Below are 60,948 nucleotides of genomic sequence, written 5' to 3'. Positions count from 1 at the left end.
CATGGAGAGCTGATCCTGTTTCGGACTTATTTATAGGAAGGAAACTTATGCAAATAATCTGATGCAGATGCATTAGAAAAGCCACCCAAAGCAGATACACTGCATCAGCTCATTTAGTACAATTTACAGAACAAAACTTCAATCATGTTAATCCTGTTCTGCACTATTGTGTCTTCCAGCTCAAAAAAGTGAATGTTGCAGGGCCAAATGCCAACCAGCATGCTTGCACTAGTGTGGCCAGATGGCTTCAGTTATGTCAGTGCATGTTCCCATTAGCTATAAGAACATCGTCATCTAAACCCTTATTTTAAGTATGTATTTTATGGAAGAGCAGACAATTTAGCAAACTGTCACTTACCCAGTCTACCTACTCCAGGGACTCACTGTGAAATTCCAGATCATTTCAAGCTCCCAGATGGCTACATGTTATGTTCTAAATCAATTGGAAATGGGACACCCAAGACAGGGGAAAAACAAAACAAAATGAAACAAAACAAAATCTTTACTGGAGGAAGATCTAACCTTTCTCTGATCATGGGCAGCCTATGAAACGTATCAGAGTTTCCATGAAAAGAGTGCACAAAGATGGTATTTCAGTTTGAGAGGATAGTCAAAAACATTGGATAAACATGTTATAGGTTTACAGTGAAAACTATCCTGTTAATGTCACACATTTTTGTGGGAACTAAATGACAATGACTGTGATTTTGGAGGAAAACACTAAACTAACTAAACTAAACTCTGTTTGCAAAAATGCTGAAAACAAAACACTCCACTACATACCAGAGAGTTTTTTTCATCTTCTTTTAATTAAGCAGTAACAATGTCTACAACACATTGACTCACAAGTTAAGTGAAGGTATGAAATCACATTCTTCATACTGAGATGGGAGATTCTAGAGTTTTACTTTTTTAATACTCTTGTGAGGGAGAATAAGTTTTGAATGTCCAATGAATGTCTTTTGTAACAGTCAGCGGTGGGAATTTCAATTTTAATCATGATTGTATTTAGTGAGCCTTGTCCATAGAGATCAAAATACTTTGCGAAAGAGTGCAAAGCTCAGAACCTCACTGTACAGGTAAAAGAGAAGTGAAACTGAGGCACAGTGCTGTGCAGTGACTCGCCAGGAACAGGCAGGCAGTAGAGATCTGGACACAAATCTCAGGTCCCTGACTCTCAGCCGGTTCCTGACTTGCTGGGCCACAGTCTCCCAGTAAGTGTACGTGGTTATCTACTGTCCAGCAGTTCTTGTGTTATACAGGCAGATTTTCTTTCACCTCTCCTGCTGTCCCATTGGCTCCATTCATTCCTGCAGGCTCCCTGTCTTCTTCCTCTTCCTCTTCTTCCCCTCTTGCTGTCTCTGCTTCTCTGCCCCCGCTCAGGAGGGTGGCACTGGAGAGGTGGCTGAGGAGCTGGCCTTCCCGGCGAGACTCAGCCAGCTCTTTGGCACAGCACACAGGAGTGTTGGTCTCGTAAGTGCTATGGAAGCTGTTGTAGTCAACTTCGTAAAAATCCTTCTCCAGGGTGAGGACAGGAGTGAAGCGATGTCCCCACAGCACCTCAGTGTCCATGTAGGAGCTGCGAGCCTGGCAAGTCATCCCTGGATGGAAAGAGAGGGATGTTAAATGCAAAGCTTCCTTACATGCTCACCCAACCACTTCTTTCATTTAAAAGCACTTTCATGTTATCTCCATACCGGATTGATCTGGGACGTAGAAAAAACCTTTGCTTATTAAGTCTCACAGAAGGCTCTATCATGAAAAAGAGCCCTCAGAGGAAAAAGGGGTGGATTTGTCACCACATCTTCAGATTGTATCCTAAACCCCGCACTGAAGGGTTTGAAGTCTGGTATCTCTAAGCAGCTTCTCTCTGTCCTCACATTGCTGTGCTGAGATGCTGCTTGCTTGTGCGGCTGCTACTAGCAGCACTTCTGGTGAACCATGTGCTAAAATGACATGCGACCCTGCCAATGCACCTCAAATCCTAACTCACACAGTAGAGTGAAGCACTGCCCTGCCAAAACACCTAGCTGCCTGCACTCCTGCTGGGTCTGATGCTGTCCCACCTGAGCTACAGCCCTACCAACTATTCCCCTATTCCCTTCTGCACTCAGGTTAAGGCAAGTGATATAGCCTGAAAGGTGAAGAAGGCCCCAGCTCCTAGTGATTTATATGGCACACTGGCTTATAAATACCTTTGGAGGGTTCCATCCAACTGTATCCAACAGTTTTGCTGACCCAAAATCCACATTACACAGTCAAGCTCATAAGCATATTGAAATCAAAATATTCATGGATTTGATATTGAATGAACAGTGGGCAATATGAAACCAATTTTGTCCAGCTTCTTCTCACAAGGATCAGGTTTTTTTATGTACTTTGATAAATTTTGAAGAGAAGGTTTGCAGAGCAGGTGTAAGCATTTGGCTTTGGCAAAACTGCAAATAACAACTTCCTTTGGAGTCACCTGCTGATTGACAAGTCAAGGTTGACTTCTCTTCTGAATATTTGTCTTCTGCTTGTCCTAAATATGTTAGATTTATGGACTTAATTTTGGTGAAATGTAGAAAACCTGACTTCACAAAATTATCCCACTGCTCTCTTTTGGAGGGTGAGAGATAGGCCTGCTTGGAATACATTCAAAATATGCACTTAATCCAGTTCCCAACCAACACTTCCAAGTCCACCTCCCATAGCCCGAAGTACACAAATAAAAATCTAAAACAATGCACAGGGGAAAAATATCAGCATTAGGTGCTTCAGGAAAGATCATATGTATTGTCACCATGTGAGCTTAACTAAGTGTCTGAAAACTCAGAATAATCGGAAAACTTTTCCTTTGAAAAAGGGCGCCCTTGAAAAGTTTTTTTTTTTTCTTTTTTTCCCTGTCATAATTGCTATAGTTCATTAAAAGACACCCACACAAGCAAGTTACCCTGATGGTTTTACCTGTCTTTTATTGCTTTCCTTAGCTTAAAACTACCAGGATGGGAACGTATAGCTCCTTTTGGTTCTTGAAAGGGGAAAAGAGGGACAATGACACACCTGACACTTAGCAAAACAGAACTGGAAACTTCTCAGACAGAAAAGCCAATTTTTTTCCCCCAAAGAGAGCTGCAGGAGTACTTGCTTCTGGGCAGGAACAACAAGTACAGAGTTAGTCATAGTGTTGTAGCGTGTCTGCTTCCTGGACCAGCAGGAACCAGGAAATGCAGAGGCTGCATGAAAAATACAATAATGGAAGAGGAAAATTACCCCAAGTGTTTTTACCTTATGCAGAAACTCAACTTTTCAGAACCTTTTCAGAAAACTCAGACTTTGCTTTATTAGTAAAAATCTGTGTGGAGATCACTCCTGACTATATGCTTCAGGTGACGCTACTACATGCAGCATCGCCTGCCCTGGGTTCCTCAGTCCTTGAGGTGAAGACATTTTAATCTTCACTCCTTTCTATCAGCTTGTAAAGAGCAGCTCAACATGCAGGCAGCTTGTGGAGTCCTGTCAACTTTATGTTTTTTCTCAGACCCGTGTCACTGATGTTTATCATACCATTCATCCCCAAGTGCAAAAGCTTTTGTCACAGACTGTTTAAAGGGTCAATAATACAGGGTTGCAGGGCTAATCTCATGCTGGATAACCAGTAACATGTGCACATATGGTAGGGAGACAGTTAAAATAAACTACCCCTTTTTTCCTTTAGAACAGCTGGTTTTGTACCAAAATTCACAAAGGCCTTCAGGTGCTTCCTCCAAGCTCTGAGCAATTTCAAAGCCCAGAGATGAGAGCAGGAGAGGAGGCTGCTCATACTCATGGGATTAGGTCCTGTAAACAAACAGGTTGATTCGTACTGTGGCTTTCCAGGTGCTGCCTGAAGGTGTTGTGCTGTGGACCCCAGGGCCGAGATGGGGTGTCCCTGATAAATGTGGGGGCCTGAGGCACTCAAGGGGAACTCCTGCCTTGTTACGAGGGCCTGAAATAGCTCCTTCGCTGGGGGCAGTACCTGACAGTGAACCTGAACTCCAGAGACACAATCACAGTTATCTCCTGCTGTAAGTATTCAATTAAGGAAGGAACAATAGAAAGCTTTCATCAACCAAATACTGCACACTGCCAGCTTCCTGCAGGAGCTGCTTTCTGTAACCCCAGGGGTACACAGAGCCAGCACAATAAGACAACTTGTAATTGCTTCATAATCCCATTCAAATATTCCTTTTTAGCACATGTGCAGTGGTATTTTAATTGCGTGGGGACATACTGCTTGGCAACTCCTACATTACCCAGTAAACAACAGCATTGTCTCTGCTTCAAATTCCATTAAGTGCCTGCTTTGCAGGCTGCCCTGTGCTCTCCAGCCTGGTTAATTAATGCATCTGTAATGTCCCTGGCTAATTATTGCCTCTATAACTGCAAAAAGATGACAGAGGAGGTGTGGAAACAATAAACCTTACTTTTATTAACAGCACATGGATGCAGCCACTTTCAACTTGCATACAACGTGCGCTGAACATCAAAGTTTCAGCTTGCACTGAGGCTGAGTAATTCACCAAACTCTCATCTTTCAGACATTGCTCTGGGGTCTCCGCACAAATAAGTGGTTTCATTTCACAAGCCTTGCCTATCCAAGTCCAGGGGACATCTTAGGTGTAGTGAATTGTCATGTCATATGCTGACATCCATCAAGAACCACACCAACCTTGCCACTGCTGTTTTCCTGCAGTGCAGGAGCACTGTCCTGCCCAGCCCTGCCCCAAGCACTGACATCTCAGCATGCATGTGCAAGAAGCTGGGGGAGATTTCTTGCAAAAATAATCGTAACTTTTTTGGTCTTGACAAATATTGCTAATCCTTTCTTAAAATAGATATAACTACATATTTGGGGTTTAAGCAGCGTGGTTATTTGGTATAGTTACAGAAAAGGAAGTAAGTGGCATTTGGTGACTTGGGCTTTTCATTTAAATATGCTTCACAACAAAAGAATATCCTCATTTCCCCTTTGTCAGTACAAGCAGATGTGTTTCAAACCTTATTTCCAAATAAAAGTCACCAAGATTTTTATTTGTCAAGCATATTGATTTTTCCAGACAGTGGGACCATTAAAAGTTTAATTTTCTCCTTAACGATCTGGTTTAAAAATGAAAAAGTATTCTTAATATAAATTTGTACAAATTGTCAATTGTATAACATGTAAAATATGTAAAATCTTCAACTTTCAACTTTTAGCTACAGCTTTTTCATCTCATAAATTCATAGCTTTGCTTTCAGTTGAAAAAAAAAAATCAATTTTAATTGAAACCAGAAAAAAAAAAAAAGTTATAAGCAGATGCACCAAATTTTCAATAAAGCTAGAACCAGTTCCAAGCTTTTTAGAAAGCTGGAGACTGTCCCCTGGTTTCAGGTTCTGCAATAAACAATTCATTGAGTTTTAATGATAATTTCATTATAGCAGAACCCTAAGAAGCGGATTTTTGGTCTGTTGGCTGGAGTCACTACATCACAGACTCAATAATAGAGCTTGTGCATGTTCCTGTTTAAGGCAGCTGTAGATGCCTTCTTAAACTGCTTGTTTTGGGTTTCCAGAAGATGAAAAGATGCAAAATATATTGCTACGTGTATTAAACCAGGTGTTTCATTACATTCAAGAACAGAGAGAGTCAGTGAGGAAAGATTAGTGGGTAAAATAGGTGTCAGGGAACTCTACCAAAAGGCACTTTTCTGTCATCAAAATCAGTTGGGATCAAGCAGCTTACATTTTATCAAAGACAAAAGAATGTTAATACATGCTGATAAAAAGCAGTTATTTGATGGCTCACTCAGTAAGGAGCCTATTTTTTTTCTGCAATGTACTCAATGGGAGTTGCAGATTTCAGAATGTTTCTCTGCTTGCAGTGCCGCTGATTATGCAACTGGAGCAGACGCTTCTGGCTCTGCCACACTGCTAAGAAAAGGGGAAATTCTGCAGGAGATTGCTCCTGATTTCCAGGCCTTGTGTACCCTTAGGTTACCCGTTAAATCAAACTTCATCATCGTAGGCCAGATCTAACTGCATCTTGCAGCTGTTTGGTTATCTGTAGAGGAGCCAGCAGTCTCCCTCTGACTGTTGGAGGATGCACATTTTTTTAATGTACCAGCACAGCCAGTACCCTTCTTGGCAGTTTTACAGGAGGGGGCAAGGGCAAGAGGTCCACAAAGCATGACCAAGACTCAAGAAATTGCCACAGGCTTCAATCTGATCACATCAGCAGCATAGCTGAATCTTTCAGTACTGTTACAGCCTGGACTTTCTCAGTGGGTAGAGATATCCCAACCCCTGGGGCTGTCAAGACAACATTTTTCATCAGCCTAAAATTAACTCTCCTCATTTAAATGCCACAGAGCTCAGTGATTATCTGCTGGCAGCACGTCATGTGGATGCTGACTGTATGTTTGCCATATTTGCTGGGCTCTCCCTGCAGTTTAGACATAGATATTGCTGGAAGTGATTTCACTTCTGTGTCCTTGTTTTTATACACTATTGTATGCAGGGTGACGTTTTCCTCTGTACCAGGTACACTAAAGCTGCATAAAGTATACTCTGCTTCTTGAGCTGAGCTCCACCTACACTGCAAAAGTAGAGGAGAACTGATGGACTCAGAGGTATAGTAACAGACTGATGGCAAGCAGTAGTTATAAAAAATTTAATTCTATCACTCTAATTAAGCAATACATGCCTTTAGATTAGCACCAGCGTTTGGATAGTCATAAAATTTATTAGTCCCTTTACATTAATCAGACAAAAGAACACTGTAACCTCCAAAAAGTCAAAATTCCTCCAACTTCAGAAGGAATTTTAGAAGGTAGGAGCGTGGTCCTCCAATTATTTATGCTTGTCTCTTTTACAAGAAGAGTCTGCCCTTGATTCACTTTTATTTTTATGCCAGAGGAGAGTAATAGGATTTTAACTTTTCTAAATGCTCTCCAGGAATGTAAAAGCTTCCAGGCACTGAAAAAAAAAAAAAAAAAAAAAAAAGTAAGGACCTTAAGATTTAAAAATCTTGGGTTCAATTCCCCTGTCTCTACCAGGCAGAACCTGAGGCTCACACTGTATAAGTTTAGGCCCCTCACAAAGGTATTTATAGGGACTGCAGAGGCACCTAAGATGACTAGCCTGCTACTATCCACCTCTGGAAGACAACTCAGTTTGTGAAAAGAATGACTGGAGGTGTCTAGCTCTTCCCTTTAATTATATAGGCAGTTTCTGTGACAGTTCTGCAAGGTCCTTCGTGCAGAAAAGAAAACTTATTTATATGCAAAATGCAAAGCAAAACAAGACAACCCAAACCAGATGATGAATGCATGAAAAATCCACTCATTAATTAACTTCCTTTGTTCTCCCAAGAAAATCATGACTAATTTCAGGATTTCTTATGTTGTGACTATGACCTTTTTTTTTTTTTCTTTTTTTTTTTTTTTCAGCCACAAAATTTTACTGTATCTTCTGTAAAGATGGATAATTTGAGGTGCAAAAAGGTTACATTGTTACATTCTCTTAGGGACAGCATGAGGAATGGAGATGCGGGATCCTGACTGAGTAAACTGCTTGCAATCATGAAACCATGGTAAGCCAGAAGTGTATATCCCTATCCTTTCTTAAGAGTTTATTGAAACTTTGTTTAGCCGTGGGACTAATCAGGCCTTTGGACTGTCTCCTATGGGTTATTTAATATAGGTTGGAAAAAGAGGCAGAGAGAGCCAGTGAGGACCAAGGATGAAGTAAAAAGCACCAGTATCTCTGCCCAGACAATTGCAACACTGGACAGTGTAGATTCAGAATGAGGATAACAGGACAGCTACTGGTAGATTAAGTTTTGTTTAATTGTCAGTAAATAGCAGCAAAAGGGGAAAGTTGGAAGGGAAGAGAGTGTCTTCAAATTATTTTCCAGAAAGTCTATGTAGACTGCTTCATCACATGGAATGACAGTGAGGGCAAAAAAAAAAAAAAAGGAGCCTCCAATGTTCTTTAATTGAGTCAGCCATTTCTTCACCACCTAACCCAGTTTACTCTGCAAGCACATGGAGGAGGTGTGCAAATCTCCACTGCTTTTCTGCATTCTGGCTGCCTTGCTTGATATAGTAAGTTGAATTAGGCAACAGGAGGATAAAGGCAAGAGGCTTGGCCCAACAACAGCCTAGCCCTGCTCTGTCGACAGGTTGGCTCTGATTTTTGTTTTCACTGCATTTCTGCTTTTTCACAGTGGCAAGAAAAAATGTATTCACTTAGCAAACAGATTTTTCACCTTCAGTTTCTTTCCTTTTATTGTAGATCAAATTTGGGCCAGCTGATCTCGACAAGTGTCCCTTTAAGATATGGCACAAGAGAATTAATTCCCTAAACTAATCTCTGTGACCAATTCATTAAGTAAGCACTGTGAGTGATGCTGGTGCTTTCAAGATGCCCACAAAGCAGCACTGGAAGTCAGAACACTTGTCATCTATATTGATTTTGCCTTTACAGCGGTTATTTCACTCAGCAATGATCACCACGGATCTGTCCAGAAACCCAGTCTCCCTTTGGTGTTTTTAACCTGTTGTCAAGTCACAGTGCCACAACTGTACTAAAATATTGATTGGAAACACCCCTGCCAGTGGGCTTTCTGCTGCAGCTGGCTTCATGGGTTAGGACGTAAAATAGTTGTGGGTCCCTGGAGAGCTCTCACTTGAGTAATAAAATGTTTATTTTCTTCTTCAGGAAAATAGAACCACTGCATTTTAGGCTGGTTGATGTGTTTCTTGTGTGTTGGTGTTCTTCAGTTTGTTGTTATTTACCCTTTCAAAAAATTCAAATCTGCTGAAAAACAAAAATATTGTCTTAAACCACAATGTTTGTCTTTGTTAAAACAAACAAACAACTTGAAGCATTTTAGAAATTCGAGTCAACTTGAAACAAAAAGATTGTTTTAAATAACGTTTCATTTTGTAAAAAAAAAAAAAAACAAAAAAAAACCAGCAACAAACCAACAACAACACAAAAACAAAACACACACAAAAAAACAACACAGTGACTCACAGTGTTTGAACTCATTAGAATTTCTTCTACACTTCTTATTTGAAACTATTTACTATCTTTGCCTTCCACTGGATAGGAATTAAACTTAAATATCAATGAGAAGAGTTACTTGTTTGAGAGGAGGACAATGCATTTCATTTGTAATGTATGTCGTTGGTTAGAACTACTGGAAATGGTTATAAAATTGCTGTCCCAAATGTTTCAGTGAATAGTATTCACACTTCTACTCAGAAATTATGCTTAAAATTTCTTCAGTTATTTATATGTTGACAATTACCAAAGCGTAGTCAGGTCTGACCTGCTTTCCAAAAACCTTATGAAAAATATAGCTATTTTCCCCACCAGTGCAGGATCTATTCAGGGTATGATTTGTTGCTGTCTGCAAAGACTGGGTAACTTTCCATTAATTTTTCCTCCTGCCAACTACAGAGCTGAGCTGCCTCTGGGAGAGCACATGGGACTTGCTTCCCTCTTGTGTGCCATGAGCAGTGCTATATATGCTGACTGCATATACATGCAGTTATACCCCTGCATGGCTGCTGATTTTTTCATAGGAGTTTCTAAGGGAACAAATGGCCTGTTGTATTTTCATACTGTCCTGAACCTGACCAGGTTGTCACAGCATCATGATTTAATAGAAGTCACACTGCAAGTAAATTATACCATTCCTGAAAGCAGATAAAGCTTGAACAGTGTGATAGGGAGGAAAGAACCAAGAGAATTTGCTGGGAGCAAAGGTTAAAGTATGGAGGTATGGATTAAAGACCCATGAATGGGCTTATCAATATTATGAAGTGCAAGGACAAAGCAGGAAAGCAGAAAGTTCTGCAAGCCACTTTTGTTGTGGCAAAATATCACTCGCCTGGCTACCATGTGTCATTCAGAAAATCATCTCAGCCTCTGAGTCTGATAACAGCAGCATCTGAGGTCCGCTGTGCTCTAAGTTCAATGCAAACTGGCTCTTCTAGCTCTGTTTTTGAAGTTTCACAGCCTGCCTTCTGAGACCAGAACAAATCATTTCCACAGATGTATGCTCCTTAATATCATTACACACTGGCCTGTACAATCCGTCTGGGAGAGGAGCCCATTTGTAAAGCAATATTATTCCTATGCCATGCTTTTAATTTTGAGGTTGTTATTGATAATGACTTCCTCTCACACATATCTAGCAGGGGCTGAGCTTTCATAAGAGGATGGCAGTGCAGTAGCTTTTCAAACAGAATTTGATAGTGTCACAGTGCAGAGAGGAAAGAAGCTTTGGACGTGCAATGAACTGCATTCCACGCTCAGATTAAGAGGTTCTAGTTTCTGGTAATTGTTTAGGCTACAAAATAAGCTTCCATTACAAATCCTCCCCTTCGATATTCTTTTCCACCCACCCCTTCTTTTGCCACATTTCTACAATATTCTGCTGGGAAAGAATATTTGCCTAGCAATGCCACATGAATTCCACTCGTACAATACAGTACTCCAACCTAAGTGCAGTGTAATCTATACATAACCACCCATTAGCTGTTTGAAAAACTCAGCTATTGCTATTCACCTAATGACTAGAGGGAAATACTGGGAAACTGAATTAGGTCTCTAGAGAGCTGTCTTCAAGTGTGAAGGTCTGGAGTGCAGGGATTTGAGACTATTTCCCCTTACGTTTGACTGTTAGGAGACTAACAAGGACAAACCAGAAGAAAGGGACAATATTAACAGTAAGCAAAGGCCCAGAATCTGTAAGTCAGGATGCTGCTACCACCAAGGACTCATACCAAGCACAAACCCCTTGCAAGTGTTTCAGAGAGCGCTTATGCTTCAACAAGATGGACACGTCCCAACCCCACCAGAAAAAAACCTTGGGTTCACAGCACTGCCTCATAACTAGAGTCCTTAAACACCAAAGGGAAAAATTATTTATCGCATTTTCGCATTTCTGAGTCTTTCTAGGTTCCTACATCTCTAGATAGTAATTCTTTCCTCCTGCTGCCTGTAGTCCCATTTCCCTCGAAGACCCTGATTTGACAGAGGCATGCTGCTAACCCCAGGCTGAGAAAACTCGCCTGAAGGGAGCACCAGCATCTCAGGCTGCTTAAATGCACTTGCACTCCTCCTCAGCGCATAGCATAAATGAATTAGCTGCAAGTGGTAAAATGACCCCTAAAATGACCCCATGGTGCCATATCTTTTAGGTTCCAGAGTAAAAGCATCTTCCTCACCAGCCAGACACCCAGCAGATACACAGCATCCCAGCTGTGGAAAGGAGCCTGGGGACCTTTGTGGTCACCCGTTCACTCATCTTGAGAAGCACACTGTCACCTCCCTTTTACGTACCTTGAAAAGCTGAGGCACAAAACTTTTCCAGATTTATTATATACAGATGCAAACTCCTTTCACTGCCTGCCACAAATACACCCATAGGAGGAAAGTGGGAACCAGCTGAGTATATCTCCTTATCTACCCATTACACAGGATTGTTTTATGCTGTTAAACAGCTGCCGCGTTCCTAGAGTCACAAAAGCATTTTCTGTGTTTTTCTTCTTCGAGCTCTTTTTGAAAATCTATGTCTTACATCATGTGCAAGTCATTCCGTTTCAGCACATGCTGTTTTATGGGATATAGTAATACTTGGGCACTTCCTTCATAGTCTCCATTTAAATAGCAACACCACAGCAGTACCTAAAATATCAGAGTTACAGCCAATTTTTAATACTGAGGAGAAATGGAAAAGGATTTGCACCGTGCATTTTGATCACAGAAAATAAGAGAACTCATAAGTTGCTTCAGTCCATTCCTTTTTTCCCATGGATCAGTCCTAAGTGATTATGGACAGATCTTCATGTAATCCCTTTGTATGAATCCAGGACTTATATCCCACCTGAATGAGTCACAACAGAATAAATCCCAACATCTTCTCAGGTGACACTGACAGTGACATCTTAATGCCAAACTGCACTCTTTTTTTCCCTTTTCTCCCTCAAAATTGTGACTGATTTAGACAAGTGCTTACCTGTTGCTTCCACCATTCCTTCCAGGATGACCACAATTTCAAATTCTTCCTTCTCCAGTTGGGTGCGAGACATCTCCCAGAAGGGGCTTTTCTCGTTGATTTCATGTGAGATGATAAGAGGTGACACCAGGAACAACCTGTCGTCTCCAGTGTCAAATCCCACATTGATGTCTGTTTGATTCAAGGGGATGAACTCTCCCTCTTTGGTCTGTTTGGACTTAATCAGTTTGGCTCTAATGGAAGCCTCAACAATGTGGGAATTGCGGAGGTCTCCAACACGGAACATGAGACAGAGCTTCTCATCCCTCATGGAAATCACTGCATTGTTAGAAAACATGAGGGTTTCAGCTCTCTTCTTTGGTTGACTGATCTTGACAAACATGCATCCCACCATGAACGCATTGACAATGGAGCCCAGAATAGCCTGGATCAGGAGCAGTACAATGCCCTCTGGGCACTTCTCCGTTATGACCCTATAGCCATACCCTATTGTTGTCTCAGTCTCAATAGAAAACAGAAATGCAGAAACAAATCCACTGAGATTTTCAACACAGGGGATCCAGTTTTCATCTTCAAGATGGTCCAGGTCTCCCCGGATATAGGCAATGAGCCACCATATGAACCCAAAAAACAACCAAGTGATGGTATAGACCATAGTGAAGACAAGAAGATTAAAACGCCATTTGAGGTCCACCAGAGTAGTGAAGAGGTCACTAAGGTATCGATAGGTTTCTTGGACATTTCCATGGTGTACATTGCACTTGCCACTTTTCTCCATGTAACGCTGGCGTGGCTTCTTACCTTCTGCTGATATGAGGCGGGTTCGGTCAGTGGCAATGGGGACGTCATCTCGAGCCTGTTTGGGAATCTTCTTAGGTTCTCTGGATACAACTCCGATGTCCATGTCCTGGTTCATGAAGATTCGAGAATCTCCGGCCATGGCTGGGCTGAGGGAGAACAGAGAAGTAAAGTTTAAGACAGGAGAAAAAGAGCTGAGACAAAAGCCATTTCACTACTGTACTCTGTGTGAACCATTACATGACAGAGCAGGTCCACAAACACTGCAAATATTAATGCTACACTGATAAACTTTGCCCCATGTTGGTACAAGGCAGTTTACAGGCTGATTTTACATTAGGAAAGCTTTTTGCTAGAGCCATGTCATTCTTCCTAGTATTGTTCTGGGAAATACTTTGAAAGGCTTCAGCACTTTTCTCACAACAGCCACTTGCTAAATATAATGCTGCATTGAACTGGATGTCTGGATGTTAAGTACTGATTCATAGTACAGTCTCTTTAAACATGAACCACCTGCCAGTCACTTTGCTTAATGCACTACTGGAACATCAGAAAATATGGTTATGAGGATGGTCTGGGTAAAGTAGGTAAACCTTGTTTTTCTTTTTTCTTTTTTCTTTTTTTTTTTTCAGTGGTGCTCAGATTTTTTTTTTAGACCTGAAATTTGCCTGAGATCACAACTAGAAGCAAAGTAAAGGTGCATCAATGTATATTTTCAAAAGGGACTGGAGCTTTTTGGTGCCTTACCTTTTGGGTGCATACCAAGAGAAACCTTAGAAGTGAATATAAAATGCTGAACACTACTGCCTACCTGAATCTCAGACAAGTCTAAATTATTCATGAAGGTTTCCCTTACAGTCAGCATAGAAAAGCACTCCCAGTGATAATTCAAATTTCGGGTGTGCTGAATCACCTTCTGGATATACTCACCCCTCTCCACAAATTATTCTGGAAGCCTGAGTTCCAAAGGTAAAATAACCTTTTAATTTAGCATCTATAACTACATTTCTGCAGTCTTGATGATTTCAAGCCTACTGGTAATCAGATATATCAGAACCCTTCTACTTCATCTGACACTAAACAAAAGCACTGGACACTTTCAGAAACCCAACAGTTATTAAGAACCCACTGTCCACATGCAGCACTATGCTCAACAAGGTACAAATAAATAATACAAAATGATGGCTGTAATGATTTTTGCAGGTAATAATGTAGCAACCTGTTTATTGAGATGATTTGATACTACTGAAAAAAAACACACATGCTCTACAGAAAAATTAGAGTCTTCACTCTGAATGCAGGACGCAGACAAAATCTCAGTGAAAGACTACCTAGGAAGCCTTAGGGATATCAAAGATAGAGCAGCAATATTCTCTATGGCGTTCATTCTCTGCATTGTCCTCTGCAAATCCTATTAAAATCCAACTAAATCTATTACTGCTCCCTCTATCTTTAATCTTCTTGTGTGCCTGTGAATGAGAAAAGGTGTAGAGATACAATTAAGAGTATCTTGGGAAAGGCAATTTTAAGATCAAGCAAAGTAGCTTCATCTTTTCAGTATTAAAAAGCACAAAGGGTGGGCGGGAAGGAAGCAGAGGCAGGATGAATAAATGAAGCAACAAATTTCCACTTCCATTTTGCTGTAGCCAAGTCTGGTTAACAGCAAAGAATTACTCGTAGCCCTTGTATAAGTCACCATCAATCATTACTCCAATGAAGCAGCCAAAGCCTGTTGCTGGAACCATACCCGCTGGCTCCATTCACTAGGGAGCCCAGCCATCTGTCCACAGCGCAGTCCCAAAGCTTCTTTGTGCTGGCAAATTTGCCTGGTTTAAGGGTTTGGGCCAGGGCTGAGGCAGTGCAGTCACAGGAAGTAGCAGGGATTAATGTTTCTGGGATGGTCAGCCAGGGGGAATCAGGGCTGCTTCTCCCAATGCCTATGATCCTGGATATGGGATAGGTAACCCCAGGACTATGCTGGTCCCTTCCTCCAACAGCATCATCAAGGATTTTGGCAGAATATTAATCCCTACCTCTATGTCTTTGTCTTCTTTTTCTCACACAAGACTCCTGAGAGATGGCTGATAGTATATTTAGATGTATCTTCAGCCGTTTTCTACCATTTGTCGAAAATTCAAATCTCCTTGACCATTGGTGTGGCCCTCCGCCGCCTTATAGTGTGTCTATTTACATGCATGCAAAGTGGCTGCTTGATGTCAAATTATACTCTCACTTCACAACACGTGAAAGCATATGCCAAGTGCAAGTCAGAACAATCACACTGTGTTTTTTTTTCTTTAATAGGGAAAAAAACATCCCATCTACTGACTACAAGAGAATAAGGTACAAAGGAGAACCTCTTTGCTTCCTTCTTATCAGTATTACTTTTGATCTTTGTTTGCATTGTTTGATGAATCTAATATTACTCCGTTTGGACTCAGGCTTTTGATCTATCTATGTGTGTCCACAAATGTAAAAACAGGCAAATGTTGCATGTTTTCAATTAAAAAAAATAATTTTGTTAATATTTTTTATAGAAGTTATACATGAAGCTGAATTTCACTTACACTAACAATATGTAAGAGAGAACAATCAATTTCAAGACATTCATCTATAGCATAAGGTTCCACATTTTACATTCATACCAAAGAGACCAAAAGGATCTTGAAACATATTAAAAAGATCAGAATAGAATAAAAATAATCAAAAAGACTAAATCTCTAGAAATATCACTCTGGTGAAGCAGGCTAGAGGGACTGTCCATTAATGAAAATGCAGGGAAACCTGCTTTAACTAAAACACTCAAGGGACTGGCAACACCACCTTTCTAATGCTACTGATCTTTAGCAATAGGTCAAGTGAAATCTTTCTGGAAATCTTTAGGAACATCTTACAAGTGCTCCTTCAAAATTCCTGCTTTAAATGAACTTTACTGATAGCTTCAGTAGCATTACAACTTCTGCCAATATTTAATCTTAAACTCTTCCATCACAGCGAGAACATGACCTCAGTATGTGGTTATTGAAAATAATTAAACTTTGCATTATTATTTTTTTTTTAAAGGAGAAATACTGGTTAGGAGTTTGAGCACAGGCTAGAGCACAGACTATCCAGCTTTCTGTTCCAAGTGCTTTCAATTATTTTTTTTTATTATTTTTTTTTCTCTAATTCTGGGTAAATCAGTGCCTCTCCTTCTTCCTTAATTCCCCAGCTGTAAAATCTGTGATACAGATACAAACAGTCTGTGAGATCCTAGGCACAAGAATCTTCTAGGAAATTTGCCCTTATTGGTTTAACTGCTCTGAAAAACTTTATCACAAATGGCAAGATACCAAAAGAAAAGCACTGTACCTATGTAAAGATCTGGTTTACTCCTTTACTGTATAATATACTGCCACCACTACCAAGCATACACATCTTTTCTGGATAATAGTAATTATGTGCAAGCATCTCACAGAGACTTAGACTTCAGTTTGTAAACCACTGCTCCATCCAACAAAGCTCTGTGACATGAAATTGCCTCTTAGAGTCACACATACCATCCTGTTTCATTGGCATTTACCATCTTTGGTTAAATGGTGCCAGGATAATAAAAATGTCACTTTTGTATAGAGCTGCTTTCCTTTTGGACAGGCAGCTGCAAAACGAAATGTGAGTCACTGCATTATCAACCTTGCAAAGAGGCTTTTTATCAGACTTGCTGTGGCTCTGCTTTTGCCCAGACGACAGACTCAGGGGCGGTCATTGACATTTAGGGCTCTTAGCTTTGCTAACGCAGAGTCAAGCTGGGGTTGGCTAAATATCTTCTGAAGGCATTGTTTTGCAGAGCTGTCTACAAGCCCTGCCTGGCAGTGCTGATGTACCTCCTGATAGCTCCAAGTGTTCAAGATAGAAATTTGCTGAAGATGTTGCAGAAGGTACAACAAGAGAAGCCTTTTTCCCCTGCTTACCATGGTGACTTTTTCCATTTAGGTAACTGCTGGTCTCACTTAGGTAAATGTAGGTTTCAGTGTGGGTAGGATTTACTTCTGGAGGTGTCTAAACTGTAGGCAAGAGGAGTTCAGAGGCATGAATTTGCCATTAAGTTTGTGCAAAAAATTATTTCCTTCTGTTTCAAACCTGATGCTCATGCTTTCTCGTATTATGAGAATAAATGAGCAACATCTCCTCAAGTCGGGATTTTACTTGACTGTATCATCTGCTTTCCAAATGAAGAGTCCTGTACTACTAAACAAGCAATCAATATAGCAGTAAATGCTAAACAGATCATTACTGAAAAACTCGACCTGGTTCTTTTGCTGCCTGTTTGCACACGCCATATAAAAGGGAGCCTAGCTCACTGTCCCCAGATTCCTCTGCAGCACACAACCTCTTTGGGTCACACTGTAAAACAGGAGTGAAATGCATGACTGGCAGATACTAGCACCATGGGAAAGCCAGTAGAGGAAAGCAGCATATTAAAGCAATAGCACCCAAGGAGAATCACAGAATCACAGAATTTCGAGGTTGGAAGAGACCTCAAGATCATTGAGTCCAAAATAAAATACAAATACAAATAAAAACAATGACTGCTGAACAGTGAGTGCCCATGGAAAGGCAGAGGAACAGGACATGCTAGGGAAGGATGGCCTTCCACAGATGAAGATAGACAGCTATAGGTAGCTGCTGACTGACAGATGGGCTCTGATTTCCCTGAGAAAGGCATCTTTCCAGCTATCCTTTTATTTACTGTGTGTATACAACAGACTCCACAGTAAACAGTGCAAACACAAGATTACCTTTCAAGGTATACATGAGAAAAAGAAAGGCAGGTAGATTTTGTGCAAACCATGTCACCTTTCAGCTTTCTGATTTACAGAGACTAGGAAGGCTGACTGTTTGGAAAGTGCTTGGGGATCCACAGGTGAGGGGAATGATATAAGAGTTTGCTATTTAAAAACAAGGCAAAACACTTCAGGAGACTGCACAAGATGAGATTGGTGGTTCAAAAGCTCCCTCATCCAAGTAATTGCTTTTTAAAGTGTAATCTCATTCGGCACTGAAGTAGGGAGATGCCTTTCATTTCCTCCGAGTTTTCATTAAGTTGCAGCACTGCTTTCCGAATGTGGTGACAGGCACGGTATCACAATGGAGCTCCTCTGGGGCTTGAGGAGACACCCACCCACCAGTACACAAAAATGGGTGAGTGATGATTAACTAGGCAGCTACCAAAGGAAGCAAGATGACTTTGTGCTTGTTACAGAGCTGAGCTAATGACGGCCTGTCTGCTTAGAGTTCATTAGGCTCAGAAGTACTGAAACAGAAGGTGTTCAGCCTTTCAAAACAACATTCTTTCTAAGAAAATCTCTCTGGGTAGGAAGTCAATATGACACAGAGACAGACAGTGCGTGTGGACATTTGTGATTTACTTTTAGCTGCTCATTATTTCCCAGTCTATCTTCCCATGTAATGCTGGATAATCACAGTTCTAATATTCCTCAGCCCTTTCATTGCCAGTTGAGCGGTGCTCCCCCATTTCCAGAGTATCATGTTTCACAGTGCTCAAGACAAGTAACATGCTTTAAATTTATTTATTTATTTTTTAAGATCTGTGCAATACAGAAGTGCTCTAGTTCCCATTTTTCAAGATGAGGAAGCGAATCACAGACACTTGCTTGTCCCACACTCACATAGAAAATCTGTGGCAGGGCAGAGAATTAAAGTGAGAGTTTCCAAAATCCTAAACAAGAGCCTGGATTCACTGCACTGCTCTTCTTCCCTTCCACCAATCCAACAGCAGGCCCTGTGTTTCAGTGTGCCTAGATATTACCCTGAAAATCCTATACAGTCTAATCTTTTGGCATGAATAACCTAGCCAGATTATTTCTAATGCCAAGAAATAATACTGCTGCCATTACTGTGATTTTTTTTCAAAACCAGAGGAGTGAGTTCCATAAAAAAAAATATTCTTACAATGTTCTCTTGAGTAGCTACAGATTTTAAATAGATTTTTCCCACAGTATTGATTAAAGTATAAAAAAATCCCCCACATAAAGCAAGTTTGCAGATTCATTAAATATTTCAACTTCAGACTGATGCAGAAAAGAGTGAAAAAATAAAATTGCCATGAGAATGGAAGGCTGGTTATTGTTTTTTCAGACAAAAGATGAAGACTAGGAAATGCCTCATGAGACATCATAATAACCCCGGTGTACAGGCTGCAACAATTTGTTACAGAACAAAGACCAGAGAGCAGAGTTTTCACAACATAAGGGGTACGTACTACTTGAGATAGTGTGTGGATGGAATATAATCAGCGTAACCTGCAGTCAATTACTTTATACTTCCTTGAGTTATAGAAGTTGAGCATGAGAAGTCCATGTGCAAAGGATGCAATCACATTATGTTCTTTGGTGCTCTTAATCATTTTTGAATAGTCAAGCAATATTTTCTTTACCAACAAATAAATCCTGAAAATAAACCAATTTGATCTCTCCTTCTCCAAGGAAGTGACTCTGCCTGAGGCACTCTGCAGCCTCTCTGTCCTTTCATCCCAGACTCTATTTTTAGGGAGACCTTATGGCGTCATTGAAAAAGTGACTGTTATCTTTCAACAAACACAACTGAACAAAGAAAGACAGCCACTCTTGTCCTGATAAGACACTCCTGTTTCTCCTGCTACTGGCTGTTTACACATGGCACATGGAATATTGGGATAAGCAGAACCTCAATTCTATGAGAAAATTTGGCCCCAAAGGTACTCATGTTCTGGTTCGTCAATTGTTCAAATGTTGCACCTTTATTGCAATTGAGAGTCTCTATATAATCCTGGAGCTGGCTTGAAAAATAAAATAAAATTGAACTATGTTAATACCACTTCACACTTCTGCAGCACCTTGCATCCAAACAGCTCAAATATGAACTGACCAAATATAGGCTCTTTCTGCCCAAGAAGTGTAACAGTGCTATTGAACCCACTGTGCAGACAGGAAAAGACAAGTCACAGTGAGACAAAGAGACCTACCAGGACCATACTGCTGGTAAAGTGCCAGTGCTCACCTGATGTCTGAGTGCCTCTCCCTCCTGCTAACTGAATAGAGTGTGACAAAAGTCCAGAGATTTGTCTCAGAACATGATGCTAAAGCTCTGCTTGCCTTTTTCAGAGTCTGTAACTAATCAGGCTGGAACCTTCCAGAGATGGAGGGTTTTCTCTAATAGAAACCAAAAATGATCCTAATCCTTTATCTCCATCTGAGGAGAAACAGTGGGGGAACGAATCAGACCCCAGAAGTCAAACAACTCCCGCAGCACAAACACAGCCAGACACCTGCTATAGAAGATAAAGTTTGCTTGGACTGGTTAGAGAACTGGTAAGAGAAGTCAGTTTTGTTTCCTCCCATGCCACCCAACTATAAGGTAGTTGAGGTATAAGGTAACGAGCCTACTCCAAAGGAAAAGAACAGGAGGAAGAACCTGCTTGACTGCTTGATTAAAGAACCCCAGAAAGTCAGGTGGTAAGCTTTTTGGGACAGTTTCTGCCAATTCTTGATTGATTTCCTGAAACTCTCAGGACAAAACCAAATGGCAGAGATGCTGTGTAAAAGTTAGCCTGTTACTCTCAACCAGCAGCCACTACCACAAAAAGGAGTCTGAGCGCTATTTGCCCAATGCAGCAGGACTCGGTACAAAAATGAGTCACGTTTTTACCTCATGGGCCATAAACACCCCTGGGGCTCCCAATGCATTTATTCATCTGTCCCCCTCAAAGGCTGAACATTCACTGTCTGAAGACTACAATACAAGGGCTCCTTGAACCTAAGCTGACAAGTAAGCATCCTAATTATAAAATAATTTAATCTTTGACTCCAGGTGAGGATCACACAATCACTCCATGCATCTCAGCATTGCTCACTGATCAGCCTCTTCCTATCCATTGTATTTCAGAGACCTCCACTAATCTGGTATCTGAGAATTTCATTATTTTTAACGTTTTTTCCTACATAGCACCTTTACTAGATTTGACAGTGCCTTTGTATAAGATCAACATCTAATCCCTGGCTTCCCAAAGAGTTTCCTAGCAGCTAGCAAGTTAGACAACCGCACATCTCTAGCTGTCACCCTGGCAGGGCCAGGCACAGAAACACGGTGTTCAGCTGATCTGATGCCTCAGCTACTTCTCCTCCTCCTGGTTATCGATTGTTAGCAGCCAGAGACAAAAGCAAGTACGCTGGAAAAGCAAACAAAATCAGGTAACTTACTTGCTAAGAGTGACTCTGCATCAGTCTTGTGCCTTGGCACTTTGGGGATGCTGGACGATGACAGGACTGAGAGGTAGGTAGAACAGCTGCTGGAAAAGTGTCCGGTCCATGCCATCACCAGAAAGCTGGGGTCGTCTTCTGCTTCTTGGGTTGTCTCCTCCTTTCTTCCTTCTGCCTGTTATTACAAAACATTTACGTAGCACAGTAATTTAAACGCACACACCCCTGTCCCTAGGTATTCCTGATTTTTTTCACTCTGTCAGGGCTGAGGAGGGGTTCCCCAAACCACTGCAGCACTACTTTTGCCTGTCAGATGCCAGCCGTCCCTTGCCCCTGCTCTCTCCCATCCCGATGAATATCTGGTGTGCAGCTTGTTAAAGGGCTGGGGAAGAGGGAAGGGAGAGGAGAGGTCTGTATGTGAGAGGGAGCATCATCTGTTCTGAATGAGCAGGAAAGGGAAAGGTGGCAGAGTGAAAGCAGAGGGGAGGGGTTTAAGGCGCTGCTTTGCACAGCAAGGGCTGGCTGGGGAGGGGGGAGAGGAGAGGCAGGGGACGGTGCTCCCTGCCACCACAGGGTCTGTGCCACCTCCACGAGCTCTGTGTGCTTACTTTTCCTCCCAGGGCTGCTTCTCAGCTCTCCTCTTGACTACGTTCCTGGGTTCTCCTTTCCTGGAGAGGCGCTTTTTTTTTTTTTTTTTTTTTTTTTTTCTTTTGTGTGTGTGTGTGTGTGTGTGTGTGTGTTAAGGGGTGGGGACTGCATTCTTGCTTGAAATCACACAAACTGAAAACAGTGCCTAAAAACGGAGAACAGGGAGAATGCAGAAGCTGTACATTTATCAGGAGGCACATGTGTATGCATTCATCAGCACTGTGGAAATCCTTTCATCCAGGCTGAACCAGGGAATTTGGGAAAAGTGGGGGGAAGGAGGGAGAGCGTGATTCCTCTGACGCTCCTTTGCCTGTCAACCACCAAGCTGCTGAAATGATGTTTGTTCAGGTGCATTGTTTGCCTGTGATCCAGCTAGTCCCAGGAAAAAGCTCTTCGGTGGTTTGCTTCCCTGCCCCCCCCCCCTTTTAAAAAAAAAAAAAAAAAAAAAAGTCATTGATAATACCACACTGTCTCCCTAGCTTCATAAAATATTTCCTTTTCTGAAAAGCAAATGTCAGGCCAGCAGCAGATATGAGATAGAGCTGCCTGGTGACTGCAGGTTACCTTCAGGCTTTGTTGCCCTGTTCCCTAAACTTGACACCCCCACTCCTCCCCAGTTTTCTGTTCCAGGAGCCCCACACATTACAGCCCATCAGAAATGCTTTCACAGGAGATTTTCTGGGCAGGAAGAGAGAACTTGTCAAAATCAAAACATGATATAGGAACATGTCAGTAGCGCTGGAATCTGACAGCAATTTGTTCCATTTTCTACTGCAAAATTACTTTCAATAGATTTTTTTTTTCTTTTAAAGTTACACTATCACTAATGAAATAAATCAGCATTGGAATGACATTTTTACTTTTATATTACTGTATGGGTATTTTGCATCTTTTTATTTGCATTCTTGTTTTGGAACAAAGGGAAAAAATGAACCAGAGAACTTGTAGCATTTGAAAAGAAAGAAAAGAAATGTGATAGAAATTTTGATTTCTTACCATTTTAAATCTAGGATACATAACACCTTGTTAGGAGAGCTAAAGCAGAAAAATAGCTGTTGAGAATTTGAAAAAGACATGCACTAAAGAAATAAACTCACCTTTGACTATTCATTAATAGTCCTGTTATGCAGAGGACTGGGTTAGGAAAATACATCTCTATAGATGTACTTTTTACCAGTGTTCTTGTTCTTTGATCTGTATATGCAATTTGGATCTAAACAGATGGGATATGAATCTGGAGCCAGACCAAGGACTTTGGCTACTAAACACAAGTTTTGTGAATGTAATATCACTTTTCCACTTGTTGTCAGTTTATATTTCCCACTGCACAGTTTGGACAATTAAATCTGACTAGCCAGTTTGGCTTCTGCTTCTCATGAATTTGAATGGTGCTACCCTGGCTAGGATGCAAACAGCACAGAGGGCTCAGCTCAGCACTGGAACTATTTCCAATGAAGTAAGACATGGTATAATATACTGTTGATGAAATCCTGTTATGTTAGATCTTCTGCCTGCTCACAACCATTAGGAATGCTCCTTGTTTTTCCAGCAATTTATATATATATATATTTTTAGGACTACATCTACAATATATGAAATATCCTTATAAAATTATGGCTTGGAGAGTACAATAACAGTTATGGGTTTTGTCTGCTTTTTTTTTTTTTTTTTTAAATACACAGTTAAACTTACCCCAAAAGTACTAAACAGCAACTCATACAGCAGAAGAGTCAGTCCCAACTAGAATTATAACATTAGCTTTCAGGACAGGTTAAGTTGCTCGATGAGGCTTCCATGCCAGCACTAAGGACAGTGTCACCTTCATATAGGCATCAGCTCCGCTTCTTCTTTTATTTAATCTCTTGTAATAAGATTTAGAATGAATTTTTGTGCTAGGAAAAGCAGCCCAGCCAGCAGCCCTAGAGGAAGAGAGCCTCTGCAAGTCTGCAAAGCTAATATGACATGGGCTACGTCAGGAAGAGCCTTTCTTCCCACATCCCATGCACACACTCATCCAGTGCATCTCATCTACAAACCCAGTAGCCTCTAAGAGGACAGGGGTCTCCCAGACATGCAGAAGGGTGGGCTCACAGCATGATCATTTCTGCAGTGACAATTTTCCCACCTTGAGCTACAGCATTGTTTCATTTACAGGTAAGAAATTGCACTGTTTTATCCAATGTAAATAAAAACTCTTTCACATTTTGAACTGATTCCCGTTTTTTCCTGCCAGGATTTGAAACTCTGCTAACAGGCACTGCCATCTGCTGGCATAGATATCCCTTCACCGATATCCCTACAAAAGGGAAAAAGGTCTTAAAAGTGCAGCTCCCGCTAACCTGTGATTAGGTTGCAGAAAGCCTTGTTTCCCCAACATCTCCACATGCATTAACCAGCTGGAACAGAGACCTCTCTCCTGACAAGAGGTGGGATGGCCGCGCTGATCTATGGATGCTGCCCAGTGCATACCCTAAGTGCATTTGTGTGCTGAGGAGGCCGCCTGTCACAGGACGTGATACACCAGGCACGTTGCAAAGCACAGCAAAGATCACAGAACAGCAGATGCTCAAGAGGTTTGTACTTCCACCGACATAAAAAAGGACTTTTGGGAGCTGTCTCTGGAGACACGGTGCCTTTTGCGTGGGCCCATGTAAGTGCACGCAGCTTGACAAGTTTCATTACTTGACTTTTGCTTCCTTATTCTTACACTCTAAATTACAGCACTGTTGTACCTATGATTTCAACCGACGTCTTCCAGTTTGCACTGATTAAAGACCAGACACATCTGAGAACAGTTTTTCAGCTGGAAGCTATGCTTCATTGAGTCGGTGACATCAATGTGCCCTTGCTAATGTCGTTTAAAAGTTGTTAATGGCCTCACAAGTTTGAAATATATTAAAGAATTCTGGGTATCAGCTCACTGCAGAAGAGGAGGATTTAACACAAAATGGCAGTACAGTTTGGAATTATTCTCAGGCTAGAATGTAAACAAGGAAATGCAGAGGGAATGCTTCTGAATCAACAAGGCAAAGTTCTCTCCATGTTTGGGATGGGATTCATCTCAGCTAATGCCATTTAGGATACACAGGTCCAAGTCTAAATAGTCATGCTCTTTCTTTTCTAACCAATGCAGGGGACGGGTAGTACCAGGATGCATCTGAATTAGACCCCTAGTTTAGAATGGGATGAGCGCTCTAATTCCTGGAGTGCATGGACGCAAATTTCACTTCAGTGCAACATCTTGATTAATCTGGGGGTGCTCACAAGCTCTAACAGCTGTGCTCCACAGGACCTCTAGGGCTATTCAAGGGGATGAAATGATGGCAACTGGAATGCTCAATTCCTGGATTTGCAGACAGAACAGGATGTGGAAGAGCAAACTTTAATCTCATTTTGGTATAACAAAATAGCTCTCCAAGGACATTATGTATATAAAAAGCTTTCATAAAGCAAACATCAGTTTGGATTTTTTCTTGTTCCTGTAGAATTCAGCAGGGCAGTCCAATTTTTTGAGCTTTCAAGAACCAAATGAGGAGTAAGCTCCATTTCCTTGAGGTTTCACTGCACATAAATGAGCCATTCACACTGATGAGCACAGACTGGGCCATGACATTTATCACCCAAAGGGACTGTCTTCATTCTGAACACCAGTGACAGAATCTAAAGCTTGCTCTAAAATGAGTGGTGTCTGTTTATGGCTTTACATGCATTGAAAGAAGAGGGAGCAACAGGACCTTCAGGGAGCATTTTAATTTGCTGTGCAATTTGATCTCTGCAACAAGAGATGTCTCCTCCTGTTTGTCAGCCTACTATCCCACTAGAAGAAAACAGTTGTAGGAGCCAGTGCTAGAAAACAGCTTCTAAGATCATCTCATCCACCTCCACTCTTCCCTGGTGTACTGAACAAGAGCAAGACTTTCAAGTAAGGCTTTGAGAATCCAGATCAAAATTAAGTGATGCTCACCCACTCTGTCTTGAGTTCCTTTTGTGTTTTGGGGCTTATTCAAACCCCAAGCTCAAAACGAAACTTGGGAAGTAGGAACAGAGGCAGACAAGGGGAAGGAAAAGTTTCTGCAATAAACCCAAACTCCCCCGCCTCTGCTAAGCATGTGTGGAGGAGTCTGCTTGCCATTTCCTTTGATATGATAATGAGGAGCTAATGCTAACCTGGGGAAAGAGACAGCTCTTCTTACAGTTACGTGGGGCTATTGCCTAGCACTGATCACATCCCAAATTGTTGCTATCTTTTAACTTCTGGATCACCCGCAAGTGTGTTAGGCCAATTCTTAGTGAACAGCCATTATAATTAACAGTAATTAAGCCCTTATTTTGCAGGCACAGCAGCAGAACCTAAGGCTGAGGAGCACCCAGAGACCAAACTTCCCACTGCAGCCGTGGGGCAAGGGAAGACCAGCGAGGGCACTGCTTGAGCTCATGAACTCGCGCCCTTGGGACACATCTATTCTGCGAATGAGCCACTGTGCCAGCCTGCAGGGCTGTTCACTGAGAGCTCAAACAAACGAAAAAATGCAGTAGCTGCAACACACTGCCAATAGTGCCAAATTTAGGAAAACAAACAAACAAACAAACAAACAAAAAAACAACAGAATTCCAGAATTTCTCTTTCCAGAATTCAAAAAGATTTCTGACAAAAGCAAAAGTCTTGGTTCATTCAAATGGGAATCTTGTTGCATTAACTTCCTTTCTCGAACTGTACAGCCTTTGCTTTGCAGAGAAGGATGGGCACGTACAGGATGTAACAAGCAAGGTACACTCAATTTCTCAATCTCAGCCAGTAACCAGCCCCTTCATTTACAATGAATATCAACTCTAGCTTGTGCTTTGCCTGGCAATGATAAGAGACAGAGCCAGCAGCTCCTTCATTTAACCATAAGGAATATAACAGGGTATTTAGTTGATTCCAGGGAAGTCCACAAACATTTTTGCATGAAACTATAATAGACTAAATTGTGCTTTGGGGCACCACTGGGAGCACAAACAGGGCCCACCGTGCACCCTTGATGTCCAGGATTGTCACCTTCTATGAAACAACCATACACTGAACATCAGAGATCGGTGCAACAAAGTCATCGCCAGCATATCTCATGGTTATGTTCCAGGAGGCAAAATCTAGGGTGCAAAAATAACATCCCAAAGAGAGATTTAAGGCATGGAATATCAGCATGTCTAGTTTATTTAGCTGGTGTGTTTTAATGCTATTTACAATCTACTCCGTAATTAAAAGCGACTCAGCATTTGTTACAGCAGGTCCCACACAGCATTGCTCTGAGTTCATTTTGGGATTCTTTTCATCTCTTTTCTGTCTGCAGAAACCGTGACCCCCACTGACTCTAGTGAGGTCTTTTTATTACTGTTTAATCTCATGTGTGTGCGCCTGGCACCAGAAAAATCAAGAGCCTAGCAGCCCAGGGGACAAAAGGCCTCTATTTAGCCACAAAACAGGTTCTGTATGGACAGCATGTCCCCAGTGTTGCCCTTTCATCATTCTCCAAACATATTCAGGTGACTGGACAGAGCAGCTCTGGAGCCAGAAGTGGTCTGTTAGAGAGGCTAACCACCGTGGTAGACAGATAAGCTGGGCTATTAATTCCTGGCTTTTTTTTTTTTGTTTGTTTTTGTTTTTTTGTTTTGTTTTGTTTTGTTTTGTTTTATTTTGTTTTGTTTTGTTTCAAGTACTGTCAGTCATGCTAGAGCTCAGAGACTTGTCCCTTAGGATCTGGCTGAGGTCACCCAGCATTTACATTTTCAGTCGTGGTTAACCTGGGCAAGACTTGAACTAGAAACATATAGGTAAAAATCTTCTAACTCCATTTTAAATTTACAATATACGTGGCTCTGAATTTTGCTGAGACACTAAACTGCTTCTTACAGTAGGATTTTTTGGAGACAGAAAAGTAGTGGAAGGGTCCATAAAAGAAGCAAAGCATAAATTCCTGCTGTCACAATCAAGTAGCATAGCAGTTGCTGACCATACGCGAGTACCGCGGACCGTCTGCACACTCTCTTCCCCTGAGAGGACTGCAAGTGCTCTGCCAGGGGATTTTATTGCTTGGTCAAATTCCAGCAGCTAAGCTGGGCTGTAGAGCAACTCCGCAAGTAAGTTTTATTCTTTTACATACAACAGATTGTCAAGCCAATTTCTGAGATGCATCTTACTATGACAACTACTAGGGAGCCTTTAAAATCAAACCATTTGTTCAATCCTTCCCCAAAGCATCTACATCCAGGAAGCAATCTGCATGGACCTGTTAAATTCAAGAACTGTGTTTATTAGAAAATGCCAGTAGAATCAGGTAACTTCTGAGCTCTTGGATTTACACATAATTTGCTAACATTAGGAAGATTTTCAGCAGTTTTTCAGTCATTTTGGAGCTTAAGAGAAACATTTCTAGAACTTTTTTTTTTTTTTTTTTTTTTTTTTTTCCCCAGGCCTTGCAGCAGCATTCAATATTTATAAGGAATTCCCTGCCTTGGTAGCACCAACTGACAGTTACGAAAAATAAGTACACTATAAAATGCATTAATATTTTAAATCTGCCAAAGACTGCTAGACAAAGATATTTCCAGCTTTTGCCTGACTGGTTGATATTTAGTTCAAGCAAATAACTGACAAAAGAAAACATATACGGGAGGAAAATGAGGGGGTGTATGGGAACTTGCAACAGCTACAGTAAAAAGTTTTTCTATATTTACACAATAAATCAGCAGCAGAATCAAGGAAAGAAAAAAAAAATAAAAATCAAACCAGTCTTCTGGTTTCTACTCCAGCCACTTATTCATGGAACCACACTGTCTGTTATGTGCTCAGATATTGCTGTAGGATTCTGTAGTACATGAATAAAACCCTTCCATCTTCCAAATAAAATTTTGAGATTGTGCTGAATCTAGGCTTTTCCACAAAAATACAAATAACTCATGTTTAATGATGCAAGGGAGAGAAAAGATAAATCTTGGTATCACTGCAATAAAGTGCCTTTTTTATGAACATTCCCGTGTGCTGACTGCCTGACAGTACTGGACATGATCCAGGTCTGTTTACAGTGCCAGCATGTCTGTGTCCCTGACTCCTGGCGCATCTGTACATTTTGTTCTTGGCATATTTGTATCTATGGAGCCAGCTGACCTTGAAACTCTCACCACAGAAAAAAAAAATAATAAAAAAATAGCAGCAGACAGAAAGCCTACCACCCCACACATATTTCATTGTTATTATCAGAGTATTTTTCCTCTGTTTGGTTTGCACAGAGATGATACTCAATAACACTGAAAATGTTCTTACTGTCCCTAGAGAGGCCTGTTCAGAGTAAAACCAAAGGAAATTAAAGACCTATCAAGCAATCCCCTGATACAGGTTCATAAATATAAAACTGCAGGCAGTGACTGGCTAAGACACTAAGGACAAAATGTGCTAAAACACTTTGACTTGGGTCCCTCTGTTCTTGTCTCCCCCATGCTCCCTGTTCCACAAGGAGACAGGGAAAGATGTTCCCTACCACTCATTATCACTGCATATTCACATAAAACAGAGAGAGGATGATGCATTTGCTGTGGGACTAACTTGCCATAGTACACTGCTTCTGTGACAGAAAGGCTTTGCAGGCATCTCTAAAAATACACCTCTTCCAGAGTGCTCTGAGAGCCACTTCTTTCCCTCAGGCAGTGGTTCAGCGCCTGATGGGACACACATAGGGAGCACCCTTGTGCGCCTCGTCCTGATGGTGCTACAGCCCCTGGGGTCTGAAGGCTCAAGAAAACTGAGCCAGACTCTGCCCCCTTACACGGACTGCATGCCGGCTGCTGTGCCTGGAGCACAGACTGCACAATGACTTCTGGCGGATCCTTAATCTGGGGACCCTTCTTCCTTAAAGCATTTTCCCTCCTCCTGAAGAGTCACTCAATGAGTTTTGCTGCGACCTGCTTCCTGACTGTATGAAACCACCACACAGGTCAGTGTTAACCTTCCTGGCAAGTCCTGAGAAAGAGACTGGGATGCTGAGAAACAAACTGGGTCCTCCAGAGTCTTCAGAGCCAAATTGCTCTGGAAGCGTGCTGACTACAGTTATGTTATCATACTCACTAGATTGCTCCCTTATTCACTGTAATTTGTGCAGCAACAGCTCACTAAAGTTGTGGCAAATCTGTTGGATTTACCCTGAAGTTATTCAGTGAAGGTCTCCTTTCAGGTCAGATTTGCCTGGGGCTTATTGCTTTTCCACACAGTGTACCAACTCTAAATTTCAGATCTGACTAGTGCTAAAATTGTACAAGAAACGATGCTTCATCCAAATGGATGAAATTTACTTTAATTTTTCTTTTAGTCATGAAATTCATCCACTGTTTGATACATCTGAGACCAAGATTAAGGAGATCAGCGGAATCTTAGGCCATTATAAAACTATTTCAGAGTGCAGAACAACCACAGAAATAGCTCAGATGACTCTACAAGTCATGCTGTGCTCTGTTGTAAGAGCAGACGTAAGGAATTATTGACTAGATTTCCCAGAATGTACCAGTGTAAATGAGGCATAACACCAGAATTGTAGACATGTCAAAAGAAGTATAAGGAAGTTTTCCCAGGAAAATATGATGCCATATGGACATGGTAAATCCTAAAGCTTTGTTCTGGTGAAGTTTCTTTCAGTTCCCCAGGCTTTGCAATATCATAACATTTTCTAGAAAGATGACTGGGTTATGTCATCTCAGCACTTAAATTGTCTTGGGCTGTGGTGTTTTCACACTAACAATACCATCAGAAGTTGCAGACTCAGTACTATCCCATTCACAGGAATTGATTCATTTGTGCTGACAGCTTGCATACACCTTGTCATACGATAAAGTTATTGAAACTGAATTGCTAGAAGCGCTATGATCATTGCTTCAGGTGATTTATCAGGGACTTATTCAGCACTGAGCCAATGCCAAGAAAATTCCCTCATGTACCTAGACCAGATGTTCTCATCTGAACTATGTTAAATCTGAAACAAAACTAAAGCCAACAGACTTGTGGTGCTACTATAACCCTTATTTCAACTCAGAACTACTCTCCCTTCTGTGCCTCCACAGGCACATCCCAAATCAGCCAAAAAACCACTGCTGGACAAAAGTTCAACCTCCGATTCCACCTGGTTGCTGTGCAAAAAGATTTTGGCATTTAAGAAAAGCTTGAACAATATTTTTTTTTTCTTTTTTAACTGAAGACTCTGGCCCTAATCCAAAAATGGAAGATTGAAATTCGTGGTACTCATGACATATATATATATATATATATATATATATGTCATGAGTACCACGAATTATTTTTTTCTTCCATTTTTTAAAGAGATTTTCCAATCACCTACAGAGCCAGCTGTTAATTCAAGCAGTCCCTGCAGAGGCCAGTAGAGGGTGATGGACAACCACGTTGCTTTTACTACCCTGACCATTTCCCGGGGTAAAGCCACACTCTCTGAGGTTTATCTGAGTGTGGGTGATGGAGACCTAGCGAAAATCTTGCTACAACGGATGAAGGTGCCTGCCTGGGCATAAATCAAGCTCCTCTTCAGAAAGCACCTCATAGTTCTGTGGAGCTAGACATGGCACACACTCACTGCAAAAGGGAAACTTCAGCACAGAGAGATTTCGATCTATGAACACACTGTGAGACAAAGGGCAGATGACTGTCTCCAGTTACCTAACCAAGTCCTGCACAAAGGTAGAGGCTCTAATGCCAGCTGCCTCTTGAAGCAGCTGGGTATCACCTCCAGCAACTTGTCCAAAACCTAACTAGGCACAGTCCAAGCAGAGCTGTGCTGTGTGTCACTGCCCCTCATAGACCATGTTTGTTCCAGCCTGCATTTTAAGCCTTGCATACACAAAGACACATCGCTGACCATTTTCATCACTCATGCAAAACCAGCAGGCCACAGCTGATGCGTCAGCCTCTATTACCAAACGTGGTTACAGCTCTCTGCTATCCAGCCTGTTCTTACAGCTCTCCCAAGTGACTCGTTTTGATGGGTTCACTCCTTTGTAAAACAGTCATTCTTTACATGGCTATTTCTAAAGTCCTGACCTTCAAAAGCAAGGCCCAGGGTTTTGAATACTCACCCAGCAAATGTACTTCTGAAAAGACAGTGTGGAGGAGAAGTACCTGCAGTTCTTTGCTTGGGAAAAATAGGATGCTCCATATTTTTTTTTCCTTTTGATAATAATAACCACACACAACTTTCATGGGTACAATGCAAGACTATCAGCCCTTTCTGCTGCTCTTAGAAACCAAGACAAAGTTACCACCCAGTTCTGTTATTACTAGTCATTAAACAGTCTGAGGTAGGTCTACCAGAAGGAGAGCAGGTGCTACAGGGGCTATAGTTCCCACTAGCACTGCCCGCATGGCATTAGGTACTCCTCAGCCATGCTTGCAGCTGCTCAGATGTACAAACTTGCATCCTGAATCCAGCTCTCCTTGTAGAGGCATTGCCCAGATCTCACAAGGCCAGGTTCCATGGGACTGTGAACCAAACTCAAACAATAATCAGTAATAACCTTTTTCCCAGTGGAAGAACAAAAAGCATAATACATGTAAAGAGAACGTGCTGATTTCTTCACCACCCTGTCCTATGTCTGTGTTGCCTCTGGGACCACATTCTTACTCTTGGGAAATAACTAAACAAGAAATAACTCCACACAACTTGTTTGCATCTTTACTCTGCCTGACACTGTGGCTCCATCCAACCTATTTTTTGCAAAGGGAATTCAACAGAGTCCTAATTCTTTCAAGTGATATGCTCTCAGCTTTCTTCATGACTCCCATGAGAGATCAGTACCTGACTTGAGTATGTCAGAATATCAGACCAGGCTTTCTACCTTGTTTTGCCTTTCTCTGCCTTGGTTGCCATCAGTGAAAAATAGGATGATGACTACTTCCTTTACTTCTCTCTCCCTTCCCTGCATTCCAAAAAAGAGGGTAAATTTCATTTATTAATGCTGATAGAGTACACTGAGACTTGTAGATAAAAGACTCAGTTTGCAGCAGAATATAATGTTCTATCTTGCAGGAAGCTTATGCTTTACTATTTATTTTCAAAGCACCTACTGACATTGCTAGGCAACTGGGACATTGTCCAAAATAAAAACAGCTATAATAAGGAAAGAAACGAACAAATTCTAACAGTCTATACAATGCAGCTGAGGTCTGTCAGGAAAATAGACAATGGATGGAATTAATTCCTAAAGTTGGAAGAAAGTGAAGGTCAAAATGATCAGTTGTGGGTTGCCCAAAGAGTAAAGTTATAGATGCATTCTAAGAGGGACACAACCACCATCCAGAAGGTCCTGCCACAGAGGACACCAGGTCCTTTTACCATGGTAAAATTTTGGAACTGCTGAGCAGCAGCAAGATCAACTTACTGGATTTTCAAAGAGATTTTATACTGTGGCAGTACAAGGAATGGTCACTGTTGCACAAAGAATAAGGTAGTGTTATGTCTACACAGAACTCTTCATTTCTTCAGTTGCAAAGTACAGTGGGTAAAAAAACTGAGGCACAGACCACAGCCTTACCTACAGTTTATGCTCTGTTCTCCAGAACCCTGTTCTCCATATCTAAAGTTCATATTCTGTTCTCCAGAAAATGAATTTTGCTGGTGATATTTAACACAGCCAAGAAAGGCAACTTGCAGGCAAGGATAATATATCTTAATCTGCTTATTCCTGTTCATGTACCTGCTTTCAGGCAGATGTCCATGTAGGTATGCCTGGCTGTGCACTGTGCCACCCCCCTCCTTATCAAGCTATCACGTTTGCTCAGGCAAGCAGGGTCTGACATGTTTCATATAAAGCCTTTGGCTAGCTGTGCTCACAGCAGACCTGGACCTGACAGCCTCAGGGGCTCTCAAAGGTTGATGTAGGGACAACCCCTCGAGACCAGCATTTTTGAAACATCTCATGCCCTTGAGAACTTAGACTTCCATGAATACGTTTCTGTAGCTTACAGAAGCATATCTATTTGGAAAAACGAGAGAAAAAGCACACAGAGGATGAAACGAAGCGTGCTCCCATTTCAAGGCTTCATAGCATTTGATCAACCTTAGTTCAAAAAAACTTGCTAGAGCACAGTGTGTACCTGAGACATCTGTGCTTGTTCTACAAAATTAATAAGCATTGTCACTGAATTGCAACTATTTACTAATTTTAATACTATCATAAATAACAGGCATGAGAGCTCTAGTGTCTAATGCAGAAGCCTGATACTAGCAGGCAACCCGAAACGAAAATGTAGAAACAAAACTTCAACCGGTGTTAACTGGTGACACCAGCTGTTCAGCAACATGAGATGTACACTTTCCTACACAGCATTTTAGCCTTTTGTTTTCCTGGCATCTTGAAAAAAGATTTCAGACAACCCTGAGTCTGATCCCAAAGTCACTGTTCAGAGCCACCACTAGATTGCTAAAACTGTGCACTCATATTTTCATCTCAAACTGTCCTGTTTAAGAGTGCAGAAGAGAAGGGGAAAGCCGACAAGGACACAGCTGCCAGTATAAGAATATGGTGCTCCCTATCAATAAAAGTCTGGTTTTCTCCTCTGTATGCTTAGTTTAACTTTTTAAATGAAGCATTCAGTGACTAGAAGGTAGAAGCAACACATAACTGCTAACATCTGTCACTATTCTGCATGGCTATTACAAACCCTTACCCAGCTGAGGCTGAGGTGCTGATCCAGATGCACTGCTGGGTGCTGAGCTGTCCTGGCAGGCTGTCCAGCAGCTGAACAGCTTCTGCCGAACACCCAGCTTAGCATGAGCAGGAAGGAAAGAAGTGCCTTTGTTGCAGTCCACCCATGGCCTACATTTTCAGGGGAAGTAAGGACCTCTCTGGCACTAACCTCTGCCAAGAAGCTGAATTACAAGTAAATGCAGGTAATGAGCTTTAGTACTTCCAGCGAGAAGCTGGCATAATTTCCTCTATGAACCATGTTGCATAAAAACTGCTTTCCCCATGCAACCTTATCAGCAGAGGTGTTCTACCTTGCAGGCTTGACAGGGGTCTGGGGGGGATTTTAGGCCACATTGTTCCACAAAATCTTTCTTGCAGCTATGTTCTTCTAGCATAACAGCTTAAAGAGAGTGCTAAATTCTTTTCAGAAAGCACAGAGAAATTGTGACAAGTCACAGAAAAATTAAGTATGTGAGCGTGTCTCTAACATGCACAAAACAATTCAGTGGGCAGCCAAGTCTCTCTCTCAGCCTACAAATTCATGACTACTTTTTTCCCCTCTCCCAAGCTCCCCTGCACTGCTCTGTAATGAACAGGGCAGGTAACACCTTCCCACAAATGAGGCCTCTGTTGCTGTGCGACTCTAATGACTTGAAGGAGTTAAATAACACAGGTCTCTGCCTTTCTGGATTTCCATGTGCACTGGCACAGCCAGCACTGCAGCTAGCTTTGTTCTTGAAGTTAAAGAGCCTATGCATTTATATTCTGTCGTTATAGTTAGCAAAGCAGGCCAAGGGCTTCAGCTACCTGTTGTCTAAGAATAAGGAAGGCTGAAGTGATTATGAACCTTTTCCTTTCATTAGTAGCAATGCCAGAAGCAGCTGGAAGGGACGATGGGTACAATCATTTTCAGCCGTTATACCATTCTTCCATTTCAGACACTTGCCCTCCTAGAGATTTACACTTTCTTCAAGCTTATCTGTGTGCTGGCATGCATGGCTATTTATTTAAGGAAGGGTGTCAGTGACACACACCCTGCTAAGAGAAACAAAAAGCCAGTTCTCATATTTCTCTCAGTGTATGATGGTGCTGGTTCACAGAAAAGAAAGTTTTAGGAATGAATCACAACAGTACATACATCAGAATGAACATTCAGTCTCTTGTTATTTCTATATGTGCTGCTACACTACTATCTAGAATATGCTCAGCATTTTACAGACAGAAAATGAGACGTAATTGGAAGGATGGAATCACCTCTCCAGGGACCCAGAATGAAACTGTAATGGATTTCAAATCCCTCCCCATGGTAAGCACAAAGTAAACCAGTACTGGGAGGCTGCCAGCCTAGTTACACTGAGGTTAATGAATAAACATCTGCCTGCAGTACTGACTTCCCCACCACACTTAAAATATGCATCTTTGATTACATCTTAGGGAGACTGCTTCTTCCATAAATAATCATTTCTGAAGATAAAGGCATTAAATCTGTGTGTTTTTCATTGACAAAACACATAGAGATTATCAATATTTATATAGAAAAACTGCTACTAGGTGAGCAGACTTTTCGCAGAATACTTGCTTTTAACAGAAAATTTTGACTTACTGTGAAAAACAGAATGCTAGAAAACAAACAAAAAATGACTTGCAAATATAGCAGGGGACATTCTGAGAACATTAGCTCAGTCACACCTTGTTTCCTATTTATTCTTTATAGGACAGTCTCCCTGAGAATACATTTTGGATAAAACAATAAAGCAAGCTCAGAAAAGGGGAGATGGTTATGAATGAGGAGAGCTCTTGGCTACTGGCATACCAAGGTCACTTCTGAAAATGCGATTTAATTCCTTGGTTATGGACACATCTTCGGAAGTGCTATCCTAGGAAAATAAATCAGCTGAACACACATAATATCCTAAATTTCCAAGAGTGTCTTGGATAAGTTCGAAGGTCCAACATGAGAAACAATACAGAGGAATCATTTTGGAGTTTAAGTTCTCAGCACTTCATGGGGATTACTGCCATTTAGGGGATCTCATTTGTCACTTGTGAAAATCTAGGTCCTTTACTCCCCTCCTGCTCTGCCTTTTTCATGCCAAATATAGGAATAATTTTCTGGCCTCAAACTGAATAAAGTTGTTAATTACACTCTTTCCTAAAAACCTGCAATTGAAATTCATTCCATGAGCTTCTGAAAGCTAGGGAAAGCTATTCTTTTTTATAATACTCTTTTGACATGTCTTAGTGGAAGAAAGAAGAAAGCCCATTCACTTTTAATTTCTCAGTTTTGAGGATAATATTTAACAGAAGTAAAACCCTTGAAGGGCTCAACATGCTCTTTGAAGCTAGTGGGGTAAAAAAAAAAAAAACACCATTGAATTTCATTGCAGAAGAATTAGCTTCTTTCTTCAAAAAAAATGTGTTAAACAATCTGTAATATGTTATTTGAGGCAAGAAATTTAATTTGTGCCGTTATGAGCTGCCAATAAAGTGACCAGGACAGGATTCCTGCAGGTACTGGTATAGTATAATAATAACCAGATTTATTATTTCTGAGTATACCACATCAATTACTTAAAATGTAAAGTTATCTGCAGCAATTCCATCATCAGTGTTTCTGGTGCTATAATAGCCTGTATATGTTAGTATTACTAACAGCATACCTGCCTCACAGGCGTGTTAAGAGATAGATGGATTAAAATACTTGGGAGATGAAAAGTGCTGTTTAATTAAAATTAAATTAAAATTAAATTATCAATTTTATTATTAATGACTGAGCTATTGAAACAATGCAATGGCTAATAACCAAACTCAACTCCTTGTATCAGTGCTTTTTGTCTTCAGAACACTCTGGGGCAAATGCTCTGTCACTGAGTCACAAAGCTCCTGTTTTTTAATTGTTTGAACAACTCTGTGTCTGCCCGAGTGTTAAATAACTTTTTAATGTACAAATCCTATTTCCAGCCTCTTCTAAGCCTCTGAGAAACTGAGGAGGTCCTGCCTACAGGATGTCCTCCACCCACCTTTGGTGGGTAGCTGGAAGCACTGGGTTCCTATTGCTGTATAAACCAGGGAAGACCAACCTCCTATCTGAGGTTTTTAATGTTGAGGGTAGAACTCAATTATTTATGGCAGGCATGAAAAGATATAAACTGCTTTATCCACCTAAGTTCTCTCTCTATTGATGGAGAAGAATGTGCACCTCTAGAAGAAAAGACATTCTTAGATACCTGTATTAGATTGAGAAGAAATGCCTTTCTAACTTGAGGGAACCAGAAGAATTAACTTAGATATGCCATTTTTTATGTGCATATAGGTAAGTTGGATGATTCTGGGCTTAAATCACTTAATCCCTTAACAATAAGATATAAAGGCTCTACCAAAGGACTGAGAAATACTAGAGATACACATTTTTTCAAGCTCCTAGATCACAGCAATGCAGAGAGAGTAGCAGCATCTTTACTGCAAATAGTTAACTCCTGCAGTCCCTCTGCAAAGATTTCAGATGGACTCCTGGTTCCAGCTCAGATCTAGGAAGGAAACCCTAAACAAGGGTACATACATCTAATACAATTCAGACCAAATAAATCAAATTGCAAAGGGTTCTGCAGAATAAAGAAGGTATGAAAGACCTCCTCCAGTGTGGTTCCAAGACCACAAAGCCCATATAAAACAAAGGCATGATCCTCAAGTAGTCAAGGCACTTCTGTTGGCCTTATACTGCTGGGATGGGGCAAGAGACTGGGAGATGTTGCTGATAGTAACATCAGCTTCTTTGGGTAATATTACACTGCTTTCCCTAAATTCAGCAGCTTAACCCTTCTGCTGTATTTTTTGAATCCCCCTAGCAGCCACTCCTCTGCCTTTCACACAGAATACATAAACTGAGCCACAATGTTAATGAGCCATTGCATATAGATGAGCTGGCAACCAGTCTGAGCTGACACGGCCGCACATAAAAGCCAAGGAGGGCCTTGTGCTGGCTTCCGTTGGTACAGAAGCTGTTGGACCAAAGTCCTGTGGGAATTACATGGTCTAGGGGATACAGGAAGCTGGGCAGCTTTTTCTCCCACCTCCCTTCTGCAGTCACCTTTACTGCCTAACACCCAAGGTAAGAGGCTCAGTGCCACAGTATTTTCTTGGAGGCTGCCAGTGACACCAGGCTGGAAGGGCCTTGAAGTATGGCTATGCAACAGAATACAGTGGGATAAGCTGATACGAGTTAGCAGCAAATTAGCTATTGTGGTTATTGCCAGTATTGTTGTTTTAACCCTGTATTAGTACCAGACAGTCTGTCTTGACCTCATAGCTACTGAAAGGCTAAGTATGTGCACCAGAACAGTTAACAAGAAATAGCTAACAATCTTTACATCTAGACCGTAACTTCACTGTGTTTCAGTTTCAAGCAGTAACTTACGCATACCAGAAGTGCATTCAGATGCACTGTGAGATGCTCAGATGCTACAGTAATGAGTTTCTCAAAAGTACTGTTAAAAAAAAAAGTAACCACCCTTAAATTCTCTCCCATTTGGTGCATGACAACATGTAGTGCATGGTTGACTTCCCCAGCCTCTTAGTCAATTACTTTTCTCAACTCATATAAACATCAACAGGGAAAAAGAAAAATCTGCATATGTGTTAGTAATAAATTTAAAAATCAGGACATACCACTTAAGGGTTGACTTGTCAGAAAATGGTAATTAAAGTGTTCCAGCTGACAGTGCCCCTTTAATGAATTATTAGTTATGTTCTCTGAGAACATTTGATGAAAGACACCAAAGTTCTTACTTAGACAAAACAATTTTCTGCATGATGCAATTTTACTGCACAAGAGGGGAAAAATCTCCATTACAGAATCAAACTAGAAAATAACCCAGTAATGGTTTGAATGATCAGGAAGTAACAGGTGCCCCTTCTGTTCTGATCGCCACTATGTCCTCCACCACAAACTTTTTCGATAGGTGCTTATCTAATATTTACCACTGTTTCCTTAAATTCTGTTAAAAAACTTATTAAAGTGCAGCAGAAGTTTAGGTCATCAGCTGCTAACTGTTAATAAGCACTATACATAGGTACCATAGTGACTAACCAGCTCAGTTTTAACACAAATACAGCAATGCCCAGGGACTGATCCTTTTCATCTAATACCCAGGCACAGCAGAGGCTTCCAAACAGCGATACGTGCATTACACAAGTGTCAAAATAGCCCACTTGTGCTGGACAGTGGCAACAAGTTCTCTCTCCTTGCATACAGAGTCTTATAGGTGATTTTGCATAAGAGCCTCAGCGCATGCCAATATGTCTGATTAACCATAATTTGCTGTTGTGCATACCAGCACAGTTCAAGCTGCTGGATCCTGACCCTGCTTTGCAGTGCTCCTGATTGAGGACAGGGGAGCTGAACAAGGCACAGAACATATGGGTGAGGAGGGGTGCGCTTGAAATGGACCAACAGCGGGCATCTCTTCCCCTCTTGGGTTGGTCTCAAGATGAAAAGCCAATGGCAAGTAGTTGGGAGTGAGTCTGTGAGAACTTGGAAGCACAGCCTTTGTTAGTGGAAGCAATCTGTGGAGTGGGGAAAGAGGAGGGCAAAAGGGCACTAAGTCTTTAATCATGGATTTTATTTGGGTGTGAAGGAGAAGGAGGGCTGGGGGTGGTACATAGGCTTGGGAATGTGGTAAAGAAAGGGGAAGGTATGGGTTATACTGCATATAAATGCCAAAGAAAAAGGAACTGGGTAACTAACATAGAAGAGTTTGTTTGGTTAGGTCAGAGATCTGCAAGACTCTCTGGCCTTAATTACTTTTGTTATCTTAAGCATTTCTTTTAATACTCTATTCACCTTCAAAATATATATTCTCACCTTCCCTGGTTTTCCCAGGAATCTTTCAGAGTATCTGGGACAGAGAAGACAGGCTCCAGTACCTGACTTGTCATGTGAGATTAGGTTCTTCAAAGCTTTTCCTAAACACTTACCCACTAGGCTAGCTAAATATGAACAAAAGGGACAATTACTAACAGTGAATACAGGTATAATTCATCTAATTTCAACAGAATCAGTCCAGTGTAAAATTGGCTCAAAGCTGTGAATCAGGACCAATGAAGCACTTAATTCTTTCCCTTCTCATTTTTTAGGCCTTTCTTTTTGTTCTGGTGATGTCGTGCCAGTGTTCTTTGTGCCACTAATCTTTTAGCCTGCTTCAAAACACCTACAATTCAGTTTCTTTTGGTTCAGATCACTAATGTGACTTTTAAAGTAGTGCTTACCTTAAACCAATTCAGCAGCCTAAAATTCCCACTGGTGTCAAATCCAGATCCCCTCAAGGGACACTAAAGCTTCCTGCTTATTACTTTCCTCTTCAAAGGGGAAGCAACCAGCCAGATTTTGTTTTTGATCTCCCCAAGCTCTCCAAGCTCTCTACCAGTATGGTAGAAGCAATGGGTGGGATTTCCTGTATTGGCTTCTACTCTCTTGCCTCTCAGACCTGTCTACCCCAAGACCTTCTGTGTCAATACACTATTTTCAGAAACCAGAAGCTTCCACCCCATGCTCACCCTGCAGACAGTGCACCATAAATGCAGGAGGTGGCTTGCAATACAAGTTCCTAAGAACCTTCCTTGACCTTTCCTGAAAAGCACTTGTTGATGCTACAGGTTTCTCTAGATTGCTTTCCATTATCACACTCACGCTTGATGTCTTACGCCCCAGTGACGTTTATGTTGGCATCCGTTCATCTGGCTTAACCACCAGCCCTAGTAACAACAGGCAAATTACATTGCTACCAACCACAGGCTACTTTTGATTTCAGAACTTCCAAGGCATTTAAGTGAGTTTTGACATGTGCAGAAGCAGCAGGGACACCTCCCCCCCTCAACCTTCAGCCACCCTTTGGCAGGGGGGAAGGAGACAGGTAGTAGAAAGATGCCTCATGCCTCATTTCCTTTCACCAAGTTTCCAGCTCCATCCAGATCTGTCTGCCCTTGACTGTTCCAGGAGAAATGTAACAGAGAACAGCTCTGGGAATTCACATTTCTTGGCAGAAGTTCTGTGGACACCCCCCCCTCCCCCCCTCGATGGCTGGTAAGCAGTGATATTCTGGGGTAAATGGGTGGTCCTTGAAGGAGCGTGATAGTGGAAAGCACTTTCCAGCCATGCAGTTTGAGCATCCTGTACCTGAAAGCTACTAATGTCCTCTTGTGCTTCAAATGTAATCAGCAGCTCACCGTAACACTAAGGTACATCCTTACATCTCTGGACTACAGTGGGAATGAGGGAGTTTGGCAGAAGGATGCAGCTTTACCCTCCTTTACATACAATCACAAGACAAAGCAAAGGTGCTACAGAAGTGCCAGGCATCTCTTCCTTCAGCAGCACAGCCCAACAAAAGATGCACTAACACTGTGTAGTCTGAGGCTCTATTTCTTGTCTGCAAAACAGACTTGTGGTTTGATGGGCATATTGGAGAAGGAGCTTAGCAGCTGAGATTCACGCTCTTTTGTTAGCTCACCCTGAATATCTTCACAAGCCTTTTCTACAGAACAGGTAACTTGGACCACATTCAGCCTGTGGTTGGCTGATAAGTTTGCACATGCCATACTGAGTGCTCACAGAGATAAGATTTTATTTGTTTCTTGATTTCACAACACAGAGTTTTGATATGCAAACGTGCCTTCTCTGCAGTATCCCACAATAAATACAAGATAACTTAAATTGGCTCATACTTTAATAAACTCTCTCAACTGCCTTCTGTGCTTCTGTGTAGGGAGAAGTGTTCACAGAGTAACCATGAAGCAGATAACAAACAGCAAAATATTTCCTGTTTGAAGCCCTAGAGCTTTCTGTCCCAAAGAGAAAAACAGGGAATTATAGAAGCAACGTTCACAACATAGATACAGCTACTACAATCTGAACAGCTACTGTGTGTGTAAGGTCAAGAGATAAGGGAGTTGATCTGACTTCATTCACCTGAAATTTGGATATTATATCTAAACTTGTCACTCAGGATGTCCACACAACCTGGTGGTGGGCAGGTGAGATGAGATGCTGTATAGAACAGCTCTTCCAGTCCTCTTACACTCTAGCTCTGGTATCCCAGATCAGCTGCCTGGGCTTTCCTAAAACTCTGAGGGGTAAAGTGAGGTGAAATGAATCCTTCATCAGATTTACACCACTTTGCTAGGACTATGGAAATCTCAAATCACATCCCAAAGTCTGCTTTGAATTCTGTATGAACTAGGACAACTGACACAAGATTTCTTAATGATTGTTAGTAACTGAAATAAGAGCCTTGCTTTTGGAAGTAACTTAGCCTTGTGTTCAAATTAGGCACTTAACAGAAATACTTAAAATAGGAATCTTGGTACCTAAAGCTTGTGTAGCTGGAGAGTCAGCTATCTAAGTTTGACAGGAGTGATCAGATGGAAGAAATTTACCTTGAGGTGCCAGTTTTTGATGACTGGAGAGGAACTCTGAAGAACCTGAGCTACTAATGTAGGCTCTTCGATGAATTCCCTCAGGTTGGTGGAATGAATCCACACTGTAGAAAAGATTTTCAGTGAGATTTAAGCTCCTAAACGCAAGCAGGACTGATGCAAGATGTCTATGCAATTAAGCTATGCTTTTCACTGGAAAAGAGGCAGTGGGTTATTTGTAAAGGGTATCTAAGAATGCATCTCATGTCTGTATGGTCTTGTCTGGAATACAGTGACCTTCTGCTGGAAATGCAATAGGTGTTGAACATTATGAGGCATAAAGAGCCACCGGGCACTTTGTTGATAGGATAATTTAAATACAAGACTTGCCCAGTGTGAGCACTCAAACTAAAGACTTTGATCTGCTTAGTACCTACTAATCAGCTTAATATTTGTCCATCTCAGAAAAACATTGTATATGCCCCTCTTTTCACTCCTTACTGAGAATATTAAGATATTAGGCACACAGAAGCTTTTCTTCTTCTTAGATGATAATAAATAAGTTTCTACCAATATGGCAGTTGGGCATCTTCTATCTATGTACTCTCCTAAAACCAGAGCTCCGTTAAAATACTGTCTACAGTAAACTGATGCTCTTTGCAGTCACTGAATTCATCCACATGACATCCTAGTTTTACTTCCATATTATGAGTAGATGGGGAAACAGACACTAAGAGGAGAGAGCACTTGTCCAATAATACACAAAAAGAAGGGAAAAACTGGGAACTAGGTTCAAATATTTGGACTCTCTAGGGAATATTTTAACACTTGATTATGCTTCCTAGGTGCTGCAGCCAGAAGCCTTCTTATTAGGACAGATCAGCTTGCTTTATGGGTTGAGACACAATATATTTGCTAAGTTTACTCTTTACTGTGAAATAACAAAGAATAGAATGTGCTGAATACTAGTCTCTGACCTTGGTAATAAGTTGATTTAATTGGATTTGATTTTTCAAATGTAGCATCTTAAGTCAGCCATAAACTCTGGAATTAGCATATCACATCTCAACACAGGAGAGATTTTAAAGTAGCATAAGGAGATGAAGTCCATGCCCAATGAATTTCAAATTACATTGAGGATGAACTCAGCCATATGCATGTTAAACTAAAATTGTGCAGACTCTGAGTGCATCAAGCAAAGTTCTTAATGGCTTACATTTGCTATAAAGAATGCGAAGTAGCTATTTTGTATCCAGTTTGTTCATATGTCTCTTCACATCAATGACCCATGTGATGGGTCAATAATTCACTCAGTGTGCACTGAAAGCCAGAAATGTCTTGCAAGTCAATTACACTTATATAAATAATTAGGAACACAAAAGTAACTGAAGGATTGGAACAGAAAAAGCTGTACTGGTGAAACACTGCATACCGCAGGGACAGAAGACTGTCTTTAGATTTGCAGCTGGTGTACCCCAATACCTACAAAAGGCACTGTGCATACCCCTGAAAGCAGAAATTACCTTGAAAGGGGCAGTTCAGGGTTTTAGTATTTCAGAGAATAATCAGGTTTCTTTCTGCAGGAGACGTGGGAAAGAAAAAAAAAAAGAAAAAGGAGAATATTAGACAAATAGCTGACATCTGAGATTTGATTCTCAAAACTTGCTCCTGAAATGTTTAGCTTTAATGGCATTCAATTGTAATAAGTCACAAGAACATTTTAACCAATCTGTTAGGCACAGGTGGGCTCTGTCTCTCTAATTCAGACAGACAAAAGTTGCTTCAGCAAACCTCATATTAAAGAGCACAAAATGTCTTTGATACCTTTGACTTCAGCTGAAAACCTCATAAGTCAGACTTTTTCACAGTCCAGAACTTGTGACCACAAACTCATTTTAAAAGCCGTGGCATTGGCTGCAGGACGTGCTATAAGTCCCTTCAAAAGGCACTGGAATAACTGCTGACACCCACCTCAAGATGCAGCAGCCAAGCAGAGATGAGGGAAAAACTATTGAGATGAGACTGTAAGGGGACAAGATGCATCTAGACAGCTTGGTTGAACATCATAGAAATCAGACATCAGGAACCAGAGGTAGGACATAATCTGTCATTCAAAGTTTGCAGTGCTGTCAGTGCTTGTGATCAGAGCACTGAATGACAGAAAGAAATCTTTCAAACTACTGATGTCTGATACTCTTACTGTTGAACCTCAACTGATTAAGCATGCAGCATCAGCCAGCAAATGCCAATCTACCTTGCAGCTGCTGTGTGACAGACTTGCGGGCGCAGTGAGCAGAAAAAGCAGAAAAAGGAGTATGGCAGATCAGCAGGTAGGTGATCATGTGTTTCAGTAAGCGCAGAATGTCAGATGGGCAGATTACTTTATGACTTTGCCATGAACTTCAGTACCCTATGCCTTTTTTTTTTTTTTTTTTTTTTTTGACTGCTTGAGGGACACATTCTGGTAGCTAAGGGAAAAAAAACAAAAACAAAAACAAAAACAAAAACAAAAACAAAAACAAAACAAAACAAAACAAAAAAAAAACCAAAAAAAACAGGTGTCCCACAGAATATTTGAGGGTTGTAGTCAAATGCATGACTGATTACCTCCTTTATGAGAGAGTCTAAACTATCCAAACAGGTACAACTGAATGTGCATCTCTTCAGAAATGCAATGAGCCATTTCAATTTTTAACAATTTTATGATCTCACTGTTTGCTTCTTTGCTTTTTAGACACACAGTAAGAAATGAGATGCTACATTGTCCCTCCTAGATGCTCCCATTCCCTTTTACCAGCTGTAGCCCACCTCACTGATTACAGGAATCAGGGTCTCTCTTTATCCTTCTGGAGTAAAACAGGAAGTTCAAGGAAATAAGGCCAAAATTCCTATTAATGGAGAGCAAATCTGGAATGATACTCCTTTGATAAATCTACTGGAAAACTTCTGAACATCACTTCTGAATGTCAGACAGGCCACAGTCCTTCAGAGGATCCTAACACATGCTCATGAAGGAAGTAGTCTGCTAATATTTCTTACAAAGAGAAACTATAATCCTTGGTACAGAGACTCAAGAAACCAGGAGAACTGGATTACAAAACAATGCCAAATAAAAGCAATTAGCAGAGAAAAGCAACAAATAGATGGAAAAGTAGTAAAAGAACTAATAGTAGAAAAAAACTCTCATAAAATATACATGGGTTTCACTTATGAGAGTACTAGTTACCAAAGGAAGGGAAATGAGAGGTTCTAAGTATTAAGCCCTATAGAATTTGTGCTGCAATGTAGCAAGTCTTTAATGTCTGGCAACTGATTTGTGCAGACTGGAAACTACTATACACACAGTTCAGTGATATAAATTTTCCAAGGAGAAAGATACACATGAATACACACTTTCATCTTGAGAAAAGACCTTCCTCACTTTGTTCTTTATCTTAAGAAAGCAATAGAAATAAATATGAAAGAGCTGCCCTCTCTATGGAAAAAATAGCAATAATTTGTATTCATAGTGCACCATTGCTCCTGAAAGATCCAAAAAAACTTTATAAATGACAGCTGTGTTCAGGGATCTTTTCAGTTACTACTAAAGCAACATGCTACTCAGTGCAGGAAATCCGAAAGTTGCTTTGTAATAACATAACATTCTACAGCATGAAAAAAAAAAAAAAAAAAACAACAAAAAAACACAACAGTATCGGTACTAAAATAGCCTTGCAGTTGCATATAAAGTAGTGGAATTACTGTTATTTCCTTTGCAGCCAAGGAAAATGAGTTAGAAAGCAATGGAAACAGTCTGAGACCACACATTCAGGACTACAGATTAAAAACTGCTTATTTCCAGACCAATGAATCCAACTTTATTCTCTTCACATCCTTAACCGTTTAGGTGGAACTGCAGGCTACTGCTGCAGAATGCAGCTACCATATATCAGATCATCTGGTACATCTCCAATTTCTTTTTTTCCTCACAATCTCACTATCTGAGAAATGCCTGAGGCTGAGGCTCCCAATGGCAACCTTGCAAAGCAGGGATTTGAATTTGGTTTATCAAGATCAAGGTTCCAGCTTTTCTGCTGTGGTTGACTTGATGGTTTAGCAATGTTAAAGTCACCTTGCTAACCACAAACGATTGGGAAGCTAAGTTTACAGCCTAGCTAAGGTAAGGACTGCAGTAGGACAGCATTCTTAAAGCTACATGAAACTATTCCCAGCTGCTGACTGGGACAGCCACCCACTGCACTGTTTACCCCGTTTCTATAAGCAGCTGAAAGATTGCAGCAGAGCAATAACACTGCAGCATGCAGTTCATACCATGAGTTGCAAACATTTGTTTGAAGTACTGCTAAGCTGTGTGCAGTCTTTGTCATCAAAACACAGTGGCAGAATTCAACTCTTCCTACTGCAGTATAATCCAGGTTAGGTGCTCATTTGCCTTTCTCTTATGTTCCTCAGTTTCACACAGAAGGAGTGTTACAGGTCTGTCAAATAGTAAATCCAATCCTGTCTTTAAGGCTGACTGAGCATGCCATGTGTGACCACACAGCAGGGCATGCAAGGCTGTTGCAGCCTGTTCTGAGTATTCTCTTACTGCAGCTCTACTCAAATTAGCTATACCCTGTGATGTGAACTACTGTGAGAAAACTTGGTATCATGGCAACATTTAATTTCTTCCTTTTCTTTAGTGCTGTGCAGAGTGCAAAGAGAGCAACTTCATGCTTTTCTTGTGCATTGAGCCTTCTTCCAACCATGCTGGGAGCTGTTGTAACCATGCCAAATATTTTCTGTTGGTTCTAGGTCCTTCTGTCATTATTTTCTGTCATACCCATTGCTAGGTATTTTTTTGGGGTGGTACAGAGCCACTATCAATTTAAACTCACCAACAGGTTGGACAGAAAGAGCGTACGTGAATGGAAGCTCTGAAATGACAGGGTAAAGCTGAGACACCTTGAGATTAGATGCCAAATCGGTGTCAGAACTGTCACAGTGTTCAAAGGTGGTCTTGCCTTGGGTAGCGGCTGTCTTCTAGCTTTGTGGCTGGTGCCTGAGTCAGCTGCCTCTCAGCCTTCAGGGCGTTTGCAGAAAGCCCTTTCAGTGCACCGAGCTGATGACTGAGACTTGACATTGCCAATCTGCAGAAACAAATTGTAAGTTAATGATTCAACCCCTTTAATAATTCAGCAAAGAATAACAAAATGAGAGTGTGTGCAGAATTGGCTCACATGACTGTGTCCATTTTCACCGTGACTTTTATAGGTGGTGTTTATGCTGTACAGCCTTCCCAGCACACACATTACTGCAATAAGCTCTGTGGTTACAGATTGCTTCTGCTCAGTCACACAGGTGAGACTTATTACAGCCTCCATCCCCACAGCTTTGGAGTGTAATGCCTTTTCCGGCAACCAAAAAGAAAAGTGACTTGACAAAACTTGCCTTTCTCCTTTGAAAAATTTAACAGAAAGCAGAATATTTTATTTTCAAGATTTCTCAGTAAATCAGTAAGTGGAATACTCAACTAGCATAACACTTTGGGTATATTAAAGCCCCAGTTTTTTCTTTTGCAACTGCAATGACACATCACACACAAAAACACTGCAAGGAGAATCTTTTTCTTTTGACCAAAGAGAAATCCCAAAAGATATAATTTGCTTGAGAAATAATTTCTCCCAGAGAGCCACTTCCTACTGAAAAATTAATGTTTTCAGTGAAAACCTAATTGTCTGAAAATAGAAATAGTTCTGCTGGGAAATCCCGCTACATGGTAAAGACAGCTTAGCTCCCAGTTCTCTCTTCTCCAGAGGCAAGATACCCAGCATGAGTGCATATCTCATGACATATCCTGAGGGTGAAGTGGATCATCTGCAACATGGGAATTCTCTGTCATAGTAGAAGGTGCTATGGGAGATGCAGTCTAGCTGAGAAATTAGTCTGGCACTGCAAAAATATATAATCAAATAATGAAGTTTCCTTTAGTCCCTATGAAGTGATCATTGCTAGAGAGTGCTGGCAAATGTTTTTGTCTAGACAGCTGTTTTACAAGTGCCACGTTTCCAGTAAGTGGCAGAAAGGGAGTATCTGGGCTGGCCTCTTGCCTCCGTGGCTCCTAAGGCAGGAAGAAATGCTGCTTTTGTATGTTTACCAAAGCCTTGATCGTGTTTGCATATGAGACATATGCTCTCTACGCAGCTGACCTCTTCTCCCTCAGTAAATGCAGCCATGGATTAACTTTGTGTGCAGCACTAAGTGCCATAATATTAATTGCTAACAATGACAGCACTGGCTTTACTGCTGTAAACCTTTGTACACCTGAAGTGTTTTAACCTTTGAGGACCCCAAAGAGTCCCAGCCCCCAAGGAAATATGATTTCTCAAGTGCCCGTTGTTGTGGTGCACGTTCTTTCATTTACTCATTTGCCTGTGTTCTCATCTGTGAATTATTCTTTCAAGTCAGCTTTGTGAGAGGAAACTGCAGCCTATCTTTTCAAGCTATGTGCAGCAGGCATAGTGTGAGCAACATTTCTGGATGCAAGCAGCTACTGTGAGTTATCAGACACCTCTGTGAAAGGTACGGCTCCAAGGCACATTCAAGTGAGTGGCACTAGGGGTGCTCAGCAGAACAAAGCAGAGAGCAAACTCCATAAAGCACGCACAAAGTACAATGAGAAGGAAGATCCAATTAAGGTAGTGGGTTAGAAACCCCTACAGTAACTGGATGACAAGGCATTACAAACATCTTCCTGAAGTCTTAGTCTCTTACATAATGATGGTTCCTGGAGAGTCCATACACCCCATACATCAGACCATACGGGTTTCCTTCCTTTAAAAACCAGGGCATGGGGCAAGCAAGGCAGGAGACATTACATGTGCTTGTGCTATCACTGCCAGGGGTGGCTGGAACACTCCTGATTCACACAGTTTGAATGACAGAAGGATGAAACCTTCTTCCCCTCTTACTACAGAGGATAAGTTGGGCACTCACGTAAATTGGACTCACATAAAGCTGGATAGATCATACCTATGTGTTTACAGCAATCTGAGACAAAAGGTCATGTTCTAAAGATATTTCATATTCACAATGATTACAGAAAATGCAAAGCCCACAGGTAGGAAGAGGAAGGTACCACCTTGCCTCTCTTGCTTGAAAACAGCCATCACTGGAATGGGAATGGGAATGTTGTAGTAATTCTACTTTGCAGGAGAGGGGACAAAGCAGTGGATAAAATCCTTTGGTGTACCCACTAGAAATTCCAGTTGGACTTTAGGTTAGCAAAATATAGTCACTTGGAATGGGGCTGTTCCAAGACTCCCAGCTAGCATGCCGCACCAGACTGAAGGATCACATCTCCCAGGTGTAACTGGGATTTCAGTCAATGCTTTGGAAGTACAGCCAGAGTGTTCAGCGTTCAGATCTGATATCAGGAATAAATACCTAACAATGGCATTGCCAAGTCCAAGAAGAAAGCTTGCCTGTGTCATTTTGACAGTACCAGCATTTCTGTTCCCTATGTTAACATGTCTGTCATAGATCAAGTGGGCATAGAGGATGGTGTAAATCAGATTCTTTTTAGAAAAATCCCTAGGGCTAACTGTAACTGGCTGCTGTAGGCAAGGTTATATTCTTGTTATACTTACAATTGATTTAATTCAAGGCCAGCTGTCTTTGGCAGTCCTTGATTCTGATACAATTTTGATAAAAGCAGTGAGACAGGGAGTTGGGATACTGCTACTGCCTTCCCATCCCAGCAGGCAAATTCCTGCTCTGGCCAGGGCATCTACTGAAAAGCAAATGAGCTGTAATCTCTAAAATTCTCAGTAGTAAAGCAGCCAGCAGAACATACACAATGAGACTAAGTGTTGTAGTTGGCTTTTCTAGTAAAAGAAAGGGATTTTATGATGTATTAGGAATTGGATATTTCACATACTTTGTTCAGAGAAAGTTCAACATAAAGAAACTATGGAAAGGACTGAAAGAAGACCTGATTTTTGAAAAGACTAAAATGGGACTGAAAAAACAACCCTTTAACTCTGTATCCCCCTTTCTTCTGCTGAAGCTCAATAGAACTTCATCTGAATCCCTAATAAAAATGTATTTCTGTCAAAAGTTGCAAGTTCTGTGGGCTGCTTTTCATTTATGCTGTCTCCCGCTAATGATTAGTCTCTGTCAACTTTGCTCATACATCCATTGCTGAGGGAAGAAATATGTTTGAAGCTATGGGTATCAAAACTTCAGTGAAATAATAAGTGACAAAGCATTGTTCTTGTCCGACCTCCATCAAGCCTCAAAAACCTTCCCTTTCCTTCACTCACTGATCTCCACCAGTGCTGCACGTGACTGAGATTAAAGCCATTTCCCCGGATTTCCAGCATTGCACTCAGGACTTACCCAAAGATCAGTTAAAGCTCCTGGTCATTATCCCCAGCATTCAAAATTTTTCAAAACAAAACAATTGAAAACAAGTAGGATTGAAGAGGACCATTCAGTTACATTTCTGGGTGAGCGGAGGAACTCCAGTTGGTATGTAACAATCAGGAACTCTATGGTTCTGGTTACCTACTTGCAGGAATATAGAGGGAGGAAAAATAGAAATGCATCTCTAAAGAACTACCTTTCTTAGCATTTATAAATTATTCTGGGTAGAGGGAATAGGTTAGTTAGGAAAGATCAGGAATTTGAGCATGGAAATCTAAAAGTTTCTGCTTATACCAGTGATCGCTGTGAAATATGAGACTGGAACAGGAAAGTAGAGACTCCTTGTTTTTGTAGCTAACCTTGACCTGTAATCTGTAGTCAGAGTGGTTCTACTGGTAAAAGTCCTATCACTTAATAGAAGCAGTGCAGTGCACCTTCTATGAACGTAATATGCTGGGGGACAGCAGCAATGTTGCTGACTCCTGCAGCAAGACATTTCACATGCAGACAGACTGCAATACCACGTTTATTTGGGCCCAGCAGTAAACATATTCTGGTAAATATTAGCTAAGACATAGTTGGGTTACCTTTGCTGATTTTAACTGAAAGGACCAAGTGCTATATTATATAACGTGCTTTATATAATCTCCTCTAGACAGTCTGTGATACACTTGCAGCATGCTTATACAGGGGGGAATTTTTGTCTTGCTGAAGAGAATCAACACACTTCAGTTGTGTGGGGGAGCAAGAAAGATCTGATGAAGGGACAATCCCTTTGTCATCCTGCCTGAAGAAGTGTGTAATTCTTCAGACTTTGATCTGCTTGAGGATAGCTAAATCAGGGCTTGTAGAACAGTCTGAGGACAGTGTAAGATTTAAAGAGGCAGGAAAAGAATGGTATAGTAGGGGATCTGTTTTCAAGGTTGCAGTCTGGACCATGCTGATTAGCTTGCTGTCATCATCTCTTCTGTGATTATTATCTGTTGATTTGTATGTCCAGATCCTTGTCAAATTTTGAAAGATTTCTAGTGAGGGCTGAATCAGACCTACCAGAATTGTGGTAACGATTTGTCACAACCCTACATGGAAAGATGGCTAGATTAGAAACCCATTTTTTCCCTCAGATTTCTCTCCTCCACACTTGTTCAGTAGGATTAGGAGCTGACCTATGCCAAAAGCACACACATGCAGCGTAAGATGCACAGGGTGTGGCATCTGGGCATTTTGCACCGCCTCTGTTCAGATACTGACAGTGTCCACATTGCTGCCAAAAAAGATTAAATGAATAGCAATGACAGCTGAAGCTGCACATTTCCATACACAGGGGAGTTAAACACTGGAACATTTCTGGGAATGGTGTGTTGCACATTAATGGTGTTTCCACCCCCCCCCCCCCCCCCCCAAAGTATGCATTAACATGAACACATTAATAGTGCGTCAAGAAAATAAAACTTGAGGATTGTTTAGAAACTGACCTCATTCTCCCCCTTCCTCAGGTACCTGCTTAAAGTTTAACCTTTGTCAGCTACAGTCACAACCAATAAATTAACAGCAAAAGTTTTAAACAGTGAAAAGCTACATTACAAATGACCTTCATTTTTGTCATCCTAAGTTTAATAAGCAGAGAAAGGTGGTTTCACTGTAAGTGCAGAAAAAGGTAGCTATATAGGAGAGAAACAAATACAAGCAAGGACATCAAATCACAGAATTTACTTCTGGCTTTACAAAATGTAATTAATTTTTACTTATTGATATTTTCCCTTTGCTACTGATTACTGTATCAAAAGGTAATCTGTGGTCCCCATAAGCATAACGTCGAACGGAAAGACTTGTTTTAGCCAGCTAAAACAATAGGCAGCTTCTCCAAGTCAATCTAGATGCCTCCAGAGTAAATGAAAGAAAGATTTGCCAAAGAACAGCTTATTACTTCGTAAGTGTGGAGACAAGACAAGTGGCTCCTCAGAGGGTTCATACTCTTCCTTTACTGGCAATTAGGAGTCAGCTGTACAACTGGCATAGGCAATTACCTAACATTTAAATTGCTTAATCTAAATAAGACAAATTTCACAGTAAACAACTCATGTCAATATATGTAATCAACTGCATATTTCTATGGATTACTCCCATTCTGGATAGAGGATATCAAGGCTTGAGGCAGCTCAGCAGCTCTTCCCGCAGGTATTTAAGCACATATTTCCCACTGAAATCAAGTGAAAATTGGGCAGTCGGTTTTACTACGGTTTGTGTTCAAGTATTTTGCACCTAGCAAAAATGGAAGCCAGGGTAGGACAGGGTTAGTAATGTAGCATCTTTAGCTTGCATCTCAAAAATTATTGGTAAGTGTTCAATGCCACCTTTTATTGGGAAGGGTAAAATGGCAGCAAAACAACAACAAAACAATAGCAAACAGTTACAAAGTCCCCAGCACCACCTTATCTGAGATGCACTACTAATTGCCACCTCATTCTGAAGCAAGCAGTAGCTGCAGGTCCCTGAAACGTTCAAGTCTCTGCATGGCTGGGGACTTTATGCCCTTAGAGATGCGGTAAACTCAAGGCATCCTTTGTGTGAGTCACCAAGAAGAATAGTTTCCCCTCACGTTTTTAATTTGATTTTTTTTTAAGCTGAAGCATTTTGCCCCCAAGAAATGTGATTACAGAACATAGTGAAATTCAGCTACACAAGAAGAATTTTGTTTAACAAAAGGCTAAATAAATAGGCATACAGGGTACATTTCCAGGGTGGCTTAGATAATCTAACACATCTTCTCTGGCAAAGGAACACATTTTATGCTTGAAGGTGATCAGCTCTGAAATGAATTATTTCTTCTAAGAACATTCCTAAGATATGGGTCAAAATCTGACCCTAGATCAGCCTCCGAACACAGCAATCGCTAACTCTACAGTGGATCAACCTCACCCCACGCCTGCATGTCTGAATAACTCCAAATCTGGGAACTTCCCAAATGTAGGCTGATCCAAATTCCGGTCTGAACACATCTGTATTATTTTCCCCATCAATGACTCATATTGTCTGGGTCTCTTGTTAACATGGTCAGTCAAAGGACAAAATTAAGAGGGACACAGAGCTACATTTTCCTTTAAGGATGGATTTCAGAATCTGACCCTTTTAGTCTTAGCATTACCTTTGTGGTGAGGAAACATCCAACACTTCTGTTGCTGGAATATAATTATTTACTTTATTCTGACCTAATAGTCCCAGCTTTTGTGTTTCCAGAATTTGAAATTCATGCCCTCAAACCCAGTCTGTAAATATGCTAAAAATAACTGCATCTGCCTGTCTTGATTACACCTTCTGCACCCTCTATTATTTCTTCCTAAATTCACTGTCTGTGTCACATTCAGGGTCTCCTAATGCTGATGTATGCACACAAGTACTTCTTAGTCCCCACTTCATCTTCTAGAAGGCAGAAAAACCTCAAAACTCAGCCACTTCCCACCTGCTCTCCCAATTCATGTCCACAATGAAGTCAGCTGCTTCTCTATGCCTCCGCTTATTCAGCTGAGCAGTGGAGTATGTTAACAGTTGACTGATTCAAAGTTTTGCGAGTTTACTGAGCAAGCCAAAATGATTTTTATTTTTTTTTTCTGGAATGCTCCTTAGGCAAGAATCTGTTAGTTTCCTCATATACTTACTGGAACTTTTCCCCAGTAGCAAAGGGAAAATATGCAAATGATGTAACTTTTTCCTAAGCAAGTGTCTTGAGACTTCGGCAGGCTTTACTTCTTGCCTGCAGGTAAATGAGACCTGCATTACCCATAATGTTTATTACTTCTTATTCTCCAGAGCCCTATCAGCAGAGGGAATGTTCAACTACCTCCGGAAACGCTTTACCAGTCACATCACAGAGCGAAGCCGGCGAAGAGCAAGGCTTGTTTCTAAAGATGGAAGGTGCAACATAGAGTTTGGCAATGTAGAGCAGTCAAGGTTTGTCTTTTTGGTTGATATATGGACAACTATTCTGGATCTGAGGTGGAGATACAAAATGACTATCTTCATTTCAGCATTCTTAGGCAGCTGGTTTCTTTTTGGTCTCCTCTGGTATGTTGTGGCCTACATACACAAAGATCTTCCAGAATTCAACCCTTCCATAAATCACACCCCCTGTGTTGAGAATATCAATGGTCTGACTTCAGCCTTCCTGTTTTCCTTGGAGACCCAGGTAACCATTGGCTATGGCTTCAGATGTGTCACAGAACAATGTGTCACCGCCATTTTCCTGCTCATCTTCCAGTCTATCCTGGGTGTAATCATCAATTCCTTTATGTGTGGTGCCATCTTGGCCAAGATATCAAGGTCCAAAAACCGGGCTAAGACCATCACCTTCAGTAAGAATGCTGTAATCAGCAAACGTGGTGGGAAGCTCTGCCTGCTAATAAGGGTAGCAAACCTCAGGAAGAGTCTGCTAATTGGGAGCCACATCTATGGAAAACTCCTGAAGACCACCATCACCCCAGAAGGTGAGACAATCATTTTGGACCAGGTCAACATAGAATTTATAGTTGATGCCGGCAATGAGAATCTCTTCTTCATTTCCCCATTAACTATTTATCATATCATAGACAAGAACAGTCCATTCTTCCACACGGCAGCAGAAACCATTCTGCAGCAAGATTTTGAATTGGTGGTGTTTTTAGATGGCACTGTTGAAGCCACCAGTGCTACCTGTCAAGTAAGGACGTCTTACATCCCAGAAGAGGTGCTCTGGGGTTATCGCTTTGCTCCCATTGTGTCCAAGACCAAAGAAGGGAAATACAGAGTAGACTTCCAGAACTTCAGCAAGACTGTGGCTGTGGAGACTCCACACTGTGCCTTCTGTCTCTACAATGAGAAAGAAGCTAAAGCCAAAGAGAAGAAAGGTTATGACAATCCTGGTTTTGTCTTGTCAGAAAGCAGTGAAACCAGTGACACAAAAATGTAGCTCCAAATATTTACCAGATTGCACCTCTTTTCATAATGAATTCAATCTTGAGAAGATTAATAACTTAGTAAAACAAAAAAGAAACACAGATTTGTTTTAACTCTAAAACAGCATTTATCTTCTCATAAGCCTCAAATCAAAGAGGACCAGCACACAGTGATCTCCAGAACACTATTTAACTATGCTATATATTTAATAGAATTTTTAATTTTATTTTTATACCTATGGGACATTTTATGAAGCTGCTAAGTTGGAGTGTCTAACTCACCTAAGTTCTCAGAGGCATGCAAGTCTTAAAAAGCCTGAAAAGATGGAGAGAAACTTTAAATAATGCTAAAGATGCACAGAAGTCAGAATGAGAACATGAAAAGGAGAGACAGAAGGTAAATACAAAAAAAATACAAAGGGACTTAGGAGCCAAAATCTCAAAAAAAAAATGTATGTTTCTGGTTGCCAAAGTCCTCTGTAAAAGCAGACTCTTTGGCTCCAAACTACTTGAGCACTTTCAAATATTTTCAAACAATCCCTTCTTTCTTTGAGGCTGGTACATCTACAGAAATGGAGCACTAAGGGATGGGGCATGCTTGGGAAGGTAGTTGAAACAACAAAGCTTGGCTTGGACCATCCTGTTGCATCTACAACTTAGTTAAAAAAAAAAAAAAAGCTTCTCTTCTGTGAAAGCCTCTGATTCCTTTCAGGGAAATAACTAAATGTAGAAGAAGTAAAAGGTGAAAAACAAGCAGAAGCAGAGACAACCACAATGGGAGAAGAGGAATCTTGAAGCTTATTCGTGCATCATCCTTCAGATACTCTTCTCTCCATTTCCCCCAGGAGGTGACTACTTGTGATATATCGGAAATGTCTGAAGACAACTGTCCAGAAAGAAGGTGAGCCACAGTGGGGAGATGAATACATTGATTACTTCATGTCTGGCAGAAAAGCAATTCTCTGGGAAAAGACAGGAAACTCCCAGCAATAGATGTATCCTTCAAAACAAACAAACAAACAAAAAACACAAACAAACAAAAACAAACAAACAAACAACAACAACAACATAAAACAAATACCAACGATCTCTTTCTTTGAAGAATGAGTCTTCTTAAAACAAGAACACAGGAAAGATTCACAGGTCCCATCCCATCCCCGTCCCCCACCTTCAGGTTCAGTTCCACATGGTTCATCTCACTGCAGAAAAATGTGCACCTCTGTAGCAAATGAGTCCTGCTCAGTGGTAGCTAAGTTGTGGTGAACATTTCCCTGGTACAATTTTTGACATTTAAGTTTCATATACAACAAGATGCTTCAATAGCTTTTTGGTGAATTTCCACATCCTCACAGCTTTTGTTTTCCCAACTAATTCTTTTGCTGAGAGTCCAAGTGGCAGACCAAAGAGGGAGTTTTTATGGGAACTCTTCCAGTGATGTAATTCATCTCATCTGTTTTCACCACTGTGGTAAAATAGAAAGGCCTTTTTAAATGCTGTTGGACTGAGTGTTTTTTAAAGAAAGGGAGAATTAAGCAGTCAAATGATAAGACAATTCTGTAAATAAATGGACTGTGAGAGTAGAAATATAAACATCTGGAAACCAAGACTGTTCAGGTCTCAGCCCCCGTGTAGCATCAACCCCTTTGTTGGTTCAGAACAAATCACTGTGTTTCCTATTTGCCATCTGTAACGTGGGACAAAGTACTTTGGCTGTACAAAGAACAATGTTAAGAACAAGTATGTCACTAAAGCACTTTAAAAGCCAATTCTCAACTGTCTCAGTCTTTCCTCTCTTCAAGGCACGGCTGTTACACCCATATTCACTTCTAGGTGGAAAGGCCAGCACAAAGCTCTGTTACCAGCATGGGTCACAACCACTAAATACGGCTGCCTGATGGCTGGCTGCAGGGCATGCTGCGACTGCCAGCAGAAATCTTTGAGGTAATTCACAGACATTGCCCAATATCTCAAGTGTACTGATTTTGCAGTCTTTCAAGCACTGCCAACTGTAAAACTACTTTTACAGCCCCAATCACCACAGCATCTGAGCCCCCCGACCAGTAGTGCCTCGCAGACTGTCTGTTTGGAAAGCCAGTAATTATCCCCCACATGGAGTGGCACGGCAAAGCACAAGCAGGGAGTGATTAGTGGCTATCCACAGAAATCTAGGAGGGAACAGGGAAGTGGAATGAAGTCTCAGGAGTGCCAGGCTTGTCTGAACCAAAAGGCTACTTCAGTGCTTCTCAGCCCTTCCATAACTGCTGCTACATTTCCTTTGCAGACTTCCTGCATAGTTGCCTGTGTGTAACTTCCCTGGAAAGCAGTACTGTCAGCACTCAAGGCTTACAAGTCACACCCCTCACCCCTGGGGGAAGAGACACACCAACATGCCCCTAACTGAAGGAGCTAGTCTTTACTGCACAGAAAAAGCAAGTCTATCATAAATCCATTTAAATGGTCCAATCCACTTTGACAGTGAGGTGACAGGGATGAATCCTGTTTTCTTTAATGAAAGACTGTCTGCAATGCTAGTGCTAGGGAAAAAAAAGTAATCAAAGACTACTCTAGTGCCTGTCCAAGGGCAGTGCACATCCTCTAAATCTTAAAGGATCTCTAAGCAATGCACTTGGGCACCTCCCTTGGAAAGCTATCTCACAATCCTAAGTCTCTAAGTTCTTCTTGAGACAGCTTTCCTAGCCTTTTCCCCTAGGCCTCTATACGATGCGTGTGAGATGTTATTCTGTGCCTAGAAATATGTAGAGCTACCACAACTTAAACAGAAGACAGTTGATCTCACTGCAAGGATTGTTCAGTCTGAATCGCAGCTGATTGCTGTTAGCAATTGATTAGTCTTAATGCCATCTGATGTTCTGATGTTCACACCTTCTGACAGTTTGGTTGTGCCTTGCTCAACAACTGCCTTGCTGCCTACAGTATCCAAAAGGCGATTGTGTTCTTTCACTTTTTAGCACCACAAAGGTGGAACTGGCTGCTGCATGAACAGGGACAGCACCATGGGGACAGACTCCAGGTTGACAGGACCATGGCTGAGCTATCAAGCTTACTTGGAGAGGAATCATACTGGGACTGAACTGGGAATCTAGGAGTGAAACCCTCTTGCTGTCACCTCAGGAAACGCCTGCCACTGCCTCCTGCCCACAGTAGGAGATAGAGCCCTGCAGCCAGAGCCCAGCAGCAAGCGAACAATGAGTGGAATTTCCTCTTTCTGTCCAGAGAGGGCTGTTTGTCACCAGAGAGATAACGTCCCAGGGCAGGGAAAAAAGGTTATCGGGAGACATACCGCACACAGTGCCACTCAGGACAGACTCCATAGGAAATCTATTTTGGGGGCTGTCACCCGTACTGCCATTAAAAGAAAGTTCAGTTAAGAGGATGAAAATAAATTTAATCTTGCTAAGCAGAAGTGGCTGGAGGGAACCACAGATCCGATACTGGAAAACAAAGACTGGTTTCTTTACCCATGACAGCATTTCATTTTGCCTCTCCACAGCACTCTTTTCTAAAGCCTTATGGTTCTCTTCTCCCTCCTTGCCTGTCCATCCAGTCTGCAATCTGTCCATACTGTAGCAGAAACAATTAGCCCTTTCCACAACTAGTCCTTTCCACACAGTGGAGTATGATGCAGGGGCTAACAGCTGGGTTGGTATAAAGCAAAGAAAGTCTCTTTCTCTTCAGGAGAGGAAACCAGACCATGTACTTACTGCTGGATTAAGGCCTAAAGGGTTTAGCTGTGAAAGTGCTAGCCAAGCAGCTAAGCTTGGGAATAATGTGTCTACACTAAACTTAATTTATCTTCTCATTTCACAGACAACATGTTTCTTCTACTGTATTTATTTTAAACATTCATTCAAGCTGTGCATAATATTTCAATCATTTTGAAATAGATTTACCCTCCTGCTGGCAAATGAATATGGCATCCCGCTGACTGCTGGAGAAAGGGCCATGAATTAAAATAACTGCTTTTAGTAAACTGACGTGCTAGTTAGCTGTCTCCACACACCCTTTGGTAGTAATGGGTGAAGAGACCCCCTAAATAATAATAATAAAACAAACCCTGACAAACTGTTTAGATACTCATACTGACTTGCATCGTGGGAATGTGGCACACCAGTGCTAACCAGCTCACAGCAACTGCCTAGATGACTTCTGCATGTACGTGCTTCTTGTAAACTCAACTACTCGCCCATAAACGAGTCAGCAGTGTGCAAAGCCCCAACACAAATGAGAGCAGCTGAGGTGTCACAGCCTCCTTCCTCTCCCCAGGCACCAAACTGATGTGGTTAGACACAAGTGAATTCAGCTGGGGAGAGCCTTTATTTCCCTCTCCCTTTTATTTTGCCCCCTTCAATTCACCCCTGCCTTGAACTGTCATGGTGTAGGCCCAATGCTTGTTCCCCACACAAGCAGAGGGAAACCACAGCACAATGGAAGGAATGTGAGCAGAGCCCCTGCTGTAGCAGGGATGTGGGAAACAGAGAAAGATCCTAAACCCTCCAGTGAATCTGTGCCCACAGCTTGCTGCTGCAGCCTGGGGAACCTCTCAGTGACAGCACTGTCACTGGTCCTAAATCAAGTATAACCCTGTGACGATTTCACTGCGACAAGAATGAGGAAGGCTAAAGCCCTCTCTCTGCAGCTGTGAGAATACACAACATGTTTCCCGAGGCCAAGCTGACATTCCTGTGGTGGAAACATCTGCCTGGTAAAGCTCATGACTTGAATAAACTCTCTGCTGCACGAGGAAGA

General features: G+C 41.3%; 2 protein-coding genes across 2 annotated transcripts; one reads left to right on the top strand and one right to left on the bottom strand.

Moving 5' to 3' along the window:
- Positions 1-1,254: 1,254 nt before the first annotated feature.
- KCNJ5 (potassium inwardly rectifying channel subfamily J member 5) lies at positions 1,255-12,984 on the bottom strand (the record flags this gene model as incomplete). The annotated part of the gene is made up of 2 exons (XM_084301686.1): positions 12,039-12,984; positions 1,255-1,601 (listed from the first exon to the last, which is right to left on the bottom strand). The coding sequence occupies exons 1-2, from the start codon at positions 12,976-12,978 to the stop codon at positions 1,255-1,257; spliced, it is 1,287 nt and encodes a 428-aa protein (XP_084157812.1). The 5' UTR covers positions 12,979-12,984.
- A 42,095-nt stretch (positions 12,985-55,079) lies between these two features.
- KCNJ1 (potassium inwardly rectifying channel subfamily J member 1) lies at positions 55,080-56,195 on the top strand (the record flags this gene model as incomplete). The annotated part of the gene is made up of 1 exon (XM_084301552.1): positions 55,080-56,195. The coding sequence occupies one exon, from the start codon at positions 55,080-55,082 to the stop codon at positions 56,193-56,195; it is 1,116 nt and encodes a 371-aa protein (XP_084157678.1).
- Between the last annotated feature and the right edge of the window lie 4,753 nt (positions 56,196-60,948).

Source organism: Netta rufina (genome assembly GCF_964035555.1).
Source record: "Netta rufina genome assembly, chromosome: 25".
NCBI lineage: Eukaryota > Metazoa > Chordata > Aves > Anseriformes > Anatidae > Netta > Netta rufina.
This window is presented reverse-complemented; position numbering and strand designations above follow the sequence as displayed.